At 35.2% G+C, this 72,089-nt stretch overlaps 4 protein-coding genes across 8 annotated transcripts; 1 reads left to right on the forward strand and 3 right to left on the reverse strand.

Moving 5' to 3' along the window:
- Window positions 1-12,126: 12,126 nt before the first annotated feature.
- Window positions 12,127-13,829, reverse strand: LOC107956656 (acyl-lipid omega-3 desaturase (cytochrome b5), endoplasmic reticulum-like). Its single transcript, NM_001327646.1, is given in 8 exon segments — window positions 12,127-12,321; window positions 12,402-12,539; window positions 12,623-12,703; window positions 12,779-12,964; window positions 13,057-13,149; window positions 13,246-13,312; window positions 13,390-13,479; window positions 13,549-13,829. Coding segments are annotated over 8 exon segments (1,131 nt in total).
- A 9,979-nt stretch (window positions 13,830-23,808) lies between these two features.
- LOC107954186 (internal alternative NAD(P)H-ubiquinone oxidoreductase A2, mitochondrial) lies at window positions 23,809-27,332 on the reverse strand. Of its 2 annotated transcripts, none has more exons than XM_016889676.2 (9): window positions 26,702-27,332; window positions 26,066-26,279; window positions 25,810-25,970; window positions 25,563-25,628; window positions 25,261-25,424; window positions 24,963-25,077; window positions 24,369-24,548; window positions 24,123-24,287; window positions 23,809-24,021 (listed from the first exon to the last, which is right to left on the reverse strand). In XM_016889676.2, exons 1-8 carry the CDS (start codon window positions 27,131-27,133, stop codon window positions 24,135-24,137), a joined length of 1,485 nt encoding a protein of 494 aa, XP_016745165.1. In that variant the 5' UTR covers window positions 27,134-27,332; the 3' UTR covers window positions 23,809-24,021; window positions 24,123-24,134. The 2 variants fall into 2 exon arrangements, with proteins under 2 accessions (XP_016745165.1, XP_016745164.1); XM_016889675.2 differs by having other exon boundaries at window positions 23,809-24,025.
- Window positions 27,333-36,586: 9,254 nt separating this feature from the next.
- LOC107954185 (uncharacterized) lies at window positions 36,587-43,944 on the forward strand. 4 transcript variants are annotated; one of them, XR_005916150.1, is made up of 11 exons: window positions 36,587-36,998; window positions 37,411-40,185; window positions 40,282-40,411; window positions 40,498-40,586; window positions 41,155-41,396; window positions 41,621-41,707; window positions 41,800-41,899; window positions 42,074-42,333; window positions 42,411-42,483; window positions 43,307-43,355; window positions 43,455-43,635. XR_005916150.1 is itself a non-coding variant. In XM_016889672.2 (11 exons), the coding sequence occupies exons 1-11, from the start codon at window positions 36,855-36,857 to the stop codon at window positions 43,620-43,622; spliced, it is 4,107 nt and encodes a 1,368-aa protein (XP_016745161.2). In that variant the 5' UTR covers window positions 36,594-36,854; the 3' UTR covers window positions 43,623-43,944. The 4 variants fall into 4 exon arrangements, 2 of the variants coding, with proteins under 2 accessions (XP_016745161.2, XP_016745162.2); XR_005916151.1 differs by having other exon boundaries at window positions 43,461-43,584; XM_016889672.2 differs by having other exon boundaries at window positions 36,594-36,998; window positions 42,074-42,281; window positions 42,369-42,483; window positions 43,455-43,944.
- A 10,619-nt stretch (window positions 43,945-54,563) lies between these two features.
- LOC107956039 (uncharacterized mitochondrial protein AtMg00810-like) lies at window positions 54,564-55,307 on the reverse strand. The gene is made up of 2 exons (XM_016891794.1): window positions 55,082-55,307; window positions 54,564-54,964 (listed from the first exon to the last, which is right to left on the reverse strand). The coding sequence occupies exons 1-2, from the start codon at window positions 55,305-55,307 to the stop codon at window positions 54,564-54,566; spliced, it is 627 nt and encodes a 208-aa protein (XP_016747283.1).
- Window positions 55,308-72,089: the final 16,782 nt, after the last annotated feature.

Genomic DNA, 72,089 nt, shown 5'->3' on the forward strand with positions numbered 1-72,089 from the left:
TTACTATCTCAGCCACATACAGTTTAGCCAACTTCTGCAAAGAGTAATCAATGCGAATTGCTATAAAATGGGTAGATTTAGTCCATCGATCTACAATAACCCATGCCAAATCCTTTTTAGAAGGCGTTAAGGGCAGTCCACTCACAAAATCCATGGTTACCCTCTCCCACTTCCAAAGTGGAATTTTAACTGGCTGTAGTAACCCTGAAGGCAGCTGATATTCAACCTTAACTTGTTGGCACATCAAGCACTTACTTACAAAATCAGTAACTTCACGCTTAAGACCAGGCCACCAGTATAACACACGAAGGTCACGGTACAACTTGTTTCCTCCAGGATGTATAGCATATAGACAACTATGTGCTTCCTTCAATATAGACTGCCTCAGATCAGAATCCCTCAGTACACAGACTCTTCCACAGAAACACAACACCCCTTCACTATTCAACCCAAAATATGAGATTTCCTCATTCTCAACCTGTGGGAAACGAGGAACCAATGACTCATCCAACAACTATTTACCCTTAATCTGTTTAGTCCACGTAGGTCTAACTTGTAGCTCAGCCAACAGGCTTCCATCATCTAACAAGCTAAGACGAGCAAACATTGCGCTCAAATCAAATACATCCCTGCGGCTCAGTGCGTCAGCTACCACGTTAACCTTACCAGGATGGTACTAAATCAAGCAATCATAATCCTTAAACAGCTCTATCCATCTTCACTGCCTAAGATTCAGCTCCTTCTGAGTGAGGAGGTACTTAAGGCTCTTGTGATCTATGTAAATAGTACACTTCTCACCGTATAAATAGTGCCTCTAAATTTTTAGTATAAATACCACCGTGGCTAACTTCAAGTTATGCGTAGGGTAGTTCGCCTCATGAGGCTTAAGCGGTCGAGACACATAAGCAACCACCTTACACTCTTGCACCAGCACACAACCCAAACCAATGTGTGATGCATCACTGCAGACAAGTGAGTTCCTTCCCAGACTCTAACTGTATCAAGACAGAGGACTTAGTCAGAACTTTCTTCAGTTTCTCAAAAAAAAAATTTACTGCTTATCAGTCTAGTTAAACGATACCCCTTTACGCAGTAACTTAGTCAGAGGTGCAACAATTAAGGAAAACCCCTCAACAAAATGTCTGTAATATCCTGCCAGACCCAGAAAACTTTAAATCTCAGATACGGTCTTAGGTGGTTTCCAATTCAGTACGGCTTTACTTTTTCAAGGATCAACCCTAATCCTCTCGGTAGACACTGCATGACCCGAAAATGTCACTTCTCGTAACCAGAACTCACACTTGCTAAACTTAGCGTACAACTGTTTCTCCCTTAAAATCTGCAGAATAATTCAGAGATGTGCATCATGTTCATCCTCGGTTCTCGAATACACCAAGATATCATCTATAAATACCACCACAAATTGATCCAAGTAAGGCTCCAAAATAGTCCTAAACGTAGTCTTATACACATCAGCCTCCTCAACCCTTAGCTGATGGTACCCAGAACGAAGATCTATTTTAGAGAAAATTGAAGCTCCTTGCAGCTAATCAAATAAATCATCTATCCTTGGAAAAGGATACTTATTCTTGATAGTCAATTTATTCAATTACTGATAGTCGATGCACATGCGTATGGTCTCATCCTTCTTTACGAACAACACTGGTGCTCCCCACGGAGACATGCTAGGTCGAATGAATCCTCGATCCAACAGTTCTTGGATTTGAGCTTTCAATTCCACCAGCTCCTTCGGTGCCATCCTATAAGGAGCGTTGGACAGTAAAGTTGTTCCTGCCAGGAGCTCAATACCAAATTCAACTTCGCAGCTCGGAGGTAACCTAAGGAGCTCATCAGGAAATACATCAGAAAAATCCTTAATAGTTCTAATATCTCAAACAGAAGGTCCCTCAGAATCAGATACACCAATATAGGCTAAAAACACCTCACAACCCTTGCGAACCAATTTTTCGACCCTTAATGCAAAGATCACATTAGACAGAAAGTCTCTTCCCTCCCCAATCAAAGCTACCTCCTCATCCTCAATATCTTTAACACCATACGCTTAGCAGCACAATCTAAACTTGCACAATGTTTAACCAACCAATCCATCCCCAAGATTAGGTCAAATTCACAAAACGATAGCTCCATCAAATTCTCTAGAAATATAACTCCTTGAACCTCTAGGGGCACATCTCTGAACAACTTGACTACCCTTACTGACTGTCCCAGTAGACTTAACACAGTCATCTCATTACCAGTACTCTCACATATGATACCCAATGTGCCAGACACAGTGCATGCAATGTATGAAGGTGTAGACCCTATATCAATCAAAACAGTGTAAGGTACATTATGAATTAAGAACGTACCGGTTATAACATTTGGAGCGTCACCATCCTTTCGGTGACGAGTAGCATACACCAATGCTGACTGTCTTACCTCAATGTTACCAACACTTCTGTCTGACTTTCTATGACCTCGTCCCACACTATTTCCACCTTTAACCTGCCCACGGCCTCTCGGTGGCTGCTGACCACCTCTCATTGGCTGAACAAAACCCTGACCTGCAGCTTGCATCTGAACAAGCCTCTGAGGACAATTCTTAACTTGATACTCTATAGACCCACATTTGAAACATGCCCCAATCTTCTTCCAGCACTCACCCAAATGATATCTCCCACAATTAGCACAAGGTTGTGGTCTTGCAACAGAAACCCCAGCTCGGACTGGCCCATCAAACCTGACATTCTTTTTAGGCCTTCCAAAAAAACTTGAGGGCTCTGAATCCTTCTTATATCTGTCCCTATCCTTTTCACGGTTCTGGCGCTCAGAATGCTTCATGTCCTCAGTGATTTTTACCTTATTAACAAGGGCAGAAAAATCTCGCTCCCTCTGCGGAGCTATCAAGACTCGTAACTCGTCTCGAATGTCGTCCTCAAATCGCACACAGCGTTCATATTCAGTCGCAACTATCCCACGAGCATAGCGGCTCAGTCACAGAAACTCTACTTCATATTTTGCCACGGTTTTATTCTCTAGGATCAAAATAAAAAATTCCTTTCTTCGGGCATCCATATAAGTTGCATCCACATACTTTCCTTAAAATGTCGTCTTAAAGAAATCCTACGCTAACCGGTCAACCTGAGAACTTTCTCTCACGATAAGCCACCACTGATAGGCTTTATCTCGCAGTAAAGACACTGCACTTTTTAGTTTTTACTCAGAAGTGCAGTCGAGATCATCCATTATTCTCTCTGTGGCTTCCAACTAGTATTCAACCATATTAGGGGCTACTCTACAAATACCCCTAAAAAATTTTGCTCTATTCGACCGGAGTCATTCTGAAATCGATCCATGGCCCACAGCACCCGTACTGGTCCCTGCGACCCTTTCCAGAATACAGAGCATAGCTTGGGATAGTGCATCATCCCCAACCGCTCGATCGAATGATCCCGTCTCAGACATCAGTGAAGCTGGTACTTCCCTAGCCCCAACATTAGGCATGTGGCCTGATGCCGAAGACCCAGCCCTAGCACTTCTTCGGCTTCTACTACAACCTCATGTACCCCTTCCGCAAGTACCTCTAGTGCTCTTATCTAGCAACGTATTATCTGTTTACGAAGTTTTATGCATTAATTAGTAATTCCAATAATTATTAACAGATGTCTTATGAGAAGCAGTAGTCAGAGTTTTGTTTTCGCAATTCAAGGCTCCCTACAATTTCAGTTTACTCATACTAAAGAGTTTCAGTACAGTCCTACTATCTATAGTAATCTCTCAGTGTACTTCAGTTTAAACAGTCTACAGTATAAAGAAACTTACAGATTCGGCACTGGAGACTCGGTGTGCCACACTTGTAAACCTTTTAAAACACTTCAAAAATAATTTTTTAGAAATTCCAAATATTTTAAAACCCATTCCACAGCTGAGTTTTGCAACCTGGATCAGATACCACTAAAGGTAACACCCCCAAACCCGGCCTAGACGTTATGGTCGGATCTGGCGTGTCACATTGAAGTGTCTTTCGAACATTGGAATCGTTGGTAAAAATTTGTTTCTAAGTTTAAAATAAACCCCTTTATTACTAATTAACAAGTCAACTAGTCAAAACGTTTTTCTTGTTATCTGACATTATTTTAATAAGTTGGTCTAAAATCGTGGAAGCTTTTTAAATTCTATTGTTTAAAACTAGTGTCTTTCAAAACAATAATTATTTTAAAAAATTTTCTTCTCCTAAACTATCAGTTTAAAATAAGTAAATAAAAGCCCAATTAAAAATTTAAACTAACTTAAAGGCCTTATTACAAAAACAAAACCCAACATATAAATTAAAATAAAATAAAAGCAAGTGTAAACAGCAGCAGTTGTGTGGTCACCAATAAGTCCCTCGTAGCACCGAATCGCCTATGGCTAAGGATTACCTGCACAGTTAAAAGGAGAGGGTGAGTTTACGAAACTCAGTGTTTAATTCCCTACCAAACAGTCAGCATACAACATGCAGTAACAGTCTGAGCCTGAGCCCTATTCAGTAACAGTATAGTGTGGGCCTTAGCCCAATACAGTAACAGTGCAATAATACAACCCATCCCAATCCAGCCAACACACTACTCCGTACCACCAACACACCATATGGGAATAAAATCGACCCATCCAGCCAACACACCAATATCGCAGCAAAACTGCCAGTAAAAATATCGCAGCGAAGCTACCAATAACAGTATATATGGCAAAGCCACCAATACAGTATATTTCCCCTATATCAATATCCCAACCTCATGCAGTATGTCATGTCATAAATCATGCGTGTATACAGAACGACATACTCAGTAACAGTCATATATATCATAGAACAAATCAGTCATACATAACATAATGCCATAACGGTCATTTCATCTCCCAGAGGTATAATAGTCAATTTCAATCATTTTACTCTATGGGGTATTTCGGTCGCACTCTCCACTCAAACAACCCTTGATTTTCTCCTCGCATCTCTCCCCTTATCCCATATTGAATCACTCCACCGATTTCTCCTCAACTCCCCCAACAACTTCACTCAAATTCCATTCAAACTCCACCTTAGCTGTGTTTCAGTCCAACTCCACCACCTACACAGCTCAAGCAGCAAGATAAATACTTCATTGCACAACCCAGGACTTGAACCTTAGACCTCACAGTTACACAACACACCACCTTGCCACCAACCCACAAGCTCTTTTTGTGTCATAAAACAAACACTATTATTTAAAAGGCCTATATGTCAATGTCCAGATTCATTTAAGAACAAAATTAAAATTTTGCAAAAGCTAAGACTTGAACCCAGGCTTCTCAAACACTCCCATACACGCCCAAACCACTCAGCCATTAAAGCAAACAAGCAATTTGTGTCACATCATGCAAAAATTAAAGACTTAAATTTTTGGGGCATTATATAGAGCAATGTGTAGGTTCTATTTTCCGTTGCTTATAGTTGTTTTTGTTTAACTTATTTTTAGTAAGAATGATAATGAGAGGAGTTGATGTCATTTTGAAATGAAAATAAAATTAATCATAAATTAATTATCTTTTTATTAATTAAATATCCTGATCAAATTTTTCAACAAAAAAAGATGCATTAAGAATGATATATGCTTTTTACATTATCCTCCGCTTCTGCAAAGAATCTCATAAGCGCTAGCATACAAGACTTTTGCTTAGAGTTCATCAAAGTAGTTATTGTGGACCTTTGAGCTAAGGAATCTTGGCCTCCAAACATATGTTTCAGATTGTCTATGATCTCTTTGGATGTTTGATAACTCTTATGTTGCTTTTGTAAGGGACCACTGATAGTAGTCATAATGTAGCAATGTAGCAACAAGCTATCTCATTTGGGCCCTTCCTATAGACTTTAGCATGATGTTGGTTTTCAAAAGGGCATGCTTTATCAAAACATAAATTTGTGTTTTTCCCAGCTTAGAACAATGTGTAGGTTATGTTTTCCATTGCTTATAGTTGTTTTCGTTTAATTTGTTTTCAGTAAAAATGTTAATGATAAGATTTGGTATCATTTCGAACTGAAAATAAAATTAACCATAAACTAATTATCTTTGTATTAATCAAATATTCTGATCAAATTTTGCAACAAACAATATGCATTAAGAATAACATATGCTTCTTACATTAAATGTTGAAAAATTAGTAATTTGTTGCAACGATAATTGCATGAGAAAAATTGTACAAAATCAAAATTCATGTATCACATTTATTGATATTGATTTTAGAACTTCTCCCTTTAATTTAATTAATTAAGTGCCAATAATCTATAAAAAAATCTATAATATTACATTTATTTTTGTTAATCATAATAAATAGATGTTGTTTTTATTTTGATAAGACTTTTTTATTTAAAAAATTGATGATATATTTATAATATGATTTTATTAAAAAAATAAATTTAATGAATAATTAAAAAAATAAATAAATAATGGAGAGAGTGCCACTTGGCACAAAGATAGAATATGTACCTTGTTCTGTTATATTATATATATGGTTTGTCATTTTAAATATTTTTTTATTAGTAATAAGATTTATCACCTATAAAAATAAAAATTTTAATTTACTAAAATATTTCATTAAATAAGTAAGAAGCTTTATGAAAGGTATGAATAAGATTTTTTTTTTGTGAATTACAATAATAGGGTAAAGGTCGAACAACCAACACGATTAGCGTGACTTAAATTCAATTTACATTTGGGGCGGTGAATACCTTTGACCATCAGGCCATCACATGAGGTTCATATAAATAAAAATTTTGATTCTATTAAAATATTTTTATTAAATAAATTTATATAATAATAAATAAGTAAACCGTTATTTTTTTATTGAAATACTTTATTTTAGATTATTTTGTTTCCATCAACCAAAAAAGTAAAAAAAAGTATTAATGTGTTTGGTTCAGTGTATTAGCTAATCCATTACGCCCCGATTACGCGCCTATTACATTACGCTCCTATTCCGGAGTTTGGTTCGCTGTAATAGGTATTACGCGCGTAATACAATCCCGACCTAATCCCCAAATTCCCTGCTTTTCTAATCCCTTCCCAAATCGCGTATTACACATTACGTCCGGCTTCCCTCCCCAACTCTCTGTTTTACCCTCCCTCCCTACCCGACCCTCTCCTCTTCTGTCCTCATAATTTCTCCTCGTCTGCCTTTACCGATTTTCTCTGTCGATCGTTTTTTCCCTTTCATTTGTTGCAACACGTTTGAAAGCCACTGCTTCATTAGGTTCTCTCGGTCTCGGCGTGAGGTATGGATGAACTTTTCATTTTAGTTTTCTGTCTTTGCCTTGGATTGTGGGTGCTTTGCATGCTGATTTGCTTGTCTTTTCTGAAACATGATTAGAAAGGGTTATAAATCATCATCTTCATTGCATGAGAAGCATCGGTTGTTTATTTCTGATAGTTGAATCGATTGTTTATTTTAAAAAAAATTTTAATTGAATAATCATGATAAAGTTGGAGATATTATAAGCAGTAATATGTATATATTGGGCTGATAATAGGATGTGAGTTATGAAATCTGTTCTATCGAAATAATTTCTGTTTAAAAGAAAATCCGACACCCCCACCCTTAAGAAATTGTGCAGTGCGGTGCTTCTCTACTGTTAAATACAATAAAACTGCATTTCTCCATCCCCTGTCTTTTTCCTTCTCAATAAACCCCAGCTCTAAGGAAAACTTTGGTCTTACCTATCTGCCATGCAAGTTGTGTTAAACAAAGAGTAGTAAACAAATTACAAACCCACTGATAAATGAACACTGATTGTTGTGTATGAATGATCACACAAAATCTTTAATCATGGAGCATAAAAAATATGTTCTAATAACATACTGGCAAAGGTATTGTCCAATGCAGGACTTTCATTTGATTTTACGATAAAGCTGAGAGTAGATGATGTTCTAATATCTGATCTATGATTTGAATGTTGTTTTCATTCTTTCATGCTTCGAGCAAGTATTGTTCTCAATTTGACGGCTTACTATCTTTAAATGCTTCTGACAGTATCATCAACTGATTAATCAAATTTCGCAAGATAACAACTGTATTTAGTTTCTGATTTTCTTACCTGAAAGCTTCAGTAGACCTTTCTCTCTATGCTTGGATATTTTTGTTTTGTTTGGGTTAAGGGTGTAAACCATAATGGATGATATGACCTGTATATTTTCCTGTGTTATGGTGGAGATTATGTTTCTCAGACTAATGCCAGATATGCATTTTTGTTCAACTATCTCTTGGGGAAAAAATGATTTGTGTGGTCCAATGCAGATAGAAGGGAATAATGCGAATGCCAATGATGCAATCATGCTCGACAATGATGGTTATGTATCTGAAACAAATGCCACAAACATTGTAAGACTAGGATTTCCCCCTAATAGCTTAGATCTATATATGAATTGGGGGTTTGGGGAACATTAAGACTGAGTATTGTATCGATATGCATCAATAATCTTCATCTTTGTTCTTGGTTATTTTCCGTTGTTTTTACCAAAAATGGAAAACTGTGAAAATACCATAGTTTGCCATTCATCTCGATAACTGATAACATTGATGGTGTGGAATGTTCAAATGCATTTAGTTGGTTATAGAAGGAAAAGATTTTTTTCTAATGCATATGCTTTGAAAGTTGAAAATCTCTAACTGGAACATTCTTATGTTTTACGTTGCAGTTCTTGGTCAAGAAAGGCTGTGTTTTAACCCCTCATGCTGATTATTATCTTCCTGGGATTACTCGAGCAACTGTAAGTTTCTTAAACATTCATTTGAGCTGTAATTTATATTTAGGCTCGTAAATATCAGAACTTCCTGGTCTCAAGCAGACAATTTTGTCATGAGAATTTCAACTATTTCATTTGTACTTTTATATTGTATCATTGGCACTGATATGCCTTTCATGCCGTTTGGATTGCAGATTATGGAGCTTGTTGTAAAGGAAAAATTTGAGCTAATGGAACGAAGAATTAGCTTATCTGAGTTCCATGCAGCAGATGAGGTATCCTGTTGTTTTTTTATCGAAAGCATTTATATGGAATACTTCTGAAATTCTAAAGTAACTGCATATAATTGATGAAGTTCCTTTGAACCATATGAAAAGGCCTTATTTGCTTCTATCCTATGTTATATTTTAAAGTTTATTGTCACGAGACAAGTGTTAATTATGGTAGCTAGCCCAGTAACCTTCATATATATATTTTTTTGAGTTAGTAACCTTCATATCAAATAGAAGATGTTCGGGTTGTTTCTATTAATCATATTGTTCATGCTTCTTTCAGTGAGTCCCAGTTACTTCTCTTTTAGAGTTTGATTTAATAGCAGGGCATCAATTTCCACTGCTGGTTATATTTTGTTTGGTTCCTGTTGTTGTTGCATTTGTACAAAATATTATCCAGTCCAAGAAAGGGATTTCCCCCCTTAACTTCTTAAAATCCAAACATTAAATCTAAAAAGATTTGATATTGAATTGCATAAGCAATTGCTGTTATTGTTCTTGGATTTGTTCATACATTTTTGCCTCACAATTTATGCCAACAAGTATATACAACAAGTCTATTTAACAAGTCCTTCCAAGCACATTTTGTAATGGTGGGATCTTGTGCACATCTTGTAATGGTCAACTCTTCATGGACTCAGTCTCACATCGAGAAACTTTGGGGTATTCCTAAGTGCATTAAGCGAGTTTATCCACCTTGTGATACTTCAGGACTTTAGGTTCTGTTTCTCGTTATTCATCACCAATCATAGTGCATTTTATATTTTTTAGTGCCATTCATCTGTGATTTCTTACCAGTTTACATCTGAAACAGGCACTTCCTTTGGAAAGGTCGGTGGAAACTCCAAAAATCATATCTGTTGCACAATTTCGTCCCGAGAAGGTGCACATACTTACATAGACCTTCAAGCTAAATTTTTAATGGTTTCGGTGTTTCAGTTTTGGAACCTTGATTAGTTCTAGAAACTCCTTACAGTTTGATTTTTTTTAACTCAGGAACTGCAGGAGTACATGGCTGCAGGAGTACATGGCTGTGATTTCTTACCAGTTTACAGTTTGCATTAGTGTTGTAGAGTACATGGCTACAGGAGCCATACCTATAGGTGAGCTAGCTTGGCAACTGATATTATAATTTCTGATTCGAGCTACTTTTGTTTTCCATTTTAAAAATGTTTTTAAAATGATATTCATTTTGCTCGACTCCCCTCAGCTCATAATTCTGCTGGCCCGAAAATGGACATTGTTTTAGATGAAGATGGACACAAACAGGATTTCTTGCTCAAAATGTAGAAGAATATGCAGATGCAGTCCTGAAAATCGTGAAGATGCCCGAGTCTGAAAGACTCAAGATAGCTACAGTAGCAAGGAGAAGAGCTAGCAGATTTTCGGAGCAAAGATTTTACGATGATCTCAAAGCCGCAATCCGACCAATTATATGCGGTTCTTCCTAGTTATAGGATTGCATTAGAAGATCACAGTGACATAGAAAACAATAGTTATACTTGTTCTTGTTTATTGGGGTTCTTCACCCTTTCGATCCAGTCATTAGAAAAAGCTTAGTTTAGATTTGTCAACAAAATAGATATACTTAATACACTAAACCAAATCCTCATTCTTTATTTTATTTGTTTTAAACTTAGGTTACCTTAATTAAACTAATTTTATATGTAATAATTAAATTATATGTAATAATTATTATTTTAAATTATACAAATTCATAAAATATAAGTTATTAGTTATAATTATTTTAAATTTTATTAAATCGTATATTTTAATTAAAATATATTTAATATTAATTATTTCAAATTTTCTTTTATAGTATCATATATTATGATTTGAGTAAATTCATATAAGAATATTAATTATTAAGAATTTTATTAAATTATATATTTTAATTATAATATATTTAATAATAATTATTTTAATTTATATTTTACAGTATCATATATTATGATTTGAGTAAATTCATATAAGAATATTAATTATTAAGAATTTTATTAAATTATATATTTTAATTATAATATATTTAATAATAATTATGTTTAAATATGATTAAATTATTTATTATTGATATTAATAATCTTATTAAAATTTAAATAACAATAACAATAATAATTTACCAAAACAAATTTCTGCTAATTATTAAGAATTTTATTAAATTATATATTTTAATTAAAATATATTTAATAATAATTATGTTTAAATATGATTAAATTATTTATTATTGATAATAATAATCTTATTAAATTTTAAATAACAATAACAATAATCATTTACCAAAACAAATTTATGCTAAGGCTATTCTAGTCATTTTAGTTTTTTCCATTATGCTATTACACCTCTATTCCATTCAACCAAACACAAGATTACTATTACGCCTCTATTCCATTACATTCAACCAAACAGTTGATTTGCTATTACACCTCTAATCCAATACACCTCTAATCCATTACACCTCTGATCCAATACAGCGAACCAAACGTGGTGTTACTTTAATTTTAAATAACAAAATTTAATTATTTATATAATAAGTAAGTTTATATTTCATATATAAAAGCTTATAAATAATACATTTATATAATTTAAAATGTTATATTATATGTGTATTATAGTCTATTTATTAACTATAAAAAATTATGAAAATTGAACAAGATTTTAATTTACAATATATCAATTTTTTATGACTCATAAAAAATTATAATTTGTACAAATATGCTTTAATGATGATTAAGGTTTTTTATTAGCATTATATCTAAATTATCAAAATACTGATATGTTTTAATTATATTTATTAATTATTATTTTGAATAATGTTGTTTTGCATTCTTTATATTATATGAGATGATATGAAAATTTTCAAAATTATTAAAAAATTATTGATCTACAATATATTCAGTTTTTGCTATTGTATAAATTCTTTAATTATTAATTGAAATTTTGTTAATATATTTGAATTATTTTCAATAATTTGAATAATGAACTAAAAAATTAATTATAATAATTAAAAATATATTATTTAAAAAATAATTAAAAATTAAAATTACAACATTGAAAACAAGTGAGAAATGAACAAATTATGGCCCTTAATCTTAGTTATTGTATCATTCATATTTGGCAAGGGAAAGCAACTGAAACAGGTTTAGATCAGTCTGATAAAACACTATATCTCCACTATTGCTGACGTAATGATCTTGTGCGAGGCTTGTGATTAAATTCTTGATCAAATGAAATGGAACAGCACCTGATTTCTTCGGCTCCCGATAGAATTTTCCTATCACCGGTTTTGCCGCTTTAGTCTGCAAAATCCAGAAAACACCCTTCATTTTATCTTATGAAATCAATCGGTTTAATTGTTTCTAAAGAATACTTTACATACAGCTTCCACTAAGTGATAATGAGGGATTTGAGGGAAGAGATGATGGATGACATGTGTGCCAATGTCATGGTGGATATTATTGAATAAACCATAATCACGATCCACTGTTGTAAGCCCTCCTCTGAGATAACTCCATTCCTGTCATGTAAATGAACAAAACCTCTCAAGTGAACAATTTTTTACTCTCAAATGCATACATACAAAGTTAAATTGTAGGTTACCTTGCCACGGTACCAAGGTAGTTTCTGCTCATGGCCATGGTGATGTAGGTAAGTCACTAAATCTAGCCATATCACGAAAATCTACGAAACCAGAATAAAATGGCTCAGCTTGATGGATCGAAACTTAGCGCAAATGACTCACACAACTTGACGTACCAAGTAGGGAATGCCATAGAGCTTAAACATGTGGGATGGACCAACTGTAAAGGATACGTAGGCAAGTATAATAGCCATTGTAGACCAACAGGCAGTGGATATCATCACAAGTTTCCTCTCTTGGGGGCTAAACAAGTTGCTGTAAGGATTGAAATGAGATCCTTCTTTGCCTGGGCTTCTATGCCACTGTACTGAAAACAAAAGATAGCCAAATTTAACTCCTTACTAGCCATTATGTTAAATCTTTTTGTCGACTAAAACAAAACAAGCTTTCTCACCAAATACACGGGGAATGCAAATAGGGGAAAGGGGACCGTGAATCGCAGTAATCGCGTACTGGTGTCGAGTTTCTTGTAAATATTCTCAGGCATCTGAGATTAAAAACCAAAAGTATGAAGGGTTAGTCTGCAACCTGATATATATAGCATGGATGAATTATAAGAAAAATAAGGTCGAAAATGTTGTACCGGAACCCATGACTCATCCTTTTCGACATTTCCGTGGTTCTGATGATGAGTTCTATGGCTTATTCTCCTGTAAGATTTTCAGATTCTGTTATGTAGTTGCAAGCATACAAAATAAAGAACAAATATTTACCTGATTGAACTTACCATCCATGGTAAGGAACAAGAATTGAAGAATGTAAGATATGTCCCACCACACTATTCAAAATAGCATTGTCTGAAAAGCTTCCATGACCACTGCAAATCCAAAACTAAGATAAAGAGTTATACTAAAAACAAGAAAAAGGAAATGAAGTGCACTATTACCAATCATGTCCAAGGACAAAGACAGCCCAAAACATGGTTCCTTGGGCAAACCAGTAGATTGGCCAAAACAACCAACTATTGCAGTAGACTGCAGCTGCTGCTAATGCAAAAACCACACTGACATCCCTAAAAACATAACTCATTGACCTCCATGGATTCTTGATCCAACACTGCTTCGGTATGGCAGCTCGGATATCCGCAATCCGGAATGGAGGAGGTGAACTCGGATCAAAATCACCTTGCTCATTCATTCCATTGACATACTCCCTTTTCAACTCCATTGTTTCAAATCATGTATCTAGGATGAGATAGGTGACCAATGGTTGCTTTATCTCCACTCCTTTCGAACCTTTATATAGATGTGAACTTAGAATTTGATATTTATGCTAACAAATCCACCTAATTGGAATTACCCTCGAGATATTAATGCTTCCTTGCAACAGAAAAAGTGAAAAAGGTTAAAAAGATTATTCAGTGTATTTGCAAAAGCTTTCAAAGTATGGAAATGTCTATTTGTTTATTGAAAGAAAATTTCATCTTCCAATCACACACACAATTCCTTTTCAGGGTTTTTCTAATTTTATCATAATTACTCTAATTAATCTATCTTCCAACTCTCTAAATTTTTACTAATTTAAAGTAAAAATTAAGCATAAAGACAACAAAAAAAAATTTAACAGGCAAAGAAAATAAATTAACTTTTTATCAATCTTAAATTTGATACCAACACTTGGCTAAATGCAATAGTAAGGAAAAATATTGAGAACGCAAATTTGAAATGTTAAAGATCATATTATTAGGCGGAGCAGTCATAAACTCTGAATATGAAATATAAAAAACAATCTTAAATTTAATTCAGATTTCGAAAATAATTCCTAAACAATGTGCTTAAATCCTAATATAATTTATAGTTATTATATTCAACAATTCATGTAACATGTGTGTTGTATTTGCGGGCTAAAATCAAACACGATGAAAGTGCCAAAATTTTCAATAAACTTAAATAAGTAAATTCTCACTTAAATTATACCATTTTCTCATTTTATATATTTAGTCCAAAACTATATAGAAAAAGTAGCAACATCATTTAACAGTGAATTTTATATATAAGCCTATTGAATATTATAAAATTAGTGGATGTGTAACTTTTGGGCACAACAAAAGTACATGCAAACATCAATCCATCAATGGCGATTTTCCAGAATGCTAAAAGGGTTTGAAAAGAATGATTTCACTGGCCAGACCAACTTAGCATGGAATGGAAGTCAATTATAAGGAAAAGAAAGAGTAGAAATTCCAGTAAAACAGAAGTTAATAAATTGTTCTGTTTTTTGGGGAATCAAAACCAACAAATTCTACTTTTTTCAGAGTGCAGGGAACAAATTCTAAGACCACTAATTGAAGTTTAGCTTGATGCACAAGTAAGGAAACCAAAATTAATAAAGAAAAAGCTTGTTTACACTGAAGGTTCCAAGAAGCTGGAGCAGTAAATCTGAAAAGAACACAACCATGATCTTAATGCAATCCCCCTCATAAAAGAGATTTTAATTACTAGAGTAAATAAAAGAGAGAATGCAATTTTTATGTACCAACCTGAAGAGGAAGCTAGCTATCAACTTATGGCTTCTCCACTCAAAAATTTTCGACCATTTTTATTTCCTTAAGGGCAAGTTATCTTAGTTGGTCACCCAACTTTTAAGCCACTTTCATTTTAACGCATTTAATTGTACACGTCACATTATTTTTATATTTTCATTTTGGTCACTCAATTTTTAGGTCACATTCATTTTGATCGCCCAAAAAGTTCTTTCTTTTTCCTTTTTTTTTAGTATGGATTTTGGGTCAAAAAAATCAAAGATTAAAATGAATAAGGTTAGAAACCAAAATAATATATAAAAAAATTATTTAATTGTACTTGTTTATCTCATAGGAAAAAATTTTAATTTTCTTTTTCTAATATTAAAATTTTAAATTTCAAAACATCAAAATAAATTAAATAAATTATTGAAAAAAATTATCTCTTGATAATGTCAACCAGTTTGTTACTACAATATAAAAATTAATTAATTTAATCTCCTTATAAATTTTAAAACTTTATTTTATGTTTTCAAATTATTCTTAACGAAATCATCTCAAATAACTTATATTTAATAATTGCCTATAAAACTTAATTGTTTTTGGATAATTGCAAGAGTTTTTTCTTTACTTTTAGCTTAGTATGGAAGATTCAACATAAAATCAAAAGAAATTTGTGTTTCGTAAACAACTATTAAATATGAGTTTTTTGAGTTTATTTTAATTTTGAAACATAAAATAAAATTTAAATTTTAGAAAGAAATTAAATTAATTAATATCAATACTATAGCAACAATTCGGTTGACACTATTAAGGCATAAAATTTTTTAATTATTTTTTTAATTATTTTTGGTGTCTTGAAAATTTTAGAACTTTCGTAAGGAGGTAAGCAAGTACAATTTGACAATTTTTTAATGTATTGTTTTAGTTTCTACCTTTTTTTTACACTGAGTAGTACTTAAAAGGATTTTTTTTTTTTGGTGATGAAAATGAAAGTGACCTAAAAGTTGAGTGGCCAAAATGAAAGTATAACTATAACGTGACATGTGCAATTAACCGTAGTTAGAGATTTAACGCTTAGGTAACTAAAATGAAAGCATTTTAAAAATTTAATGACGAAATTACAAAGATTTTATTTTGGGTGAACAAAATAAAATTGCCCTAAAAATTAGGTAACTAGGTGGTTTACCTTTTTTTTTTTAAGTAAAAATTAAGCTATGGGATGGATCTTTTATAAGCAAGCCCATAAGTAAATTAATAACTTTTTCACATTTGGAAACCCATGCCGGATGACAAGTAATTAGAGGTCGCAAACCTACGGGTTTGGGCGGGGGTATAATTTTTGGATTCAAATTAACTCGAGTTTGGATTTTTTCAGATTTAAAATTTTTTGGATTCAAATTTTTTCGGGTTTAAATTTTTTAGAATTGTATCAGATTTAGTTGGACGAGCTTAAATAAATTCAAATATTTTTTATATTTTAATTTATTTTTTACGAGTGAAGGCAAGACATTTTCTTTTCATCAATATTAAATTATAAGTTTTTAAAGAGATTAAAATATAATTCTATGATTGTATGGATTTAAAATTTTACGATTTTTAAAGGGTTAGAATTGAAGTATAAATTTTAAGAGGACCAAAAATTAATTTTACCATTATATTAATTCACAAACTTACAATTTTAGTGTTCTTGTGTTTTTTTATTTTTTAACTTTGAATCAATTTTCATAAATCACTGGCATCGTTATAAACAACATCATAATGACAAGATTGAGGTTTTGAAAATTTTGAGATATCAGCTTTAAGTTTTACCATATCACGAGTAGATAAAAACTACACTAAAAATGTACCAAATATTTTTCTAATATTAAAAGATTTACTACCCAAAAAGTTAATCTAGACAGCTGGCACCTAAATAATTCTTATTTTTAATAATTTTAAATAATTAAAATTTAAAATCATAAGTAAATTTTGAAAAAAAATTATGTAAAAAATGTATGAAATTATCATAAACATACATATTATTAAATTGTTACGTATTATTTAATTTACATTTAAATTTAAGAAAACTAAATATATAAATTTTTTATTTTCAGATTTTTTGAATGTCCATTTATAAAATTATTTTAAAGAATAATAATTTAATTTCTTCATTTTTAACGTCTATTTTTCTATGTTTTTACTTTCAATTGTTTATATTCCATCACATATTTTACCTATTTTTGTAATGGTGTTAAAATATGAGTGTGCCATGTTGTCATCTAAAATAATATTTTTTTAAAAATTAGGAAGTTGTATAAAATTTTAAAAAATAAAATTATAATAAAATCTAATTGAATTTTTTTACACAATATTTTTTTCTTCTTCAAAAATTTCATGAAACCATCCAAAGTACCAGAATTTCCACTAAAATTATTTCTTTATTATGAAGGAAGTTAGATAAGAATCAAAATCAAATCCTGCAATTTCCAAAGTCATCTAACTAGCATTACTCAAAACATCTAGGAAAAAGAAGCAATCTTTATTGGTAAGTATTTCATGTAAAAGGTGAAAGGAAGAAGAAAATTGACCATTTTATCAATAAAGGTCCATTTCTAACTTTATTTACGGAAATGGACCACTTTTTTCATTATTTACCGGAATAGGCCGAAAACACTAAAACGCGTCCACTTAGGAGCATTTTAGGGAAAAGTTTTAGCAAAACGCGTCCCTAAGGGAGCGATTTTGCCATGTCAGCACAAAACGCTCTGACGTGGACACGCTTTGCTGACGTGGCAAAATCACTCCCTCGGAGACGCGTTTTAGCCCATGTTTTTCTAGGGTTAGGGCTATTTGCATGTTTAGTGCCTAAGGTTTGTGGGTTTAGGGTTTTAAGGTTGTAGTGTTAGTATTTTGTTAAAATAATTTAGGGTTTTATTTATTTAGGGTTAATAATTTTAAAATATAAATCAAGGTTTAGAGTTTTAAAAAAATTAATTAAATTAGGTTTTAGGGTTTTAAATAAATTAATTAAATTAAGGTTTAAAGTTTTTAAGAATATTAATTAAATTAGGGTTTAGTTTTTTTAAAAAAATAATTTTTGTGTTTAGCTTTTAGGGTTTTTGTAAAAGGGTTTAGGTTAAAGGTTTAGAAAAAATTATATTGACAAGAAGGATTTTGTTTTTTTCTACAGTAGTTTTAAAAAAATTAATTTTGAGAAGACGGTTTTGAAAAGATAATGTCAAAAACACTTCAAGCAGGATGCACTGTCAGCAAAATTACTGAAAAAAGCTCCCACGTGGACGTTCTTTTTCTACAGTAGTTCCTAAAAAAATAATTTTGAGAAGACGGTTCTGAAAAAATAGTGTCAAAAATGCTTCAAGCAAGATGCACTGTCAGCAAAATTACTGAAAAAAGCTCCCACGTGAACGTTTTTTTTCTATAGTAGTTCCTGAAAAAATAATTTTGAGAAGACGGTTCTAAAAAAATAGTGTCAAAAATGATTCAAGCATAATGCACTGTCAGCAAAATTGCTAAAAAAAGCTTTCACGTGGACGCTCTTTTTCTACAGTACTTCCTGCTTAGCCTAGGCTATAAATGAGCCAAATTTCATTCTCATGTTGCATAAGTTACAGCAAGAAAAATTAGAGAGGCTAAGTAGAATAGAAATTGAAGATGAGTGAACGTATTAGTGTTGTTATTTATTATGATGGTGAGGTCTGTGAATCCGAGAACGGCATTGTTTTTTTATTAGAGAACACAACGCGACTGGTTTTTAACCAGAACATAAGATTTAACAGAACTTCGTAAAAGACTTAGGCGCAAAATCTTCGGAACGACGCTAATGAGAGTTTCGTCTACTAAGTATCGATTTTATGCTTCGATAGATCCCGTAACATATGACTCATTTGATATTAAAGGTGGTCGTAGCTTGGAGGCGATGGAGTAGACTCATCTCGCTAGTGGATCACTCTATCTTGAGTCATATGTACAATTTTCATCGCCAAATGAAGCAATTGCAACCGAGAGGAATACACGACCCTACTCGACACTCTGTTAGTGGGAGGCAGAACACAGAAGCACCTGTGTTTGGTGGCAGTATGGAATATACAACTCCTACACGACACTCGATTAGTGGATGAGACATGCACCTCAGTGGGTTGATGTTTACTACAAGACGAGCTTTGTGCTTTTGGATGCTTCCATTTGCACCGAATTTTGTCTTGAACACCCACTTCAAACCAATTGCATTTTTATCTTCCGGCAAGTCGACCATCTCCCAAGTTCCATTCTTTTCGATGGATTGTATCTCCTCCATCATTGCCTTTTTTCCATTCTTCCTTATCAACAGCTTCTTCATAATACAGAGGATCTGAAACGGCTAGAGCAAATTAATAGGATGCATAAGTGTCATCATCATATTTCGGGTTTGGCTTTTTTACCCTTGTTGATCTCCTTAGTGGAATTGGCTCGTCAGAAGGTTCTTCAAGTGTTGTAGATGTTGCTGGTGCAGGCTCCTCTTTTTTATCTATAGAATCTTTAATGGGAAAAGAAATCTCTTGTTGTACCTGCTCTACAGTCATATCCTAGCTTGCATTTTCATCAAACACTACATCTCTTCTACTTGTAAATTTTCCACTATGAGGGTTATACAATCTATATGATTTGGATTGAGTACAATAACCAATGAAAATGCATTTTTCAGACTTCTCATCAAGCTTTTTACGAGCATGAGAATTTACCAAAGCATATGTAACACACCCAAAAATTCTTAAATGACTTACATTGGGTTTCCTACCACAACAAGCTTCATATGGAGTTTTGTTCATGATAGTCCTTGTTGGTGAGAGATTCAATAGATAGACGGATGTTGCCATAGCTTCAGCCCAAACTAATTTGAGAGTCCCTTTGCTTGTAACATGCTTCTCGCCATCTCCATAACAGTTCGGTTCTTCCGCTCAGCGACACCGTTCTGCTCAGGAGTCTAAGTAATTGTTAACTCCCTATGGATGCCACTGTCCTCACAAAACAGATTGAACTCTTTGGACACGAACTCTCTACCTCGATCTGTGTGAAGAATTTTGATATGGCAACCACTTTGATTCTCCACAATAACCTTGAATTTCTGGAACTTTTCAAAAGTTTCTGACTTGTTTTCCAAAAAATACACCCAGGTCATGCAACTATAATCATCAGTGAACAGCAAGAAGTAACGGGTCCCACCCAAGGACTCCGTTTGCATAGGACCACATAGATCAGCATGAATCAATTCAGTAGCTCTCCATGCTTTTCCAACAGAAAATGGCTTCCTAGTTTGCTTTCTATAAATGCACCCCTCACATAAATCAAGAGAGCCAATTTTTGGTAGTCCAAAAACCATACCTTTATCACTCAGTAATTTCAGGCCTTTAATATTGAGATGATCATACCTCAAATGCCATAGCTTCGAGTCATCCTTTACACTTGCAGTAAGAACAAAGTTCTCCATATTTAAAACATCCAACGGGAACATCTTGTTTGGTGTCATGTTGACATGGACTTGTTTACCTGATTTTTTTGTTTTTGATGATACATGCATCATCATTAAATACGACAGCATATCCACCAGCCATTAGTTGTCCAACATTTAATAAATTGTATCCTAAATCAGGAACAAACTGAACATTGTCCAAAATTTTTCCTTCTCCATGGCTATTAACGATTTCCACAGTGTCTTTTCCTTCAACTTGCATCTCCCTTTTGTTCCCAAGCTGCACCTTTATCTTTTGTGACTCGTCAAGCTCCTTGAACAAGGATTTGGTGCCCGTCATGTGATTCGAACAACCGCTGCCCACAAACCACAAATCACTTGGCTTATGGTTAGTATCAATACAAGCCATAAAAAGCTTATTTTCTTCCTCATTTTCTGATGCAAAATTCATTTTTTGGTCTTTATACCAGCAATTAGCTTTTACATGCCCATATCAATTGCAATGGTAACATTGAATGCCATTTTTTGTGTTACCTTGCTCATTCGATTGCCTTTATCCATCATACTTTCCTCTGCCTCTGCTTCTTCCATAACCACCACCACGACCTCCACAAAATCCTCATCTTCCTCGACCTCTATTTGTTGAACGGTTATTGTCGCCTTTCACTTGAAATGCCTTCTCTTCACTCTTTTCTGCTGATATATTGATTCTCACCTCATGAGATTGAAGAGATCCCATCAATTCATCAACGGAAAGAACTGACAGATCTTTGGACTCTTCTATAGTAGCCACCACATGATCAAATTTTGTCGTCAAGCTTCGCAAGACTTTCGCTACAATTGTCTCGTCTAAAATTTTCTCGCCGTAAGAGCGCAATTGACCGACTATTATCCTTGTTCGTGACAAAAAATCAGCAATTGATTCACCATTCTTCATCATCAAGGTCTCAAAATCACGTCGTAGTGATTGTAATTTCACCACTATGACTTTTGAATCACCTTGATACTCTTTCTGCAAGATTGACCATGCTTCATTCGATGTGGTTGCTGCTGCAATTCGAAAGAAAATAGAGTCATGAACTGCTTGCTGGATAATGAACAATGCCTTAACATTGTTTTTCTTGAGTTCTTTCAACCTCCTATCTTCTTCTTCATCAGGTTCAAGTATGTCAACGAACCCGTACTCCACCAAGTCCCATAGCTTTTACGATCTAAGCAATGTCCTCTCCTTGATGCTCCACCACTCATATTTCTCACCATTGAAAATGGGTATGAGTGGTTGAGAGGAAGAAAAACCAGCTGATGCCATTCCAAAAACACTCACTCTCTTCTCTCGTGTTTCCCAAATACCCCAAATAAAGTGTTTCTCTCAAATCCCTAATGGACCCAAACCTCACTTTCACTCAATTGCCTAAAGGATCCAACCTAGCTCCGATGCCAAACTTGTTGGAGAAATAAACGTGAAAGAGATAAAATAATGTGTAGGAAAGTTGCTCACTTATAATGAATTCTGAATGCATAAAAAACAAAGCATAAATGCCTATATTTATAGGCTTACATAGAAACTAACTTGACACAAAAATATTTAACAACTTATTTGATCAAACTAAAAATTTTGAAACTACCAAGATACCACCAAGATTTTCAAACTAATATGTTATTTTGAGTTAATTCTCAACAGTTTTTAGTTTTTTTTATATAAAAAAAAGTCGAATGACAAATGATGTCTCTACTATGTTATAATTTACAATTTAGTATATATTCTTTAATTTCATATAATTTGGTTCCTCTACATAATATCATTGGTTAGTTGAAATAGTTGAACCTTGATCAAAATGTTGAGTTCAATTTTTTCCCTTCAAAATATTTATTCCAACTTCATGCAAAAATATATGTATTGTATTAGAAAAAATGTTTTTAAGAAAAATTCATGTAATCATTTTATCGATATAATTAAAGATTCTAATTATTTGGACTAACTAATGATAATTGTATTATATCAAATTAAAATATAATGACTAAATCCCAAATGTGAACATGGTAGAGAGATCGAAACTACAATTTTACCATTTATATTATAATGACTAAAAAAGGTTGTGTCAATAGTTAGTTCATATATTTAGCACCCAAAATATTTTTGGAAGCTAATGTGGATTTTTTAATAACACTTATTCCATTTCAATATGTTAAAATATTTTTTATTAGAATAGTATTTTTTTTAAAAATAATTAAAACAGGTTAATTATTTAGACTAATTAATGTTATTGTAAAATTTGAGAACCAAATTATATCAAGTTAAAATATAAAAACTAAATTTCAAATGTTATTATAATAGAGGGACTAAAACTGAAGTTTTACCATTACAATTATAATGGCAAAAAAAATCAACAAAAGGCGATTGGATGCGTGTCAGGAGGTGTTAGGCATTCCTTTTATACAGAGTTAGTAGTATGATTGCAGAACGCTTGGTCCTGTATTAATTAATTATTTATTTTAGATTAATTTATAAAGTAAAAATTTAAAAATTATAATATGCCTCTTTGTATATTTGTAATTTAGTTTTTTTATTTTTATTTCAAGATTTTTAATATTTTTATTTTTCGGATTTGAAATTGTAAGTCTAGTGCTTAACATTGCTAAAATATATCTATTAAAATCAAGTTTATTACAACGTTATTTTTTTATATATTACTATAAGTAAGTATTTTTTTATTTCAAAATATCATTTCAACAAAATTAATAAAATAATTTTAACAAAGTTAGTAATTGAACTTGAATTTTTAAAATTTAAAAAATAGAGAAACTAAATTCCTAGAAAAATTAAATTCCAAATATATGTGATAAAATATTAAAAAATTTTAATCCATTAAAAATTTTGGAAAGTATCTTAAGCTAAAGTGCTTATCTATTTGGAAGGAATTTTTTAAAGAAAGTTTACTATTTTTCAATTATTTATGTTGAAAAGCTTTATGAGATCCTAAAACTGGGAGTGCTTTTATGAAATTTTTTCTGAATTAGGTTAAAGGCTAAAATTTAAAAGCATCATCGATTTGATGCAATAGGTGGATATCAATTTTAAAGTAACTTTTTATAATTAATTGATTAAAGAAAAAACATACTAATAATTAGGTGATTATTAATATAATTTGTCCTAATTTTTTTAACTAATATAATAACACATTTAGTCCTATTCTAATTTAGCCATAAAATAAAAAAATTAAATGGATTAATGAATATAGTCATCTATAAATTAAAGCCTTTATGATATGAGTAATAAATACATAATTTCATAACAGTTGGGAAAAATCAACAACGCAGCCTGCGTATATATATTTCATTATTGTATTTAATTTTTAGTATGTCCTGTAAACAAACCAACATCGCCTTGAGATTCATTGATAACAGACTAAACTCCTCCTCCCTCCCAATCCCCAAGCTGCTGCTAACCTCTGACTAACAAACACAAATGCATAGATGCCGATTAAAACTTTATACACTGGATGAAAATGGACAGCGAGCATTTGGCTCTTAAAACGGAATAAAAAGATACCTATCTATGAATTTATATTCTGCTTATGTCCCGACCGAACACAAAAGTTGTGAGCCAGTTCATAGCCACATAGAATCTGTTCCTCCAGCTGACGACTCGTGTTAGATATGCTGAGCGCCATATAAACCAGCTGACGAAGCCTGCTAGAGATATCCCTTTTGCCTCCTATAAAAAAGAATCAAATAAGTCTCACAACTCATCCAAACTAATAGCTCAAATACGGGGAAAGAAGAAGAAAAGAATCACCTTGCTCTGTCTTAGATCAACAAGAGCCTTGAATCTGCCCACAGTTGCCATGCTTCCAAGATGCTTGTACTCAAACGGATCCCCCAAGTTCATGTCCTTAGCACCGTTGGCATGTCCTCCACCATCTTTACAGATTTTATTCAATAGGTTTGCCAGATACTTTCCTTGTCGCTCAGCAACCTGAACAGGATTGAAATATTGGCGCCGCAGTTGTTCGAAGCAACAAAAGGGTAGGCATTATCAATCTCCCAGGTGTATAAAGAGAACTATATATCTAGTCTAGAAAGCTAATATAGAAAGTTCATCATAGAGTTTGACATTCAATTGATACACAACTTGGGTCCAACCCTGTATTGTACCTGTGTTTTGGATTGAAAAGAGTAGTTCGAAAAAAACACCATACGGAAGAATCAAATTTAAATTAGAAGTAGGTAAGAACAGTTAACTTAGCCAAAACAATGAATTCATGTAGTAACAAGCATGCAGGAAACACCCAAGTCCAATTTCCAATGGAACTGGATGATGTTATCTCGAACTTTATGAGAACAAAAAGACTTGAAGGAAGGCACGGAAAAGGTTGGGGTCCTCGCTTACCTGCGCTAAAGCCGGAAGGACTGGTTTGCCAGTACTTTCCAGAAACCCGCTGCAATCACCAATTGAAAATACATCTTGCACAGTAGGAACCCGAAGCCACTCATCAACACCAATCCTATTTGTAAAAAGGAATTGATTTAGGTGAACCAGCCGGTATCTTAAGTTTTATTTACAATTTATGAAAACTTACCAATAATTTTTATGCCAGTTGGTTCAAAACCTCATAAGGTGCATATTACCATGCCAGCAAGAAAATCTTCATAAAAATAAAACCAATGTCACTGGGATTTTATCTTACCTTCCACCCGGAGATTTCGGAAGTCCTAGAGAGTTCACAAAAGGAGAAGGACCAACACCTGTTGACCATACTAACAATCCATAGGGAACCTCGGAACCATCAGTGAGGACAAGATTTTCAGGTTTAACATCCTTCACAATCCCACGAACTAGACGAACTCCTGACTGAGAAAAAACTACTTGATCAAATAAAAATAAAACGATAAAATCCTCTCTTCTCAGCAGCCTAACAGAAGATATTTAAACTCCTTCAATGGAGTTAGAAAGCTAAAACAATATTTGCGTCAATCAACCATCTTTTACCTTCGTTAAATGCTTAATTGCATAGCGCCGGAGACGATCATCAAAGGAAGACAGTATCTCATTCGCCTGAAAAAAAGATAATAATTTTATTATAATTCACAAATCTCCTCAATTCAGCAACTTAAAACAAGGCAGGAGCACAAGAAGAATCTCAAGAAGGTCTTCAAGCTTCCAGGCAGAGTTCGGAAAGCCAGCACTACATAAATGGCCAGTACGGAGGAATAACTGATATCGTAGTGAAACAAACCTCAATCAGTGTGACATGGATATAGTCTTTTACATGAGTGTATCTTTCATGAACATCCCTCCTAATAAAATCACTAAGTTCACCACTAAACTCAACCCCGGTCGGACCACCTCCTACAACAACACAATGCAGCAATCTACGTTTCTCTTCTTCAGGAAGCCCTGCCTCGACACCGAACCAATAGGTAAAACATATAATCATACTCAAGAAATTATTTTCCATTACAGAAGGTAGAAAAACCAAAGTGTGGCATTACCCGGCACATCAGATAGCATCAAGTTGAGAAGTAGCTTCCTCCGAATTTCCTGAGCATGGTGAACTTCACGCAGAAAAATTGCATGTTCTTTCACGCCATGGATTCCGAAAGTCGATGCCTGTGCTCCTGATGCAATTACCAACTTATCATATGAAATCTTAAACTTCCATGGGTCCAGGGTGTCAGTTCCATCAGTAACAGTCTCACAATGCACCTTCAAATACCCAAAACCAAATATTCCATGATCAAAAGGCCAAAGATCCAAAATTTTCCTACTGCATTTTCTTTTCCACCAAACAGAACAAGAACAAAGAATTTTCCGAGTTCAGTGAGGGAATGCTACCAACAAGCTTAATTCAACAATTGCATTCTACAAAGCATATCTAGACATACGATCCATCACTATTCTCTAGTTCAAAAAACCAGAAATCTTTAGTAAAATTAAACTAAATTCAATACCCAAAAGCCCAAAGCCAAAAATTTAAACAATCAAGCTAATTTTAGGATCATAAAAGGACTCCCAGCCTTAAATTAACATTCAACTCAGCCAACAGTCAATGCCTTTTGATTTTAGTTCTTCCAAAACGGAAATAATAACTAATTAAACCCAATAAATGCGGCATGTTGTTGAAATACCTCATGGTTTTCAGTATCCACCGCAGTAGAATTGGCAAGAAAAAAATAGGATCCAGGTGCTGAAGAGATGGAGGGCTGAATCCTGGCAATGGGTTCGGCAACGGACCTGAACTCAAGAGTCCCAACACAAGTAGAAGCCAATAGGGGAGTAAATACCATATGGTTCCTAGGCGAGACACAAACGATGTCATACAGCTTGGGGTCCAAGCCTTTCATTAGCCTGCAACCAGCCCATCCGGATCCTAACACCACCACCCTCGGTTTGTCGTGTGGCTTGGTGGGTCCGAGACCTGATGGCTGAGCCTGAGCCGAGGCAGGGGGTTGGTTGGCGGTGCTGAAGTGGGATAAAGAAGCTTGAAGAAGATTTTTGGTGATGGGGGTTTTGGATTTGATAGGTGTGGAGAGTTTGATCAAGTTCCTATACCAAAACATGGCTGCCTGATTACGTTTCTTTCATAAAACAATGAGAGATTGCTTCGGGGGAGGACGTATTGGGATTTGGGATGGGAGAGTTTCAGTCAACTTCAGTGGCACGTGTCTGGTGATGGTTGAAATTTGCATGCAAATAGAAAGGCCCATTCCCCGACTGGGCTAAAATTTTCTTAAAGAAGCATCATACTCCATTTAGACTGTGATTAGAAAGAAATGGTTAAAGTACATATACACCTTTAAGTAGGCTATAGCATGTTACTAATTTGGTTATCCTCTCATTTGTGCCATTTAGATCATGGGAAGAAGTCATGTGTCTACTCCAAGCGGCATATCTGTTTGGGTCTTCCATTGAATTTTCGTGAAGAAGGAAAAGGCATCACTTGCAGAAGAGACTCCTATGGAAACATGTGGGAAAGAGGAGATGCAGACCAAACAAGTCATCTATGGCAATGCTAATGCCATCATTCCCATTCACTGAGAGAGAGTAAAACATTGGCAAGTCAGGGTCAACACATTTGAGTCCTAAAGTCTACAAGTCAACAACAGATTATCTAGGATAGTCTCTGTCAGATGGGAATACTGGGCAAAATTGTCAGTAGTTAATATAACTCCTTCCTGGCAATTAACATGGTCAAGCATTGTGTTCCTTTCTCCTCTCTTGCTGCTTTCATTTTGCTCTTACTTTGTTTTATCTTTTTATTAGTTGCAATTGGTGTGTATTTGAAAGGTTTCTTTATTAATGTAACCAAGAGAAAAAGGTGACGGTAAGCTTTTGGCAAACCTTTTCAAACATTCTTAGATGAGCTTTAATTTTCAGGTCATAAAAGTATTCCACCCTGAAAGCTCCATAGCTAACAAAGCGTCTAAAAGGTTGCAGAGGCAGAAGACGAATAATACTCCTTACAGTGAACATGAGTATACTGATGGAGACCAGATTTCACAACATAAAGACAACAGGTGTGTTCCTCAGGGATTAAAGTCAATGGAAGGCACAGAAGTTTATAAGACCATCTCAAAACCGCCTCAATATGAGCTTGCTTGCTGGGTGTACTGGATTAAAACAGTTGTAGACTGTAAGTAAAAATCTAACCATATTGCTCATTCAAATGATTTCTCCATTGTCTGAAATAGTGGATTCCAAACTAGAAGTATACCAAAAAGTTTCCCATAAACTACAAGTATTACCATTATCATAAAATAAAGGTCGTGGGGGCAGGAGCAGTGATTCGGGATCACAAAGGCTCTTGAATTGTTGGCTCATATGTCATATCGTCATGTTCCACTTGCGACTAGCGTAGAAGCGGACTTATGGGCCCTTCGTGACGGCTTTAGACTTGCTAAGAGCTTAAATATTAGGCATTTGGTCATTGAAGTTGAAACTACTTTAATCATTCATTTCATGTCTAATATAAATACTACTAATCTACTGTTATCTCCAATTATGAATGAATGCAAGATGCTCCTCTGTCTATTGATTTCTAAGAGTATTAAACATATCTTTCGAGTTTAGTACGTATTCGGAACAACCTTCTTGATAATTCCTCTTTGGATTGTAACTCTTTTGATGATTTCTTTTGTATTGGTAACTCCCCTCATAGCTCCTTAATTACAATTGTTGAGGCGGATGCCAGAAGGGACATTTTGTTCATGTAGAACCTTTTATCAGTGAAGTTCCTTTCTTGACAAAAAAAGAAAAGAGAAGAGGTCGTTAATGAGTATGTTTACCTTGAAATGACAATATTACATTTACATCGTCGTCCCATCACTTTTTAATTTTTACATACTAAAAAAAAAAAGGCATAATGCAACAGGAACAGCTATAAATACAAATCTAATTGTCTTATTCACTAAAAATTAATCCCTTAAAATCATAAAAGACAAAAAGCTCTTCACTTACTTCCAAGCAAGTGTAGTTACATGGAATTTTGACAAGTGGAGTTCTTTTGAAGCTAAACATGTAAAAATTTGAACTTTATAGTCATTTCTTTTCAAGGAAGGGATTATTTTCAGAATTTCAGTAAACTGGTTAAGAAGTTAAGTTGAGTGCAGAGAAGTTTGAGTAATAAAGACCAAAAGTCAACATTAAGTTATACAAAATGGGAAAGATGGCTGATGACGTGGAGAAAGACGAGGACCGCGGTGGTCCGTGGCGCTGCAAGCGGTAGCGGGACTGGAAGAAGATGACCTTTTTTTTTTTCTTTATAAAATGATTATTTTGTCTTTTGGTAGTTTCTTGACTGACTTTCATTGGGCCACCGCATTGTACCAAAAACCAGTTAAGCCTAATCTGTAAGCCCAAAAGCTTTTTTTTTTGGCAAACAGGAAAGTATATTTTTATAAAAAAATTGATAATTTGTAGAAAATTATGATTTTTCTTTAAAAAAATTGGAATTTTTTAATTTTCATGTCTCAACTGAAAGTTGAATAGATTGAAATAAAAAATTAAATGTCTAATCGATTCGACTGCGATTTGATTTTTAAGATTTTATATATTATCTGTTATATAGTTATTTAAATGAACCGACTCTTTTAGATAAATAAAGTGTTGTCCGTTAGATAATTAATTGAATCTCCCAACAACAATAAGGTATTATCTCATATCATGATTTTGTCTACTAATCCTATCACAATGTTTTAAAAAACTTATTTATAAGAACAAGTTCATTGAATCAGGACTCTCTCGATTGATGAAAATATTAACCCTAAATCTTAGAGGAAAGGTGTATGGAACTTAGAATGAAGGGTCAAAAGCGTATGAAAGCAAAATGAGGAAAAAAAATTTGAGGACATGGCACTCTTGGAGCACAACGTGGATGTTGTAGCGCCTATGACGTGTGTTGCAACACTTTTGGCCATTTTAGCCTTGTTTTTATCTTTAATTGCGAAATTTCGACTCTTTGATGCCAGGTCTAACTTTGAAACCCTAGATCATACAAAGACATATAAATAGCATACTTTAGACTGCGTTAAATATGTGAACTATTTTGTTTTTATCTAATATTCTAACTTGGACATTTAGTTCTTCTTTATTTTTCAAGAGTGATTGTTTGGAGATTCAATAACTCTTAAATTGAATTATTAAAATAAAATTTTTCTTCTTTTTTTCTTTTATCTTTTTCATTGTTATAATTATGTTATTACTTATCTTTTTGTGTTGATTTGAATTTCATCATGAGTTAATTCTTCCAAGTGATTGAGGAAGGGTAGGCCAATGGATTAAAAATTGAAATAGGTTAAAGATTGTGTGGTGTAATGTTTCGGGGTTGAGTTGAGCTTCAAGAATCCAAAAGCAAGACCTACGTATAAACCCAACAGCACGTAAATATAAAATGTTTAGTAAATTCAAATAAAAATCATTATATTTACCTTACCTTGATGTGAGCATGTCAAGCATATATCTTAAGAAAGTTGTACGTTAAACTAGAATAAGAGAGCATGGCAAGGTTAAAGCATTTGAAATAGGATTAAACATACCTTGAGTGCTTTAACGTACACAACAAGGTTTAGCATAATCATTTTCATTCCACATCTCAAGATTCCAAACTAAGTAAACGCATACTTACAACATTCATAATTCTCACACAAATTATAATCACATCTTGATTTCATTAATTATTGTTACTAAAACAAGACTTTGACACACATGTTTTCACTAAAATACATCCATCCAAACATCGAGAGAGTTTTTAAAGAGATAGTATATACCCTTTGTTTGCATACTATGTCCACCAATAGATTACACACCAGAACTCCATATCCACATCGAACCCATATAAAAATCTGCATATAACCTTAATTACCAAATATTAATAGATTTCAAGCGAAAATTTCGATGGAACTACTATTAAATAGGGCATTGATTTTATTAATTTTCTTTTTTTAAAGAATTTAAATTGAAATTTTGATAAAATTATGAGAGATCATTTGCTATATTATTTCTCAACTAAAAAAATGGAATAAATCACAAACGGTCCCTCAAAACTTCAAGATAAATTTTTGAAAAGAATAAATTAATAAAACTTTGGTTAGGTGGTAAGGTTTTACACTTGCAATTAGCATGAGTTTAAATCTGTTAAGAAATGGCTTAAAATTGGTAGTGGATTGTTGTTGTTGGTAGTGGGTTGTTGGTGGTAGTGGATTAGTGGATGGTTGTTGATGTCCATTTTCAACCACAAATCTTTGCCAAAGTTTTGGACAATTATGTCCTTGAACTCTCTTATAAATAGAGAGGTTCATTAGCCATATTAATCATCCCAAACCAAGAGAGAGCAAAGCTTGTTCTTTGAAAGCTAGGATTTTAGCTTTCGGGTTTTCTATAGGGGTTGAGAGTTGTGAGGTTCTCGGGTTGTGTCTTGAGTGTAAAACACTTGTAATCTTCATCTTGTTATAGTGAAATTTCTTTTCGCCTCTGCCCGTGGACGTAGGCATTAAAGCCGAACCACGTAAATCCTTGTGTTCACTTTATTTTTCGTTCCGGTCAATTTACTTGTAGTCATATCGGAGTTCTCGAATCGATCCTTTTCGCAACAAATTGGTATCAGAGCGTAGTTGAAGGAGTGATAATATTTTCTGAATTGCCCTGTGACTGCAGCTTTGTCTGATCTTTCACATCAGGAAGAAAATATTATCATTCATTCAAAGGTTCCAAATTATGGCTACAAGTGTTTCATCGACTAAGTATGATGTCGAGAAATTTACCGGGAAAAATAGTTTCAGTTTATGGCGCATCAAGATGCGGGCAGTGCTGGTTCAACAAGGATTGCTAAAAGCATTGTCTGGTAAAGATAAATTACCAAGCACGCTTTCGGAAGAGCAAAAGGATGACATGCTAGAAAGAGCACATAGTGCTATTCTGCTATGTCTAGGAGATGAAGTGCTACGAGAAGTAGCGGATGAGAAAACCGCGTCCGGTTTGTGGCTCCGGTTAGAGAGCAAGTACATGACGAAGTCATTGACGAACCGGCTCTACCTCAAGCAAAGACTCTATGCCCTGAAGATGGAGGAAGGTACACCTGTTTCCCAGCACCTGGATAAATTCAATTCCATTATCATGGATTTGAATAATATCGATAACAAAATCGATGATGAGGACCAAGCAATAATTGTTTTGTGTTCTTTGCCTCCCTCGTATGAGAATTTTGTTGATACAATGATGTACGGTCGTGATGACCTGACTCTAGAGGAGGTGAAAAATGCCTTAAGTTCCAGTGAGTTGAGGAAGAAAATCACTGGTAAGGTGGTCGAAAACAATGAAGGCGAAGGCTTGGTTGCTCGAGGAAGATCCAAGGCAAAGGGTGGAAGTTCAAGTAAAAGCCATCCTAGATCGCAGTCCAAGAAGAGAATACAGTGCTACTACTGTAAGAAGTACGGGCACATGAAGGTAGATTGTCCGAAAAGGAAGGAGAAATCAGAATCACAGGAGCAACAAAATGATCGTGCGAATGTAGCTGATGCAGATTCTTCAAGTGATGCCGAGATCGTTCTTGCAGTATCCGACTCTTACGCTGGTGGGAGATGGATTCTTGATACGGGAGCTACATTTCATATAAGTACTTCGAAAGATGCATTCTCAACATACGAGAAGCATTCTGGTTCAGTACTAATGGGAAATGACCACGCATGTCAAGTCATGGGGATTGGCACAGTTCGTATAAAGATGTTTGACGGTATTGTTAGAACTCTAACTGATGTTCGGCACATTCCAGAAATGAAGAAAAATTTGATCTCTTTGAGTACGTTGGACAAGAAAGGCTTTCGGTACTCTGCTGAAGGTGGAGTTCTCAAGGTATTCTCGGGTGCTTTGACTGTGATACGTGGTAATTTGGAGCGGGGCCTTTACTTCCTCGATGGTTCCTCGGTTACAGGTGTTGCGGGAGTGTCATCATCAGATGATCTAGATTCTGACACCACGAAGTTATGGCATATGCGGCTCGGGCATATGAGCGAGAGAGGCTTATCGGTGCTAAGCAAACGAGGATTATTGTCTGGGCAGTGTACAGGAAAGTTGAATTTCTGTGAGCACTGCGTCTTCGGTAAGCAGACTCGGGTAAAGTTCAGCACTGGGATTCACAAGACAAAAGGCACAGTGGATTACTTCCATTCTGACCTTTGGGGGCCTTCTCCGACAATTTCTAAAGGTGGTTACAGATATCTGCTTACCTTTATCGATGATTACTCGAGAAAGGTTTGGGTGTATTTTCTGAAGAGCAAGTATGAGGTTCTCATCAACTTCAAGCAATTTAAAGCTTTGATCGAAAATCAAACAGGAAAGAAGATCAAGCGATTCCGGACGGATAATGGCTTGGAGTTTTGCTCAGGTGAATTCAATGAGTTCTGCAAAAATGAAGGAATAGTGAGACACCGCACTGTTCGTCGAACACCACAACAAAATGGAGTTGCAGAACGCATGAATAGAACTCTCTTGGAGCGAGCTCGTTGCATGCGATCAAATGCTGGGCTCGGTGAAGAATTTTGGGCTGAAGCTGTTAATACTGCTTGTTATTTGGTTAACAGATCTCCGTCAACAGCTATTGAGCTGAAGACTCCTGAGGAAGTATGGTCTGGTTCTCCTGCTGATTACTCTGGTTTAAGAGTGTTTGGCTGCCCTGCGTATGCTCATGTAAATGAGGGAAAACTCAAACCGAGGGCGAAGAAATGCATATTTCTTGGATACGGCCAAGGGGTGAAAGGATACAGGTTGTGGTGTCCTGATCCGGTTTCGTCCAAGTTCATCATCAGCAGAGATGTGACTTTTGATGAGTCATCCATGCTTCGATCCACCACAAATTCCCGGGAAAAGGAGGAGTCAGATAGAATGGGAGATCACGGTGTTGATAAGCAGGTGGAGTGTCAGGTGGACGCTCCAATTCCTACGGAAGGTACTTCAGTCCAGGATGATCAAGTTGAGGTGCAAGATTCCGATGAAGATGAGTCACCTCAAGAAAAACCATATAGCATTGCCACTGGAAGAACGAAGAGACAAATCAAACCAAATCCGCGTTACGCTAATCTGGTGTCTTTCGCGCTCAGTGTGGCGGAGTCCATTGGTATAGAACCTTCCAGTTATAATGAGGCTGTCACGTGTGATGAGTCGGCACAGTGGGCAATTGCTATGAGTGAGGAGATAGAATCTCTTCACAAGAACCATACTTGGGAGTTGGTTAAGCCGCCAAGTAACCAGAAGATAGTTGGTTGCAAATGGGTCTTCAAGAAAAAGGAAGGCATCCTAGGGGTTGAAGCAACTAGATTCAAGGCACGATTGGTTGCTAAAGGCTTCACTCAGAAAGAGGGGATTGACTACAATGAAGTTTTCTCCCCAGTCGTAAAGCATTCTTCCATTCGTGTATTACTTGCCATGGTGGCCAAGTCTGATCTAGAACTTGAGCAGCTTGACGTAAAAACGGCGTTCTTGCATGGTGAGCTCGAGGAAACAATCTACATGCGTCAACCAGAGGGTTTTACAGTTCCTGGTAAAGAAGACCATGTCTGTCTATTAAAGAAGTCTTTATATGGATTGAAACAATCCCCAAGGCAGTGGTACAAGCGGTTTGATAGCTTCATGATTCAGCATGGTTACACAAGATGTGACTATGATGCTTGTGTCTATCATCGGAAGCTCTCAGATGGTTCGCACATTTATTTGTTGCTGTATGTTGATGACATGTTAATTGCTTCCAAAAACATGTCAGAAATCAACAAGTTAAAGTCGCAGTTGAGTGGTGAGTTCGAGATGAAGGATCTGGGTGCTGCCAAGAAAATTTTGGGCATGGATATTCACAGAGATCGCAAGGCGGGCAAGCTTCGTGTGTCGCAGAAGAACTACATTGAAAAGGTTCTTCAACGCTTCGGCATGGATAAAGCGAAAACTGTGAGTACTCCGTTGGCACCACATTTCAAACTCTCTGCAGAGTTGTCACCACAATCTGATGAAGAAAAGCAGCAAATGTCTCACATTCCATACTCGAGTGCAGTTGGAAGCGTGATGTATGCAATGGTTTGCACTCGTCCAGACATTTCACATGCAGTTAGTGTGGTCAGCAGATACATGAGTTGTCCTGGCAAGGAACACTGGCAGGCCGTGAAATGGATTCTCAGGTACTTGAGAGGTTCTGCAGATTTATGCTTGGTATATGATCAGAGTGACTGCACTAGCAGTGTCACGGGCTATGTGGACTCTGATTATGCTGGAGATCTGGACAAAAGAAGATCTCTGACGGGTTATGTTTTCACTTATTCTGGAGGAGCCATTAGTTGGAAAGCTGTGTTACAGTCTACCGTAGCCTTATCTACGACTGAGGCGGAATATATGGCGTTAGCAGAAGCAGTGAAAGAAGCATTGTGGATGAAAGGTCTAGTAAGCAGTTTGGGTTTACAACAGGATTTCACTGTTGTATTTTGCGATAGCCAGAGTGCCATACATCTGACTAAAAATCAGATGTTTCATGAACGGACCAAACACATTGATGTCAGATATCATTTTGTTCGGGAACATGTTACGCAAGGTGACATTGTTATCAGCAAGGTTGCTACCGAGAAGAATCCTGCAGATATGTTAACTAAGGTGATCCCTGCATATAAGTTCAAGCATTGCTTGGACTTGATAGGTATTCGGGATTGATTAGCGCCAGAGAGGCGTTTGGAAGAGGTGATCCAGTTCGAGGAATTCACTATGATGTTCAGCTTGGTAAATTTCAAGCCAAGGTGGAGATTTGTTAAGAAATGGCTTAAAATTGGTAGTGGATTGTTGTTGTTGGTAGTGGGTTGTTGGTGGTAGTGGATTAGTGGATGGTTGTTGATGTCCATTTTCAACCACAAATCTTTGCCAAAGTTTTGGACAATTATGTCCTTGAACTCTCTTATAAATAGAGAGGTTCATTAGCCATATTAATCATCCCAAACCAAGAGAGAGCAAAGCTTGTTCTTTGAAAGCTAGGATTTTAGCTTTCGGGTTTTCTATAGGGGTTGAGAGTTGTGAGGTTCTCGGGTTGTGTCTTGAGTGTAAAACACTTGTAATCTTCATCTTGTTATAGTGAAATTTCTTTTCGCCTCTGCCCGTGGACGTAGGCATTAAAGCCGAACCACGTAAATCCTTGTGTTCACTTTATTTTTCGTTCCGGTCAATTTACTTGTAGTCATATCGGAGTTCTCGAATCGATCCTTTTCGCAACAAAATCACACCATATGTATATATTAAAATATCCTCAAATAATATGATTTATTTTAGTTATAAAAGAACATTTTTTTAAAATTTACAAATTGAGTTGATTAGTGACACTAATTTAATCAAAGATTTTATTAATAATATTTGTTAATTTTTCATTTGAGCACAAAAATTATAAAATAGAAGTATGCAGTTACTTGGTCCAAGTGCCGATTTTGGTAAATAAACTTTTGAATAAAAAATAATAAAAGGTAATCTTTTCCGCATTTAAATACTATAGATTACAGTTATTTATTTAGGCATAAATTTAATTTAATTTCAGCAAATAGTTGATGAACGTCAAAGATGCATCCAAAATGCAGGCTTGGGTTCCACGAAACAAGGTGAGAATGGTAGACTATAAAAGCTGGTTCTTGATGAGGGAGCATAGCGAAGATGAAGCGAAAATAACGTGAGAGAGTTGAAAAAAGAATATATTCCCATTTTTTTTCTTTTCTTTATCTGTTGTTTTTTTCCCCTTTTTTAACTGCCCTTCATATATATATATATAATACATTTGCCATGCTTAAGAAGAACGTACATGTTCAGTCAAATGGCGGCACTGGTGTTCGACTGGAGAAACCGACAAACCCTCTGTTTTGTGGAAAACTGAAACGTAACAAAATGAGTGGGAGGAAGAAACTTGATGTTAATGAAAAAGTTGAGGTAATGTGGTTATTGCCCATTATGGTTTTTGTAATTTTTTTTCAAAAAAAAAAAAAATTGGTTTCAAATTCTAGGTTGTAATTTTGAATGTTCTTAATGTGGGTACTTTTCTTAGAAAAACTGGGTTGTTATTATTATTATTTTTGGTTTTGTTTATAGTTGAAAGTTTCAAATACTGATAATCAGTCTAATTAGAGCTACATTTTGTTGTTTAGTTCTTTCTCTCTGTAGTAATTTGCTTATCTGCCTGTTTTGGAGTCTCTTTGGTAGCCATGCAATTAAAACTTGGAGCAAGTGTTTTTTACCCTCAAAATTTCGTGTCTCATTGGTTGGGTTCTTAGTTTTTAAATAAGAATAAAAAAAATGGATTTGAAGTTTTAGTTCATTGCATAACAAAGTTGGAATGGTGTAGGTGAGGAGTGAGGAAGAGGGATTTCAGGGCTCATGGCATCAAGGGACTGTTATTGCATGGGATAAGCGGGGGTTTCACATCAAGTATGACCACATTGTTGTTGATGATGGTTCTGATAGTCTCGTTGACATTGTGGGTGTTTCACCTGGAATAAATGGTATTGACTGTCCCTGTGAGAATCATCGTCACTATCGAGGGTTAATGAGGCAATTGCCACCTAAGCTAGTGTTCAGTAAATGGAGTCTTTGCTATGGTATCTGTGTGGATGTATGGTATATGGATGCCTGGTGGGAAGGTGTGATTTTTGACCATGAAGATGGTTCAGAGACTAGGAGAGTGTTCTTTCCTGATTTGGGTGATGAAATGGTCGCTGGAATTGGAGATTTACGGATTACACAAGATTGGGATGATTTTGAAGAGGAGTGGCACCAACGTGGAACTTGGTTGTTTCTTGAGTTGATTAAACAATATGAGCATGAGTGGTATATTTCTGTTTCTGTGAAGCAACTCTGGTATGATTTACGGGAGAAAAATAGTTTTCAAAATGTTAGAGAGTGGACTATTTCTTGTGATTCTTTGTGGAAAAAATTGGTGCTGGAGGTAATAAAAGATAATCATGAGATCACTGTGAATCATTTTGTTAGGGTATTAGGCCTTCCTGGGTCCTCTCAACCAGAATCTGAGTTGCAACTGGAGCCTACTATGCCAGATGCAGATTTAGATGAAACTGCTTCTCTTTTACCATTTGAGCATAAGGTTAACAGTAATTTGTTGAGTCCAAATTCATCTATTGTTCAACCAATTCAAGAGAAATCTAGTATAGGTCCGTTGATGTGCATCTCAAATGATGATACTCATGTTTTAACTGAATGCAATGGGTCCTGTCTTGATAAAGCACTTTCTGTTTTACCTGAAGCTTTGTTGGTCTCACCCTCTGTTGTGGATGGAATTTCTTGCATCTGTTCTCTAACCAGAAATGAAAGATTTTCCAAAACCGATAATGATATGGCTCAAAGGAGGGCCAGGCTAAAGAGACACAATGCAAAGGTTACATGGATAACTGCTGGTCCCAACCTTGTTCCTGAGGCTGAGTCATGCCCTGATGCCATTAGAAAATATGCTCTTGCTGACAAGAAACATCTTAATGCTTTGAGAACTGATGTTAGGAAGCATCTTTTATATCAAGGATGGAGAATTGAATCGAAGCGAGAAAAACATCTTGTCAGAATGCGATACATCTCACCTACTGGTGTTTGTTATTACTCTCTTTATAAGCTCTGCTCACATTTAATGAATAACACCAGAGAGCTTATTTGTTCAGACACAAAAGATGCACATCATGTTATTGAATCAAACAGCAAGGTTCAACATGTTGTTGAACCTGAATATTGCCCTCAAGCTGTTTTGAATTGGTCTAAAGCTGATATCAATGCGATTTGCAAGCGCCGTCTCAGGAAAAGTGATATGATACCGAAGGCAAAAAAGCATCTCTCATGGCTGGGTTGGGTATTTCACTATGTAGTCAGCAATGGAAGGCGCTATTTGTGCTATACTTCACCGAGAGGAAGGACATGTTATTCACTTCGTGGAGCCTGCAAAATTTGTATAAAAGAAGGCGGACTTTCACAAGATGCTGCTTCTCCTTCTGGATCTGTCGGAAACATTAATGCCACTGAAGAGGTTGATAGTCAACTAGCAGGCAAGAAGCTTTCTTCTGCACTCTCTAAAATGGATATCCAGAGGAAGCCTGTTTGTTCTGACACCAAAGATGCACATCATGTTGTTGAACCAAACATCAAAGATCTACATGTTGAACCAGAATATTGCCCTCATGCTCTTTTGAACTGGTCTAAAGCTGAATCCAATGAGATTCAAAAGTGTCATTTCAGGAGAAGTGATATGACCCTGAAGGCTTCTCCTAGACCTGTAGAGACAATTAATGTCAATGAGGAGGTTGATAGCCAGCTAGCAAGTGAGAAGCTTTGTTCTGCACTTTCTGATACAGATATCCTGAGAAGCTTGGTGCCATCAAATGCTAAATCTAACAATTGTACTAGAAAATCTTTTTCTAAACTGGAGACTAGAAATGTTTCTGAGCAAAGTATAGTAGTAGGTCAAAGAACTCAGAAGCCTAAGAGGAAAAAGGATAGTTTATCGAATCTTGTGGCTGACTTAGTTAAAAAGCAAACTGACTCACCTGTTAAAAACACTAGCATCTCAAGATTGAAAGGTGGAAAATCACCTGCAGCATTGATCAAATTAAGAGAGAATCTCAATGGCAATCAACATAACCATTTGTTACGATCAACCAAAAGAGTGCAGCAGGTTGTAACTCCTAGTCTGTTGCATCAAAATCCACGAACTGTGTTGTCTTGGCTGATAGATAACAATGTTGTTTTACCAAGGTCAAAAGTACATTACTGGAGGAAGGAAAAGAGATTGAAAGTGGAAGGCCGGATAACTCGTAATGGAGTTAAGTGCAATTGTTGTGACAAGATATACACTCTCGGTGGCTTTGTAGCACATGGTGGCAGCAGTAACCACAGAGCAGCTGCCAAGATCTTCTTGGAAGATGGCAGGTCTCTGTTGGACTGCCAACGGGAAATGATGCGAACTAATAAGATGAAGTCTGAAAGAAAACTGAGTTGCCGTTTGATTCGCAATTCTCAAATAGACAAGAATGACGACATTTGTTATGTTTGTCATTATGGAGGTGAACTAATATTGTGTGATCAATGCCCATCCTCATTCCATAAAAGCTGCCTCGATTTAGAGGTATATCTTTTATTCTGTTGTCAGTTTATTCGGATTTAGATTTACTTTTTCTTTTTTCCATTTTCTTAAAACCCCCAGATCTTTGATCTATCATAGAGTATTCCAGATGGTGACTGGTTCTGTCCATCTTGTTGCTGTGGAATCTGTGGTCAAAGCAAGCTTAAAGAAGACGTTGCTAATATTGAGGATGATAGAGTTCTTACTTGTGCTCAGTGTGAGCATAAATGTAGGTTGCTTTTCTCCATTTTCTGACAGGTCAAAACCACATATTAATAGTTTCTTATGCTTTTTTTTGGTGTGTATTTGATGCAGATCATGTTCAGTGCATATGCCGTAGAGGGGCAGATAGCTTGGAAATATGTGCAAAAGAAAATTGGTTTTGCTGCAAAAAGTGTGAAGAGGTATTTCCAATCTGCTTTATTTTTGTAATGTTTATTGTGCATCAATAAGTGATAGCTACTGCTGACTTCTTTCTGACCTTTTATTTTGGGCACGTGTAGTTTCGCATCTTCAATCCTCTGTTTAACTATTTGAGTGGTTCATAGTAGAAAGCTAGTAATATTTTCATTTCTCCCTTGATTTACCTTGTAAGAAGACTTTTAGCCCTTTTTATGTGCATGCTTAGAATCAAGCAGTGAATTGCTAGCAGCAGGGAACTTCTTTTGCTGTAAAAGATTTTACGATGTGATTGATATGATGGGAATGATAATTGGTGGGAGATATTTCTGCTATTTATAAAATTAATCACAGGGATTATTGATAGTGACATGCATTGCTTTCACACGAGAATAACAGCCAATTCTAGCCTTCTTGTCACTGGTAATATTGTTAGGATTAGGTCATAAATGTTATTTCATACTCATTTATTTACAGCAGTAGCCTACTTTAAAGTTAGTATTGCAGCAGTGTAATACCATACAGATGATAGTACATCTTGAAAATGTTGCTTATACCCTGGCCTTGCTGCAGATATTTTTGGTCCTTCATGAACTTTTAGGAAGGCCAATTCCTGTCGGAACAGACAATCTAACATGGACACTAATTAAATCCATGCCATCAAATACTCATGATGAGGCTTCAGATAATGAAGCCATGGTTGAGAATTATAGCAAACTTAGCATCGCGCTTGACGTGATGCATGAGTGTTTCAAGCCTATAAAAGAACTTCGCACTGGCAGAGATCTTGTTGCAGATATTATATTCAGTAGAAGGTGTGATATTCTTATTTTTCTTAAGCCATCTTGATAACTTCAATATCTACTGGACATTGAGGTGGTTATTAGTGATGATTTATTCAAAATTTTTTTGTTTACTATAAGAACTTCAGTATTCATTGAGCATTGAACTGATCATTAGTGATGATTTATTCAAATTTCGTGTGTTTACTATAAGCAAATGACTTAAACTTTTATCATCATGATTTTGAATTCTACAGTTCTGAACATAACCGCTTGAACTTCCAAGGCTTCTACACAATACTTTTGGAAAGACAGGATGAACTCATTACCGTTGCTAATGTTAGGTATGCTTATCTAATTAACAATATTTAGCTGTATAGGGCTAAAGGTTTTGGTTTGACTCTTCTGTATGTTTGCTTTGATTTGTCTATTCAAGGGTCCACGGAGAAAAAGTAGCCGAAATACCTTTAATTGGTACCAGATTTCAATACCGGCAACTTGGAATGTGTCGCATTTTGATGGATGAGCTTGAAAAGGTTAGTTACACCTTGTTTGTTTGGGTTTGTATTACCAGTTCCTTATGTTCATTGGTCAAATTCCTTCATAATTTATGGCACTTGATATTTGAGATTAGTTATCATCCTACATTTTTTGTGCTAAAATGCATTGCATCTTACAAATTTCTGACTATTGTTTGTTGATTTCTTCAGAAGCTCATAGAATTAGGAGTTCAGAGGCTGATGTTACCTGCTGTTCCTGACGTGCTGCCCACCTGGACTGGTTCATTTGGGTTTTTAAAGATGACTCCATCAGAGAGATTACAATTTGTTGATTATACATTGTTAGGTTTCCAGGGTGCCATCATGTGCCAGAAGCTTTTACCGAAGAGTCCTTTAGTGGAATCAAACCTATCTCTTGGTATTCCCTGTTATAGCCACCTAGTTCAAGTATTAATTACTGCAATGAACCAGTGAGTCACATTCATGTTTATGTTACATCTTCCAGGATCCCAGTTTGAACTTCATAGTGATGAAAATGCCAATGCAGATGGGTCCAGTTCAGTCTCTGAAGCACTCCAAGCGATTGAGGAAAACAGATGTATGGATCAAGGACCAATGGAGTACGTATGACCTTTTTTATTAACTCTAGTTTGAAGGGAAAGTGAAAAGTGGAAGGGGTAAAAAAACTCTAGCTTTGCTCTCCTTAGGTTGGTCAAACTTGTGAGAACTATTGGCTTAGACATCTAACCAAGTTATAAAGATGAAAGATCTCCTATGTAAATTTTAAAACTCTTAAGTCAGTTAGGTTCAGGTAGTTGTGGTTTGTGGGAAGAAAATATTCCCAGGTAGTCATCCTTTGGTATTTGAGGTTCTCAGCAAAGAGAGACTTCGCAGTCTTTACAACTATTAGAGAGGCAGAGATCATAAATGACAACTCTTACAAAGCAAATACCCTTTACTGGTATGTGTGTGATACTGTTAACTTTGTAAAATATGAAAGCAGTGACCCTAGAATGCCCCACTTCCACTCTTTAGTTTAACCAAGCTAGCATGTTTCAGTTGGATATAGTTACAGGTCGTTCATTGCTGTTCTTCCAATCCTGAATTTTTTGTTATCACTTATTAACCCTTTGGAATGATCAGCATTGAAGTCTTCGTCTCTTACCAAAGACACAGATGTATGGGATATAGCTGCTTACAGTTGTTTACACCTATGAATTGATGGTCTCACCGTCTATGCTAATTTATGAAGTAATAAGCTGAGTTGTACACCTATTTCAAACAATTCGGACTCTGCTTTGACTCAGGATATATATTGGCTCCACTCATATGAACCTCTTTATTTTCTCGATTTTTCATGTTATATTCTCTGTTCAAACATACTGCCTCTGATGCTGCCTGTTAAAATATGTTAATAATAATAGGTATATGATGTTTTGGCAGGATTGATACTGGCGGGTGGATTACTAACAATGTTGATATTGTGGTTACGGTACTTTTTTATTGACTCTCAGGCACATTTCATTAGTCCATCATTAACCTATTTCTTTCATTTTATTTTCTCCTTCTCGACTCACCAGATCTTTGTCAGTTACAGGCCAACCAACCAACTCAAATTGACCATGCTCGATGCGATAATGAAGTCAATCCAAATTGCTCAGTTCAGGCTGCCTATTGTGAGGAAACGAAAGGTGGCGGTAACCATTTTGTCAAGTGCTGCTACAAGAAGCGCAGGAGGATAGCTGTGAATAGGAGGTAAGGATACCCACAGATTCTGCCATCAGATGGGAGTTGTGCCATGGTGAAACCGAAATGGTGATTTTCTTTTTTTGGATGCTGTCAACACATGAACACAGATGCAGGGCATCTGAGTTTTCTTCATGGATGTGTAAATTTTCTTGTACAGAACATCTCAAAATCAGATAAGTTGTGTTTATATCAACTATAAACTTGGGAAATTATACCTTATAGGATGAAGGATGCAGATCTCATTTTGATTACCCTTTTGTCCATAAATTCCCTTGTTTCATGTTCTTTTTGATGGGTTTGGCAATTAAAATATATCATAAGTTAAACTGGAAGCTGCACTTCTCTCTCTGTCTCCAGGCTTCAAATTTTACCTTAACTTCCTTTGAAGAAGTAAAAACAGGCATGTTGACATGAGTACCTTTTCATTCAAGTGAAACATAACTTCTCTTTCTACAAATTTTATTAACTATTTAATTTAAAAATCAATTCCAATACATAATAACACAAATGTTAAACTACATTAGTCAGCCTTCAATTGAAAAAGTTACAATATAGTGACATGGTATTTTTTTAATTCGTATAATATAAAAAATTTGGTTTTATATCAATTTCACCTTCATTTTATAAAAAAAATTATGTTGCGGAAAGGATCGATTCGAGAACTCCGATATGACTACAAGTAAATTGACCGGAACGAAAAATAAAGTGAACACAAGGATTTACGTGGTTCGGCTTTAATGCCTACGTCCACGGGCAGAGGCGAAAAGAAATTTCACTATAACAAGATGAAGATTACAAGTGTTTTACACTCAAGACACAACCCGAGAACCTCACAACTCTCAACCCCTATAGAAAACCCGAAAGCTAAAATCCTAGCTTTCAAAAAACAAGCTTTGCTCTCTCTTGGTTTGGGATGATTAATATGGCTAATGAACCTCTCTATTTATAAGAGAGTTCAAGGACATAATTGTCCAAAACTTTGGCAAAGATTTGTGGTTGAAAATGGACACCAACAACCATCCACTAATCCACTACCACCAACAACCCACTACCAACAACAACAATCCACTACCAATTTTAAGCCATTTCTTAACAAATCTCCACCTTGGCTTGAAATTTACCAAGCTGAACATCATAGTGAATTCCTCGAACTGGATCACCTCTTCCAAACGCCTCTCTGGCGCTAATCAATCCCGAATACCTATCAAGTCCAAGCAATGCTTGAACTTATATGCAGGGATCACCTTAGTTAACATATCTGCAGGATTCTTCTCAGTAGCAACCTTGCTGATAACAATGTCACCTTGCGTAACATGTTCCCGAACAAAATGATATCTGACATCAATGTGTTTGGTCCGTTCATGAAACATCTGATTTTTAGTCAGATGTATGGCACTCTGGCTATCGCAAAATACAACAGTGAAATCCTGTTGTAAACCCAAACTGCTTACTAGACCTTTCATCCACAATGCTTCTTTCACTGCTTCTGCTAACGCCATATATTCCGCCTCAGTCGTAGATAAGGCTACGGTAGACTGTAACACAGCTTTCCAACTAATGGCTCCTCCAGAATAAGTGAAAACATAACCCGTCAGAGATCTTCTTTTGTCCAGATCTCCAGCATAATCAGAGTCCACATAGCCCGTGACACTGCTAGTGCAGTCACTCTGATCATATACCAAGCATAAATCTGCAGAACCTCTCAAGTACCTGAGAATCCATTTCACGGCCTGCCAGTGTTCCTTGCCAGGACAACTCATGTATCTGCTGACCACACTAACTGCATGTGAAATGTCTGGACGAGTGCAAACCATTGCATACATCACGCTTCCAACTGCACTCGAGTATGGAATGTGAGACATTTGCTGCTTTTCTTCATCAGATTGTGGTGACAACTCTGCAGAGAGTTTGAAATGTGGTGCCAACGGAGTACTCACAGTTTTCGCTTTATCCATGCCGAAGCGTTGAAGAACCTTTTCAATGTAGTTCTTCTGCGACACACGAAGCTTGCCCGCCTTGCGATCTCTGTGAATATCCATGCCCAAAATTTTCTTGGCAGCACCCAGATCCTTCATCTCGAACTCACCACTCAACTGCGACTTTAACTTGTTGATTTCCGACATGTTTTTGGAAGCAATTAACATGTCATCAACATACAGCAACAAATAAATGTGCGAACCATCTGAGAGCTTCCGATGATAGACACAAGCATCATAGTCACATCTTGTGTAACCATGCTGAATCATGAAGCTATCAAACCGCTTGTACCACTGCCTTGGGGATTGTTTCAATCCATATAAAGACTTCTTTAATAGACAGACATGGTCTTCTTTACCAGGAACTGTAAAACCCTCTGGTTGACGCATGTAGATTGTTTCCTCGAGCTCACCATGCAAGAACGCCGTTTTACGTCAAGCTGCTCAAGTTCTAGATCAGACTTGGCCACCATGGCAAGTAATACACGAATGGAAGAATGCTTTACGACTGGGGAGAAAACTTCATTGTAGTCAATCCCCTCTTTCTGAGTGAAGCCTTTAGCAACCAATCGTGCCTTGAATCTAGTTGCTTCAACCCCTAGGATGCCTTCCTTTTTCTTGAAGACCCATTTGCAACCAACTATTTCTGGTTACTTGGCGGCTTAACCAACTCCCAAGTATGGTTCTTGTGAAGAGATTCTATCTCCTCACTCATAGCAATTGCCCACTGTGCCGACTCATCACACGTGACAGCCTCATTATAACTGGAAGGTTCTATACCAATGGACTCCGCCACACTGAGCGCGAAAGACACCAGATTAGCGTAACGCGGATTTGGTTTGATTTGTCTCTTCGTTCTTCCAGTGGCAATGCTATATGGTTTTTCTTGAGGTGACTCATCTTCATCGGAATCTTGCACCTCAACTTGATCATCCTGGACTGAAGTACCTTCCGTAGGAATTGGAGCGTCCACCTGACACTCCACCTGCTTCTCAACACCGTGATCTCCCATTCTATCTGACTCCTCCTTTTCCCGGGAATTTGTGGTGGATCGAAGCATGGATGACTCATCAAAAGTCACATCTCTGCTGATGATGAACTTGGACGAAACCGGATCAGGACACCACAACCTGTATCCTTTCACCCCTTGGCCGTATCCAAGAAATATGCATTTCTTCGCCCTCGGTTTGAGTTTTCCCTCATTTACATGAGCATACGCAGGGCAGCCAAACACTCTTAAACCAGAGTAATCAGCAGGAGAACCAGACCATACTTCCTCAGGAGTCTTCAGCTCAATAGCTGTTGACGGAGATCTGTTAACCAAATAACAAGCAGTATTAACAGCTTCAGCCCAAAATTCTTCACCGAGCCCAGCATTTGATCGCATGCAACGAGCTCGCTCCAAGAGAGTTCTATTCATGCGTTCTGCAACTCCATTTTGTTGTGGTGTTCGACGAACAGTGCGGTGTCTCACTATTCCTTCATTTTTGCAGAACTCATTGAATTCACCTGAGCAAAACTCCAAGCCATTATCCGTCCGGAATCGCTTGATCTTCTTTCCTGTTTGATTTTCGATCAAAGCTTTAAATTGCTTGAAGTTGATGAGAACCTCATACTTGCTCTTCAGAAAATACACCCAAACCTTTCTCGAGTAATCATCGATAAAGGTAAGCAGATATCTGTAACCACCTTTAGAAATTGTCGGAGAAGGCCCCCAAAGGTCAGAATGGAAGTAATCCACTGTGCCTTTTGTCTTGTGAATCCCAGTGCTGAACTTTACCCGAGTCTGCTTACCGAAGACGCAGTGCTCACAGAAATTCAACTTTCCTGTACACTGCCCAGACAATAATCCTCGTTTGCTTAGCACCGATAAGCCTCTCTCGCTCATATGCCCGAGCCGCATATGCCATAACTTCGTGGTGTCAGAATCTAGATCATCTGATGATGACACTCCCGCAACACCTGTAACCGAGGAACCATCGAGGAAGTAAAGGCCCCGCTCCAAATTACCACGTATCACAGTCAAAGCACCCGAGAATACCTTGAGAACTCCACCTTCAGCAGAGTACCGAAAGCCTTTCTTGTCCAACGTACTCAAAGAGATCAAATTTTTCTTCATTTCTGGAATGTGCCGAACATCAGTTAGAGTTCTAACAATACCGTCAAACATCTTTATACGAACTGTGCCAATCCCCATGACTTGACATGCGTGGTCATTTCCCATTAGTACTGAACCAGAATGCTTCTCGTATGTTGAGAATGCATCTTTCGAAGTACTTATATGAAATGTAGCTCCCGTATCAAGAATCCATCTCCCACCAGCGTAAGAGTCGGATACTGCAAGAACGATCTCGGCATCACTTGAAGAATCTGCATCAGCTACATTCGCACGATCATTTTGTTGCTCCTGTGATTCTGATTTCTCCTTCCTTTTCGGACAATCTACCTTCATGTGCCCGTACTTCTTACAGTAGTAGCACTGTATTCTCTTCTTGGACTGCGATCTAGGATGGCTTTTACTTGAACTTCCACCCTTTGCCTTGGATCTTCCTCGAGCAACCAAGCCTTCGCCTTCATTGTTTTTCGACCACCTTACCAGTGATTTTCTTCCTCAACTCACTGGAACTTAAGGCATTTTTCACCTCCTCTAGAGTCAGGTCATCACGACCGTACATCATTGTATCAACAAAATTCTCATACGAGGGAGGCAAAGAACACAAAACAATTATTGCTTGGTCCTCATCATCGATTTTGTTATCGATATTATTCAAATCCATGATAATGGAATTGAATTTATCCAGGTGCTGGGAAACAGGTGTACCTTCCTCCATCTTCAGGGCATAGAGTCTTTGCTTGAGGTAGAGCCGGTTCGTCAATGACTTCGTCATGTACTTGCTCTCTAACCGGAGCCACAAACCGGACGCGGTTTTCTCATCCGCTACTTCTCGTAGCACTTCATCTCCTAGACATAGCAGAATAGCACTATGTGCTCTTTCTAGCATGTCATCCTTTTGCTCTTCCGAAAGCGTGCTTGGTAATTTATCTTTACCAGACAATGCTTTTAGCAATCCTTGTTGAACCAGCACTGCCCGCATCTTGATGCGCCATAAACTGAAACTATTTTTCCCGGTAAATTTCTCGACATCATACTTAGTCGATGAAACACTTGTAGCCATAATTTGGAACCTTTGAATGAATGATAATATTTTCTTCCTGATGTGAAAGATCAGACAAAGCTGCAGTCACAGGGCAATTCAGAAAATATTATCACTCCTTCAACTACGCTCTGATACCAATTTGTTGCGGAAAGGATCGATTCGAGAACTCCGATATGACTACAAGTAAATTGACCGGAACGAAAAATAAAGTGAACACAAGGATTTACGTGGTTCGGCTTTAATGCCTACGTCCACGGGCAGAGGCGAAAAGAAATTTCACTATAACAAGATGAAGATTACAAGTGTTTTACACTCAAGACACAACCCGAGAACCTCACAACTCTCAACCCCTATAGAAAACCCGAAAGCTAAAATCCTAGCTTTCAAAAAACAAGCTTTGCTCTCTCTTGGTTTGGGATGATTAATATGGCTAATGAACCTCTCTATTTATAAGAGAGTTCAAGGACATAATTGTCCAAAACTTTGGCAAAGATTTGTGGTTGAAAATGGACACCAACAACCATCCACTAATCCACTACCACCAACAACCCACTACCAACAACAACAATCCACTACCAATTTTAAGCCATTTCTTAACAAATTATAATATATACAGAAAATTGTAAATATAGATAAGACTTTAAATACATTAAAATACATCGAATTTATTAAAAATAAAATTTTAAAATATATAAAATACATTAAAAATTCCAAAAATATCTTCAATATCCACTTTGAACTCGAATTATTTTTAATTTAATTTTATGCAAATTTCAAAGTTATATATGAACTTTAATTTAATGTACAATTATACACATGAAATTTAGGTTTGGTTCTAAACTTTAATTTTAATTTGATCATGCAAATTTGGAATAAATATATCAATTTATTTTTAGATTGTATAATTAGGGGAGAGATCCACTTATACATGGTAAAAAAATTAAAGTAAATTTACACACTTTCATAACTAGTTATATGATTAATATTTTGACGATCCAATCGTTAAATTTATCAATATAATTGTATTTGTCATGCATGTAAATTTTTAAATCGATCCGATATCTCTATCATATTAATCTAAATCACTCTATATATTAATATATATTCAATTTTTTTACATAAAATAAATAGCTAGAAGTTTTAAATTTATATTAAAATTAACAAGTATAATCTATATGAATAAATCATCTAATATAACGATTGAATCGTTAAAATGTTAATTATATAAATAGTAATGAAAGTATATAAAATTAATTTAATTTTTACATTATATAAATATAATTATTTATATATACAATATATAAATATAAAATTATTATAGTAATAATTGTGTTAATAATTTACGAATTTTCCTCGCCAGCAATTTAATTGGTTCAACAAAAGCTTTTGCTCATCCAGTAATTTGATTGGTTGAACAAGAGCTTTTTGGAGAAACCAGAGTCAGAGTAGAAGCCAATGTGTTATTTTGTTCATCAAATTGCCTGGGATTGGGAGAGGATGATGGCAGAGTGAAATTTGAATAATAATAATATTAGTGATCTGTCCCCATGACATGAATTCTTCGGAAATGGGAACATTGAAACAACTATCCATTTCTTTTTATAAGGAAATCAAGAGTTACAAGCAAAGTCAGAAAATAATTTTTAATAGCATTGAAATTAAATTATAATTTTTACTATCATAAAAATATAATTTTATTATTTTATAATTTATATTTTATAATATTTAAAAGATTAAATCAAATTTTATTATTTTTAAGGAGGGATAATGTGCAATTTTACCTTTACTAATTTAAAATTTCTAAAAATTACCTAAATGGAAAAAAAAATTATTTTTAGGGGGGGTCGAGGCCTTGCCAACCTCCCCTAGCTAAGCCCTTGTTGTACCTAAAAGGCGTAGCATTACTTGAGATTGAATCTTTAAAATGGGAGAAAGCTTTAGACTTGCTGCTATTGTACTAAAGACACAAAAGATTTGGACCATCAGAGTTTGAATTTAGTTGATTTAGCTCAAAAGAACACAAGGCAAGACAAGACGAGAATTCTACCTAGATTGGGCAAGAGCTTGAGAAGAAAATATGAAAACAAACCTATAAAAGAGAAAAGAAGGGTAAACTACATTGAAGATCACTAAATGATTAGTAAGCTTACGTTTTGGTTATTGAACTACTCGAAAGTTCTTATTTAAGTCACTGAATTATATGAAAGTTTTTATTTAAGGCACTGGGATGTTAAGTTTCATTTTTTAAAAAGCTCGATTAGCAAGCTCTAAGCGACGATTTGAAGATCGATACAATGGATTAGTACCCATCGACGAGTAGAAGAACATACCTTCAATCCAAGTCAATCTGAAGGTCGGTGTCGAAGATTGAAGAAGAAAGCTATTTAGATTTTGATTCATATATTCGTGGCATTCAAAGTTATTTCATAAAAACAAAATTGAACTATAGAAGAGAATGAGAAAGAGATTTTTTGATTGGTGTAGGCATTATGAACAAAGAAGACCATATAGCAGTGATTTTCACAATCCAATGAATTAAATGAAAACTTTTAAACAATTAAATAATCACTTTATAACTTTTTAAAATTGAGTGATCAAAACGTAAACTTTCTGATAATTTAATGACATTGGTTGTAGTTTACCTTAAAAAGAAATGTTTGAGTGAATTAAAGGATCAAACTTTGAAGCAAAGACATCCCTCTCCTCTTCTCTATCCGCAAATCCCTTTATTCAAGCTTAAAATTCAGGCATATAGAAATAGAAAGGGAAATTTAAATTTAAATCAATTAGGTTTCCAAGTGGAGTTTGAAAATTTTATGTATTTATATAATTTGCTAAATTTTTATTTATTTTCATGTATTTATGTATATATTTTATTTTTTTATAATTTTATAATTTTTTAAAATTTTGATTTTTTTAGATTTTGATTTTTGTATATAATTATGGTTAAATTAAAAAATATATAAAAATTAAAAACTAAATTGATTGTTAAACCAATTTAAAAATATCACGTCATCATTCTGCTAGCTAGTCACCCAACAATGGGGTGATAAAAAAGAACAATTTTGAAAATGTTGGTGATCAAATAGTGTCAAGAGTTGACTCACATGCAAGTTTATTGTAACCTCCTCAACTCGGCCTAGACGTTAGACTCGAGTTCAGAAGATTACACTAGCCACCGAAGTGGCCCGATAAGCTATCAGAGTTTTTGAAAAAGATCGTTTTAAAACATTTGTTTAATTTGTTTAGAAAACTTAGTTAAATACATGATTTATTATTCCTCAAGTTTTACTTATTATCTAACAGTGGAAAAGATGGCAATTACTTATGTTTTAATAAAACTAGGGAATGTCATACAAAATAAAACCAAACCTAAATTCTAAGTCTCATGCCCCGGTTTATAAATAATACAATCTTTTAAAGGAAATATAGAATATCAATAAAACCTATAATATTAAGGAAAAAAAAACCAGAACAAAGCCGAGTCCCTTTGGTTGTCGTGCCTGTATCCTAACCTGGAGGGTTATCTGAAAGGATGAAAATTAAAAGGGGTGAGCTATGACGCTCAATGTGAGTTCATTTACAATAAAACCAATGCAAATAGTTGTTAGGACACATTAAATAGCATTGCACATAATTATCATAGATAGCAATTCAGTTTAGAGTATAAGTTTCTTCAATGCAACCATCATTTAAGCATTAGAATCCACAATCACAGATTTCAAAATAGGCAAATTCTCATATTTGCCCACTCTAACCATATAAAAATATACACACTTAAATATATGTATCCACTCATATGCTCATAAATATCATAACATAGTTTTCAGAACTATATGCACATGATATCAAATATGCCATTCAATTTCAAGTTTAAACAGAATATATTCTACCCTACCGTCACACACCACATTGTGAGTTCCCAAGAACTCCAATCACCAACATACCAAATTGTGGATTAACCATTGATAGTTTACAGTTTTACTACCGATGACTGTGAACACACAGCAATACACCATAGATGGAATCTACTATGGCTGTGGGTACATAGCAAAATATTGCAGGTGAAATTTGTCAATGGCTATGGAAACACAACATGCTCGTAAATGATAGCTATTAGAGGGTTGTGATTGTAAAACAAAACATCACAAGTGGAATTTGCTATAGCTATGAGTACACAACAAGACCATCGCAATTGGACTTTGCTATGGTTGTGGGTATACAACAAAAATAAATGCAGATATACTGTCGGTTCTTCTGTCAATGATATCGTCCCAATCCCATGCAATATGCAATATGGCATGACAATACAAACACATTTTTAAGTAACAGATTATGTGGTACATTATCACTAAAAAGTTTACTTATTAAATTTCATACAAACAAGCGCAAAACACATAGACTTAGTTTAGATTCCACACAGGTTTACAGATAAGGTTCGCATAAGGGTTCGCAGTACAATATACATAAGGGTTCGCATAATAGTTTTACAAAAAGGTTCGTATAATAGTTAAAGGGATCATATAGCAGTTTATAAAAGGGGTTCGCATATCGTTCACTAAGGGGTTCGCATAACATTCACTAAGAGGTTCACACAACATTCATTAAGAGGTTCACTCAACATTTACTAAGGGGTTCGCACAAATATTCATTAAGTGGTTCACATGAATATTCACTGAGGGGTTCGCATAACATTCACTAAGGGGTTCGCATAAATATTCACTGAGGGGTTCGCATAACATTCACTGAGGGGTTCGCATAAATATTCATTAAGGGGTTGCATAACATTCACTAAGGGGGTTTGCAAAAATATTCACTAAGGGGTTCGGTTTATCCGATGATACATTGTGTGTATGCCAATATAGTTGCTTTGATTTATTTGATGACGCACTGTGTGTGCAATATAGTTGCTTTGGTTTATCCGATGATGCATTGTGTATGCCAATATAATTATTCCGATATATCTGGTGATGCACTGTATGTGCCAGCATAGTTGCTTTGATTTATCAGAAGATGCATTTTTTGTGATAGTATAATTGTTTTGATATATCCGATGATGCATTGTGTGTGCTAGTATAATTGTTTCGGTTTTATCTGATGATGCATTATGATGCTAGATTGGGATACAAGTTGGTTGATCTATGTATCTAACTTGAGTTCGAGCAAGATTAATAAAAGTTATATCATGTGAATACATTAAGAGAAATACAAATTGTAATATATGAATATTGATAACATGCGGAAGACCATGCGATACAATTAAACGAGTTTGAGGACCGATAAAGAAAGATAACAAATGAATTAATTCGATTTGAAAATAAAATTCTAGTATTCTCACCTCTTTTCTATTAAGAAATACTTCAATTCATTGAACAAGAAATGAATACTGAGTATTTAATACAATAGGTCTGTAACTACCAACAGAAACTAACTGACTAACTGTACAACAATTACTTAACTAACTTTCAGCTGACTCTTATTCCTAACATGGCCCATGCTTCTCGACTTTCCTTTCTCCTGTATGACATCCCTTTCAATGGAAACCACTCCAAGTTTTCTCCTAAAATTTTCAAATAGCCCTACTGACAAAGGCTTGGTCAAAATATCAGCAATCTGCTATTGTCGAAAGACATGTCCAACTTGCAACTAGCCGTTCATCACCTTTTCTCTCACAAAAAATAAGTTTAACTCCGCGTGTTTAAACTTGGAGTGCATGACAGGATTGTTTGCTACAGCAATGGCAGCAGAACTATCACACCAAACCAGTGTCTTGCTTTGAATAGAAACACCTAGTTCTGTCAAGAACGACCGAATCCACTATATTTCTGCAGCGACATGAGCCAAGCTTCGATATTCAGCCTCTGCTGTGGATCTCGACACCACTTGTTGCTTCTTGGAACTCCACGAGATCGGATTCCCACCAAGAAAAACACAAAAGCCAGAGGTAGATCGATGGTCATCAATGTCTGAACCCCAACTCTCATCAGAATAGCTTTCGAGAAGAAGTTTTGAGTTATGAGTAAACTGTAAACCATACTCTAGTGTCCCTTGTAGGTGTCGTAAAATTCGTTTGACAACTTTGAAATGTGTATCTAAAGGCTTGTGCATATATTGACAGACTTTGTTAATTGAGAAGGCACTATCGGGCCTTGTAATCACTACATATTGTAGGGCACCCACAATGCTTCTAAACAACCTTTCATCCTCCATTAGATTTCCTTCATGAATAGACAGTCGGCATGTAGTTACCATTGGAGTGGGAGAAGCATTGGACATTTCCATAGAAGCTCATCGAAGTAGCTCTAAAACATACTTCTTCTAGTTTAACAAGATACCATTCAGAGTGTATGTTACTTCGATTCCAAGAAAGTAGTTTAAGTGACTCAAGTCTTTCAAGGAAAAATGAACGTCAAGATCCTTGACAAACCGATCAATAGCAAGAGGGTTGGTGCTAATGACTACTATATCATCAACATATATGAGGACATATAGAAGTTGAGACCCTTCTTGCCGAATGAAGAGAGAATTGTCAGCCTTAGATACAACAAATTTGTCTGCCATCAAGAACTCTCGCAGCTTATGGAACCACGCACGAGGGGCCTATTTAAGGCCATACAGTGCCTTTCGCAGCTTGCAAACAAGTGGACGACCATCAGGCGACTGTTGCTCAAAGCCTGGTGGTTGAGTCATGTAGATTTCTTCATGCAAATCCCCATTTAGAAACACGTTGTTAATGTCTACTTGTCGTAAAGACCATCCTCGAGACACAGCAAGATACAAGATTACCCTGATTGTTGTTGGCTTGATTACTGGGCTGAAAGTTTCAAAGAAATCAACACCTGCTTCCTGTAAGTAACCTTTGACTACTAATCGGGCCTTGTAACGAGCTACGGACCCATCGGCATGTCATTTGACCTTAAAAATCCATTTGCACCCAACCGCTCTACTTCCCTCAGGTAGTGGTACAAGGTCTCATGTTTGGTTTGTTAACAAAGCTTGATATTCAGCTTGTGCAGCCGCAGTCTAAGCAAGACTTTTAAAAGCCTCAATAATGGTAGCTGGTTCCTTCTCTTCCATAATGGTGGAAAAAACTTTTGGCTTGAAGATGCCATTTTTTGATCGAGTGCACATGGGATGTCTGTTAACAAGAGGGGGCGTCTGTTCAATAGGAGGAGACAAACTTGCATGAGTAGGTGTAGGACTGGACGCTGGTGAGTTGACTCTAGAAAAGGAACCCCTTGGTGAAGAAACTGGACTGGAAGACTGTGGAACCACTGGAGACCGTGTTGAAGTCGAAGCAGGAGGAGCTCTCTAGGAACACGATGAGCTAGAATTCAGTAGACTAGTCAAACTAACTATAGGGACAAGAGACTGTCGGTGACAAAACCTGGTAGTAGTCTCAGCTGTTGATGAAGCAAAACCAGTTTGAAAGGGAAATACTTCCTCATTGAACAACACATGTCGTGAAACAAACACTCGGCCATCTGTAGCAAGACACTGGTAACCCTGTTGATTAGAGCTAAAACCAAGAAAAACACATTGTTGAGACTTGAACTGAAGCTTATACTGTTGGAACGGTCTTAAGTATGGGAAACAAGCACTCCCAAAAACTTTCAGCTGAGAATAATCAGGTGTAGCATTAAAAAGTTTCTCATAAGGAGTTTTATGTTGCAAAACAGACGTTGGTAACCTGTTGATAAGGTGAACAGCATGTGAAAAAGCAGATGACCAGTGGACCAGAGGTATTGATGCTCGAGCTAGTAGCGTGAGTCCCATATCAACAACATGACGGTGTCATCGTTTAGCTACCCCGTTCTGTTCTGATGTGTAAGGACATGTGACTCGATGTTGAATTCACAGTTGAGAGAGAGTAGTGGACAATGATCGATACTCACCCCCATCTGTCTGCAACATTTTGATAGATGTTCCAAACTGTACTTCCACCATTTTGTGAAAATGAAGAAAACATCTAAATACCTCTGTCTTGGACTTGAGAAAATACAACCAAGTGTATCGGCTATACATATCTACAAAGGACACATAGTAAGAAAATTCATTTGAAGGTACATGAGAGGGTCCTCAAACATCAGATACTACTAGCTCAAATGGAAATGAATAGACGCTTTGTGATTTTTGAAAAGGCAATTTGTGAGATTTGCCCAATTTACAAGGTGTACATGCAAACTGTAAATTGCTATGTGAGAAAAAAATACTACAAGACTTCAAAACTCATGCAAGTGTATTAGGACAAGGGTGTCCAAGTCTGTCATGCTAGATTTCAACATAGGAAGGAGTCTGAATATTGTACAGGCTAGGAGATTCAAGACTTTGAGTAGAACTAAGCTTTTGTGAGTTTGATCGAGAGACATCAAACTGATACAAGCCATTATGCATGTGGCCCTCCAGTAATATCGACCCTGTCCGAATGTCCTTCATAAAATATAAAAAAGGATAAAATTTGAAATACACCCCATTATCTTTTGCAAATTGCCCCGCAGAGATCAAATTTTTACAAACTGAAGGGACATGAAGAACATTCTTTAGATGTAACAATCGAGAACCAGCTACAAAGGTTGAAAAATCAATATTAGCAATGGAGGCTGACTCATCGTTACCCATGGAAACTTTGCTGGTACCTGTGTAGGCAGAAACATCTTAAAGACCAGTCATATTTGAAGTGATGTGATGAGTTGCACCGGAGTCCGGGTACCACATCTGAATTGGCAAAAAGGAAGACAGATTCGAAGATGGCAAAGAGGACTGTGAACATGTATTATAACAGCTTAGAGAGGAACAATAATTCGCCAGAGCATCATTGAACTGGTGATAATTGACAGACATTGAGGAACTGGAGTTAGGACCAAAAAATTCTCATCAAAATGGTGATAACAAGTCTGCACCAAATGTCTTATTTTACCACACAACTGACATTACGGTTTGGACCGAGACCACCCTTGACTCGAGCCACGAGAACGACCACTAGTCCACCCTCGATTTTGACTCCTGTGACCACGATTAGAATTTGAACTAGACTTCAAGTTGTCAAAATTACCTTGGTGGGAACTGGAAACAAGGTTGGCTTGCAAAGGTACTTCTATCAATAGATTCATCTGACGTCCTTCACAATTAATGAGCATTTTTGTGACAAGATCAATACTCAACGGCGTGGCAGAAGCAAGGACCCCAATGGACTCAAATTCAACAGGAAGACCTGCTAGAATAACACTTATCTGTTCTTGTTCAGAAATCGGACTCCCAGCAGCAATTAAACTATCACTTAAATTCTTGATCTTAGAAAAATACTCTTTGAGGGAAAGACTTACTTTCTTGATCGAGTATAGCGAATGCCTCATACTAGAGAGCTTGATCGTTGATTTAGCTCCAAACCATCTGTCAATCGTCGTCCAAATAGCAAAACTCGTCTTAGCCGCTGTCAAATGTACCAAAATATCATCAGAAACTGTGGACAAAAGCCATGACACCAAGAACTTATCTTGTTTATTATGAACAAGAAACTCTGGATTCGCCACAAGCTGGCCACTAGAATCAGATATGAAAGCCGGAGGAAGGAGTGTAGTGCCTAGTACAAACTCTTCTAGACCATACCCTTAGAGGATCAACAGCAACTGATGCTTCCAAAGCAGAAAATTCTGTTCACTAAGTTTGATAGTATCATGTTTGGCAAAATAATGAATAAAAGATGAAGTAGGAACCCCAGAATCTGGTTGATGAATTGCTGTGCCAGAATCGCTAGAGTGTCGAGGCGTGTCAACTGTGGGAATGTCGTCTGTAGCCATGAACATAGCCAAAAAGAAAAAGAGAAAAGAAAAAAATTATACTAGAGTTACCATGGCTCTTGATACCATATTAAGAAAGACTTCAATTCATTGAACAAGAAATGAATACTGAGTATTTAATACAATAGGTCTGTAACTACTAACAGAAACTAACTGACTAACTTTACAGCAATTACTTAACTAATTTTCAGCTGACTCTTATTCCTAACATTTTCAGGTAAATTTCAGAAACGAAATTTCTTATACAGGGAGAACTGTAACAGCCCAATTTTCAGTGGTGTCAGAAAATTATGGTTTCGGAACCCTATTTTCGATGAGTGAGTCTATAAATATTATTATTAAAAATTTACAGAGTTTTTATATAGGTGAATTGAATTTTTTATAGGTAACTTTACTAAAAAGTGATTAATCAAGGTAAAAGGATTAAATCGAAAAGTTTCAAAAGTTAAATCCTTGAGATTTTAATTGTTTAGGGGCTTATAAGATAATTAAATTAAGGTTTGAAATTGTATAAAAAAAGTTGTATCACCCAAAATTTTGGACCTTTAATTTTGGGTGTTCTTGAACTTAAGTAATTTGGTATAAATTGAGGAAAAGACTTAATGATGCTAAAATTTTGATCTAGCAAAATCGAAAAATTCTTCGATGAACAAGTTTGTTATACGAGAATTTAGATTAATCTAAAATTTTGAATAGACTCAATAGGCATTTATATTATTTTATTTAAATATCACACCCCAATTTATTTCCTACGAATTTATTTTAAGTGATATCGAACTTAGGACATTTAACAAATTATTTATTCTCGACTGACTTTGTAAACTTGTCTTCTAGAGGGGATCAGCTAACTAAATTAGAAAAAAAAAAGTAAATGGAATCCTTAAAAACAAATTAAACAAGTAAAGTAAGTTAATTATATGATATAGAAGAGGTTGACATTAATGCATGAATTGAGTTTTTAATTGTCAAATAATATGTTATTTTAGAAATGTAAATTGAGTGTTGCTAATGACAAGCTTAATGTTGTATTAAATAAGTGATTTAAGTGGACTCATGTGGAAATTGTATTGAATTTTTGTCAAACTTAGAACAAATCCATGTGTGTTTGATGAGGGTATTAAACAAATACTAATATTACATGCTTAAGTTAGGGATATACCACTGAGTACTTTTCTCAACGTATGGTTTGTTTTTCTCCGTGCGTAGGTTAGATTTACTTTGAGATTTTCTGAACATCAATCTTAGCATCCCATCCACAATCCCGGCCTTAGCAGTGTTTGGTTGTTCCACCCTTAGTTATAATTGGCATGTACCTAGTAGGTTAGGTTCCATGGTATTAAATAATATTACAATTAGACTTTGATTTTCATAAGCTAGTTCTAATATATATAAATATAAATATATGGTTGATTGGTTGTATGTTATTAGTGGCATATATAAATGAAACTCGTAGTTACTTAAGTATGTTTAATGAATGTATATTCGTTTGATTGTAGTCATAATAATTGTTTAATTTAGTTATGAATTATTCATAATTGCCTTGGCAATGGATGTGGCACATTGTAGCTCGGACCCGACGATCGGGTCGAGTATGAGGTGTTACATTGACAGACATGTTTAAATAATACTTACGGATTTACTTCTAAATTGTTAGAACTATACTACTCCAAAACAAAAACCGTTAGTATTGACAAAAAAAGCCAATTGAGCATAAAAAAAAAGAACCATTGTGTCGTGGAAAAACCACTTCCTTAGAAGCAAATCCGTCTAAATCGGTCTAATCTTGTAGTGAGTGTCGCCTCCGAGGGTTAACACAGTACTTCAATATTCATACAACCAAATAAAGAAGGCATATCACAATTGGTATTGCTCTTCTCACAAAGGAATCAAAACCGAAAAACAAAAGCTTTGAAAGAACAAAACGAGTTGTGGGAGAAAAGATTGATTATTGTTGTTAAAAAAATGAGAAGAATGGTATGCTACTTATATTATTTTTCGAAGGGGGAAAATGGTAAAATATGTAACAATCTGTTTTTAGTGAAATCGTAATAGTGGTTTCGGGACCACAAATTCGAGTCCAAAAGAAAAATTATTTTAATATTATTGTATGATCTGCATTATGATAGGAATGTCGTATGAAAATTTCGTTAAGAAAATTTTTCTGATTTCATGTCTAATTAGATGGAAAGGACCAAATTGCAAAAAATGCAAAAGTTGAGTTCTAGTAGCTATAGGTTTTAAATAGCTATGGAATTCAAGATTTGAGGTCCTTATATGGCAAATAGACTAATTAGTGGAGTTATTAAATAAGTGTGATGATTCATCATTGGAAATTTAAGAAAAGAAAAGGATTAAATTGGAAAGTGAAATAATTAAAGATGATAAAAATCTAATATCATCTTATTTCATCATCTTTCCCAAATTAAAATATGGAAACCCTAGCCGTGGAATTTGGGTTTTGAGCAAACTTATTTGGCTCAATTAGGTTTGTTTTCTTGTCCCGTTTTTAGTAGTTTTTATATTTTCAAGATCGCGATAACTTAATCTAGCTATCTCGGGGATTAATTTGTAAATTTATTAAGGTATTAAAGTTTTTCCATGGATGAGTATGCATGAATTATGAAGTTTTATGGTAGAAAATGAAAGGTTGTTGATAGATAAATAACTTTTGTAAAGGAAATTTTGATGAAATTATGATTTAGGGACTAAATTGAAAATATCTAAAATTCATGAAAAAATTTTGATTTTTGTGAAATACATGGGCTGCTAATGTTACATGTAAAAATTATCTAGGCTTGGAATAAGGATTAAATTGGATGAATTTTCTTTTCTGAGCATAGGGACGAAATTATAATTAAATAAAAGTATAGGGGCAAAATGATAATTTTTCCAAAGATGTGAGTTGAATTGAATTAAATATAAATTGATGTTAAATTCATTTGTATAGATGAGGATAGATCGAATACGAAGTCAGATCGTGAAAAAGAAAAAGAGTCGGATCAGTAGATTTTTCGTACACGAACACTTGTCGAGGTAAGTTCGTGTAACTAAATTGCATAATTATATGTTTGAATTGCATGTTATGTATGTGAATTGCGTAATTGTTATATATATGAAATTGATTACATACTCGACAATGCCCGACAAATATTAAGCCCCGTTTGAATAAGTAAAATTCAATGGATACAGGGTTCCCGAAGTGGCTGTGATTCTTCATGTGTTGCGAACACACAATAGCTCAAAAGAGCGTCCCGTTATTAGCTCTCATAAGCATCTTGATATTGGCTCTCACGAGCTTCCCGTTAAATGGTTCTTGTGAGTTTCTCGTTAATAGCTCTTCAAAGCATCGTGATTGGTTGTGATCCGGTATGTGTTGTGGACACACCGTAGCTCTTATGAGCGTCCCGTTATATGGCTCTCCAGAGCTTTCCGATATTGGCTCGCTTAAACTTCCCAATATATGGCTATCTGGAGGTTCCCAATTAATGGCTTTTCGGAGCTACCCGATATTGGCTCACATGAGCTTCCTAAACATGGCTCTTCTGAGCTTCCCATTATACAGCCCGAATAAGCTTCCCATTACATGGCTCACATGAGCTTTTCGTTATATGGCTAGAAAGAGATTCCCATTTACATGTTTGCATGAGCATTCATGTATATGAATTGACAAATTAAAATTTTTTAAACCTTGTGTGTACTACCTATGTATCCATCGATATTTTAAATGATTCAACGGGCAAAATCCTGATATGAGAAAGTATATGAATTCAAAGAAACGTTATTTGTGTATACACAAAATACATGAAATTTGATGTTGATGAGCTCATACATAATTCTTGATATTCATGTGAAATAAATGACTAACATGTTTGATGAAGTTGTGTGTTTAGGCTATTAGCCGAATTGCTTGGATGCATTTTGTATGTTTATTTTAATGAAAATGATTGGTAAGTTAATTCCCCGTTATCCGAACTTACTAAATATTAAATGCTTACTCTATTTTTATTTCCTCTGTTTTATAGTACTCAGAAACTAGTAAAGGTTAGAGCTAGTCGGAGCCACATCACACTATCCCTCGGACTTTTCGGTATATATAGCAAACTAATTTTGGTTATAATGACATGTATATGCTATATATGACCAATGATGGCAATGTAAATGTTTGGTTGTAACTAGCCACTGGAATGGCTTATCAAAGACATATTTTGATGTGATTATATATGGTCTTAATGTGTTTGATGAGTTTTTGAATTGGTTAAATGATGGAAATCATTTAGGCTCTTTATTAATTGATTTGAGTTAGAATAATTGGTAAGATATCTATGTATGTGAATTGGGTCAATTAGGTGAAATTGAATACATGGACACATGGAGTATTATAACATGTACTAAACCTGGTTTTAGCTCGATTTAAATTATTGGTGTTGCCTTGTGAATGTGTTAATGTGTTGATGTAGGTGGAAGACAAATTGGATGAGAAAAGTGGTCTTGTAAATGACTTATTTTCGTCTACATGGGAAGAGACACGGGCGTGTGTCTCAGCCATGTATGACACACGGCCCAGCACATGGACGTGATCTGGCCTTGTGTACCCTGTATCTCAAATATTGAGAAACAGAATGCTCTAAATTATCCACATGGCCTAGCACACGGGCGAGTGGCTTGGCTGTGTGACCTAAGTCAGTGAGTTACACGTGTAACAGCCCGATTTTGATCTTAATTGGAATAGTGGTTTCGGGACCACAAATTCGAGTCCAAAAAATATTTTAATATTATTTTGTGTGTTTATTATGTGTGAATTTAATTGTGTGAAATTTTCATGTTTTAATTTTGTCGTTTGAGTGGCCGATTAAAGAAAATGACTTAATCGCGTAAAATGAAAATTTAGGGGTTAAATCTAAAGGAACCAAATTGTTGTTGTCTTTATAAAATGGAGGATTTATGATGTAATAAGGCCAAAATATAGTTAGTGGGTGGCAAAGTACAAGTATAGCCTTATATATGTATATATATTTATATAAAGGTTAATAAAGTAAACTAATTATTAATGTTAATATATGTTTAATATATCAAAATTAAAGCATTATTTCCCCATCTTTTGGCCGAAAATAATAAGAAAGAAGAACGTTTAAAAGCTTTAACATATCGGCACTTGAAAGCTTGATTAAGGTATGAATTTTGTTCGGTTTTTGATAATTTTTACCTTTTTGAGATCGTTGCTTTGAATACTTCAAAACCCATGTCTCACTTTTGTGAATTGTTGATGATTTTTAAATGCTCCATTGATGAATGTTTGAGTTTTATGATGTTAGTAGGTGAAATATGAAATATAGTGTTAGATTAACATGTTTTGTTTTTGAATTTTTTGTGAATTTGAGTAATTAGGGCTAAATTGTGAAATTAAATTTTTGAGGGACTAAAATGTAAAATAAATGAAATGCATGGACTTGTATGAATACAAGGAAGATTCGGCCTAACTATGTTGTTGTGAGATTTTGTGTATTTTGTGTTTTATGCAATAGGGACTAAATTGTAAAAAGTGTAAAATATTATGGGAAAATGGTAATTTTCCCATTTATGTGTTTTTGGATTAAATTGAATGATTTGGTGAATAAAATGGTTAAATTTGAACTTATTTAGATTGAGAACCGAAGAAAACGGAATTAGATCGAGGGAAGTCGAAAGTAGTCGATTAGTCGATTTCGTCCGTCGATATCCAAGGTAAGTCGATAAGCATTTAAATTTGTTAAAATTCATGAATATATAATAGATATGTAGTAAATTGAATTATTGAATTGGTTAATTGTCTTGGCCGAATGTGTATGCTAGGATAGGGATTTTATTTCGAGTTCGATTCGATTGATAATCAATGTTTGAAGCCCGTACGAACCTTAGGAATAGATGGGATACTTATGTCATGACATAGGATTTTCGAAAAGTGTTTTCATGTAAGACCACGTCTGGGACATTGGCATCGACTTGTGTTTTCGTGTAAGACCCTGTCTGGGACAGTGGCATCGATCTGTGATTACATGTAAGACCACGTCTAGGACGTTGGAATTGTACGAGCCTTACGATTATCCGCGTATCCTTTTAAATTCTGAACGGTTAAACGGGCAGTGCTAAACGAAGACGGATATATAATTGAATTATATGTGCAGGTATGTATTAGTTAAATGAATATATGGAAATAAGGTAAGTTATTTATTTGGAATTATATATAGTATGAGAATATAAATTTTGAATTATCATATTTGTACATATATGTGTAATTCGGTTTTTAGTTAATAACTCTGTTGCCAAAGGTGAAAGTTTTATATGCATTTATACAAGGTTATATTCGGTTTTATAATTTTATATGTGATCAAAGTATGACTATGTAATGTATGATATCTTTATATAGTAAATTATGCGCCTTTAATCTTTACTAGTTAAATATTGCTTATGCTTATGACTTACTAAGCTTTAAATAGCTTACTGTGTGTGTTTGTATTTGTTTACCTTTGTTTTATAGATTTTGAAGTCGTTACGAGCTCAGGGATCTTCAGTAAAGCTTATCACATTATCAACTAACTACGGTATATTATAAGCTGAAATTTCTTTTGAAACTATGGCCTGTATAGACTAGCTTTGGAGTTTGCTTAATTCGAAAATGTATGTATTAAAGCCATGCAAAAATGGCTTAATTTTCTTGTTTGTGTTTGGTTTTGGTTGAATTAAGACTTAAGCTTACTTTGATCATGGTTTAAATTTTATGTGGATGATATTTATATGGTGATGTTTCATTAATGTGTTTCAGAAAATTAAGTTGTTGAGGTAAGTAGGTTTGTTATATTTCTTTAGATAAGTAATGTCAAAATAATGATTAGGTTATGTAATATATATGTAAATGATAGGTACAGTATGTTTGAATTTAGTAATTAAGTAAGTATAGGTTAGGAATTAATTATGCTTGTAAATATTGGTGACTACTTACTTTCGGCCTGTTAATAGAGTAAATGAATGTTATATGTTCTAGTGTATTTCGGATTAAGACTTATGGCTTGGATATGAAATTGGAAGTGGCATGTTTCAATTGTATAGGTTGGTATAAAATAATGATTTAAGTGTATATGTATAGTAGGCTAATGGGATGGCCTATAATAATGAGTATGATATGTGTTTTATAGCATAATACAAATATAATATGGATTGGTTGATACATATACAAAACTCGAATATGTAATGTCTAGCTTAGTATGGTAAAGAAATATGGACTTTGAAAATGGTATATTTGAGACCATATATGTGCAAGTTATAAAGGGAAAATATGCAAGTTTCGATTCTTGGAAGTTTTAAAGTAAATGAAGTAATGTTTCTTATGATTTTGATTAATAAACCTTATATTAGGTTTCATTAAATATACCAAAAGTAGATATATTATTAAGCATAAAGTGTGTGCATAGTAATTATATTTATTATTTGAATAACTTAAAAGAACATGTGTATTATTGAACTATCAAATGTGGTATGAAATAGTGTAATATTCGGTGATATAATTAATGGTATATAATATGTTAAGTTGTTCGGTCTTAGTATATCATTAATTTATGCCGCATATATGTACAAGAACAAATAAAAACTGGGTTATGTAACATGGTTGCTATGTGAATGTAAGATTATATGTTTGAGCATGTATTCAGGAAGCAAATGCCAATATTGATAAAGTCATATAATATTCAAATTATATATGTATTGAGTGCTTGTAACATGGTTTCCGTTGCACATTAGTTATTTCGAATATGTAAGTAAATAATAGACATCGATATACTTCAAATTTTAAAGCATGAATTGCGTATAAATTTTAAGTTATGAAACTGATTTGAGCTTTAATCGATTCAATGAATTATATCTATTATAACTATTTGCATGTGTATTGTTATTAAATATAAAACGTATGTTTATTAATAAGATTGACTTTCAAAACAAGAAAGGTAGTAAATATCTGTCTCAATCTATGCTATGTCCAGTAATACCTTGTAACCCTATTTCAGCGACGGATATGGGTTAAGGTGTTACAACACGGGCACGAACACGGGTTGGGACACGGCCGTGTGCCCTTCATCGAATACCCACTTGGCCTGGCCACACGGGTGTGTGTCCTCTGCATCTAGGAAAAATTTTGACATTTTACGAAAAATTCTCTAAGTACCCGGTTAGTCCCGACTTGTTTCTAATGCATATTTTGGGCCTCAAGGGCTCATATAAGGGACAAAATGATTGTACATGATTTATTTCTGATAATGATGTTAAATGATATGAAATAGCTATATTTGATCTGTAAATTTTGGTAATGATCTGTAACCCTGTATTGACGACAGATATGAGTAGGGGTGTTATTATTATCAGAGCTACAGTTTAGCCGATTCTCGGACTAACATAACAAGTACGAGTTTAGTTATACATGTCATTATATAACCTATGATAGTGTGATATCTCCTGACCATTTTAAAACATGTTTTTCATATATTATTGTCGTCCAACCGAGCTGAATCCGAAGAAGCTTAGAGCAATGCTCAAGCTTCAGTTCAAATAATAGCTTTAAGTAGTAGAAGGCCCGTATTTGAGTGCCGAGGAGGAGAGGATAAAGAAGCTTCTTCCAAATGATGAACGAATGTTTTACAGAATTTGTAAGAACAAATCTAGCTGTACAACAATCTCCCCCTCCTGTCTCGCAATCGGTTCCTGATATACCACAAGGTACAAAACTTGTTAGAAAAGCCTCCTATAAATAGAATCCGTAAATATGTTGCTAAAGAGTTTAGAGCTACAGCCGAAGATGATCCTGAAAGGGCTGAATTATGGCTAGAAAACACTATTATAGTTTTGGATGAATTGTCATGTATACCAGCTGAATGTCTGAAATGTGTTGTATCACTGCTAAAGGACTCAGCATACCAGTTGTGGAATACACTAATTTTTGTTGTACCGAAGGAAAGGGTCACTTGGGAATTTTTCCAAACTGAATTAAAAAAGAAGAATATCAGTCAGAGATTCCTCGATCAAAAACAGAAAGAATTTTTAGAGCTTAAACAGGGGCATATGACGATATATGAATATGAAAGAGAATTTGTCTGACTAAGTAAGTATGCCAGAGAATATATCCCGACTAAAATCATCATGTGTAAGCGGTTTGAAGAGGGTTTAAATGAAGACATCAAGTTGTTGGTTGTGATTCTTGAGTTAAAAGAATTTGTTGCACTGGTAGATCGAGCTCACAAAGCTGAAGAGCTGAATAAAGAAAAGAAATAAGCTGAGATGGAAACCTGAATTTCAAATAAAAGATTTATGGGGAAATCATATCAGTCAGCCTCCAAGAAATCAAAGAAATATCATGACCGTTTTGTTACCTCAACGAGATATTCAGGTAGAGATAAAGTTACCCGACGCTCCAGTCCAAGATCTTAGGCTACATCTGTAATAAGTGTGGGTAGTGTTAGAAACATTAAACCGAGATGCAAGCACTGTAATAAAATTCATTTTGGTGAGTGTAGAATGAAAAGTGGGGCGTGTTTTAGATGTGGTTCATTTGACCACTATCTCAGAGAGTTCCCGGAGAAAGTTGAAATAGATCTTGTTCAGACTTCAAAATTGAGCAATACAGCTACCAGAGGTAGATCGCCTCGAAATCCTGGCAATATAAGTGGTAGTCGGGGTATGACAAAAGATTCAACTGTCAAATCTAAAATACGAGCACCAACAAGGACATGTGCTATTCATGCATGTGAGGATGGCTCTGCACACGACGTTATTACTGGTACTTTTTCTCTTCTTGATACTGATATAATTGTTTTAATTGATCCTGGTTCTACCTATTCATACATATATACGAATTTAGTGTTTAATAAAAATTTGCCTGTTGAGTCTGCTGAATTCGTGGTTAAAGTATCAAACCCCCTAGGTCAGTATGTGATAGTTGACAAAATTTGTAAGAATTGTCTGTTAATGATATGAGATTACTGTTTCCTGGCTGATTTGATGTTATTACCATTTGATGAGTTTGATGTGATTTTGGGCATGGACTGGTTAACTCAGCATGATGCTGTGGTAAATTGTAAACAAAAGCATATTGTATTAAAATGTCAGAATGGTGAAATGCTCTGTATTGAATCTGATAAAATGGATGGGTTGTCTAATGTGATATCAGCCATATCAGCACAGAAATATGTCAGAAAAAGGTTATGATGCCTACCTTGCTTATGTGTTGGATACTAAAGTCTTTGAATCCAAGATTAAATCAGTGCCAGTAGTATGTGAATATCCTGATGTGTTTCCAGAAGAATTACTGGATTACCACCAGTTAGGGAAGTTGAATTTTCTATAGATCTTGTCTTGGGGACAACACCGATATCTAGAGAGCCCTATAGAATGGCCTCTACAGAATTAAAAGAGTTGAAAGCCAGTTGCAAGAAATGACTGACAGAGGTTTTGCTCGACTTATTTTTTCACCTTGGAGTGCGCCGGTTCTGTTTGTTAAGAAGAAATATGGATCCCTGAGGTTATATATTGATTATAGACAGCTCAACGAAGTCATAATTAAGAATAAGTATCCATTGCCTCATATTAATGATTTGTTTGACCAATTGAAAGGTGCTACAGTGTTTTTGAAGATAGATCTTCATTCTGACTACTACCAATTACGAGTGAAAGACTCGGATGTACCGAAAATAGCCTTTAGAACCAAGTACGGGCATTATGAATTCCTTGTGATGCCGTTTGGCTTAACTAATGCACCTGCAGTGTTTATGGATTTAATGAATAGAATTTTCAGACCGTATTTGGATAGATTTGTGGTGGTATTCATTGATGACATCATGGTATATTCTAGAGATGAGAATGAACATGCTGATCATTTGAGAACTGTTCTGCAAACTTTACGCGATAAACAATTGTATGCCAAATTTAGTGCAATGCCCCAAAATTTTAATTTTGGGTATTATGAATGTGTGACACAACTGTGTATCTGCTTCAGTGGTTAAGTGTTCTGGGTGTGTAAGAGGTCCCAAGTTCAAGCCATGCCTTTAGCAAAAAATTTTAGATTTTTCAGAGTAAAGCCTTAACTTTGTCCAATAGGCTTTTATTTAAATTTTTGTAAGTATACAACAAAATGGGCCTGTTGGTCTGGTGGTTAAGCGGAGTGTTAGTGTGCTAGAAGGCAGGGGTTCGAATCTTTGTGTGGGGAAAGGAGAGTTATTTTTGCTCGGCTTGGTGACTGAGAGTTTCAGTTATAATTGACAACTGAATAGTGGGTGATTGAGATAATGTAGGCAGTGAGATTGGGTGAATCAGTTTCCCCAAAAGTCCTATTTGTAATCGACATCTAACTCTATCCTCTGTCAGTTTTTCTTTTCTTTGCTTTTCTTGTCTCTATAGCCAAATTTTCTTCTCTTTCCCCACTCTTTTTATTTTTATTTTTTGCAAATCGTCTCTTTGGGTACAACCATCGATTTCATTTGTTTCAGTAAGTTAGGTAAGCGTGTTTTAGTTTCGGTATCCTTGAATTGGTAATTAATGGAATTATTTTATGTTCAAGAGACCCTTAGGCGGCTGTGGATTCCAATCGGTGTTAAGGAAGTACGATTTCGTTATTGTACGTTCAATGTATGAGTTGTCGGAAATATTTGGGGATGGTCTTTTCTTAATAATTCAGTTTGGTATCGGTTTAAGTGATTGAAATTCATTTTTAGATGGTCAAAAATAGGTTTTGGAGTATTCGGGGATCTTTTTAGTTCCAATTGAAACCAGGTGTGTACTCGAAACGCAAAAAAATAGGGATTCGGCGAAAATCTAAAATTGCTTGCTGTTTGGACAGTAGCAGTAGGCTAACTTTGAAAAATTGTCATAAATTATGGAAATCGAATTAGAGGATGAACAAAATATGGAATTAAAGCTTATTGAGTCTAGTTTCTCATAAAAGAAACAGTATAAGTAATGGAATTATAAATCGTGAGATATAATAAGTTTTGTGAAATAATGTCGGAATGAATTTAGGTTCCCCTATTCTGACTTTGGAAAATCATCAAAAATTGGAGAAAAATAATTACGGGTTAAAATTTACATTTTTAAGTTATTCATGAGTCTATTTTCAATAGAAACAAATGGTAACGTAATCCAGATTTTGTATTAAAAGGTAATTAATTTTTAGCATAGAATGGTCGAAGTTGTCAAACAATAGAACAGGGGTAAGATTGAAGATTTTACTGTACTTATTGGTTGAACCAAAAAGTTTGAAAATTTTATGGTAGAAAATTATTTAAGTCTATTTTCAAAGACATCAAACAGACCTTAATTTGGAATTCTGTAGCTCAAGATATAAATAATTTAATAACAGTGACTCAACTAGACAGCTTTGAAGGAACATATAAGTAAATAGTGAAAACATATATGAATATTTAGCTAGCACGGGTTACATTAAAAATGGACCACGCGGTCAAGGCCAATTTGGGCCGAGTAGGCCACACGGGCGTATGAGCCCATTTTACTGTAATGTTCTGTAAGGTTGCACGGGTCGCCCAAGTCGACTGTGGACCTACTGTGGGGTCGGTAAGCTTTACTTAGACCCCTACATGTGAGATATGTTTGTCTGATTTCTATACTGAGTATGAATTATGATATCTGAATGTATGTACTATTAATTGCATAATGACATGACATATTTTGTATGTTGCATTGCATCGAGGTGGGTTGATGATATTTGGAGGAAGTGTTTGAAAGGCTATTAAGCCTGTTATCTGGCAGCTCAGCTGCAACCTTTTGATTATGTGCTGCATTTCGGTACAGCATGGTGTGTAGGGATGGGTGGGTTGATTTAATGCCCACATGGTGTGTAGGGTTGGACGGAGATGGTGTGTAGAGGCTGGAGGGTAGGATTCTGATTTACTGTATCTGCATTCTGTATCTAATATAGGCCAATGCCCTAATGTATTTTCAAGACTATATTTGAACGAGCTAAGGCTCAAACTGATTTTGTGATGGGCCCATGCCCCAGACTGTATCTAACTGAATGTTGTTGAATATCTGTATGCATGTTTTTTGTGGAGATTACACACTGAGTTTGCGAAAACTCACATTTTTTCTATTTAATCTGTATAGGTAATCCCCAGACTTGACGGGTCGATGCAGCGGAGGACTCGACGGTGGCCACACGTAAATTTTAGACTGTTTTCCATTAATGTCTAGAATTTATTACTTATTTGGGGTTTTTGATGTAGCTTTTGGATTATGGACTGGTTGGCTTTAAATTTGGGACTTTGTACTATTTTTATGGTTTTTTTTAACTGCAACTCAACAAAATACGGTTTTTTTAAAAACTAAGGATTTTGTAAATAAAAACGATTTTCCCTAAATTAATTGGTTACAAAAGCTTTCGCTAAGAGATAAATTTTAAGGCAAATCAACTAGTACTTATTTTTTTTTCCAAATTAAATAAAAGCTAACTAACTGTAACGGTTTTAACTCGACAATCTTGTCTTCAAATCACATTCCATGTGACATCGCCAGATTCGGC

The sequence above is a fragment of the Gossypium hirsutum genome, chromosome D07, assembly GCF_007990345.1.
Source record: "Gossypium hirsutum isolate 1008001.06 chromosome D07, Gossypium_hirsutum_v2.1, whole genome shotgun sequence".
Lineage (NCBI taxonomy): Eukaryota > Viridiplantae > Streptophyta > Magnoliopsida > Malvales > Malvaceae > Gossypium > Gossypium hirsutum.

What these genes read in the sequence shown, in the direction of transcription:
- LOC107954186 (XM_016889676.2), bottom strand. Translation starts at nt 27,133, where the DNA reads ATGTTTTGGTATAGGAACTTGATCAAACTCTCCACACCTATCAAATCC. An exon ending in TGGATACTGAAAACCATGAG is followed by an intron (nt 26,280 to 26,701) that starts GTATTTCAACAA and finishes GGGTATTTGAAG; the next exon opens with GTGCATTGTGAGACTGTTAC. An exon ending in TCCATGTCACACTGATTGAG is followed by an intron (nt 25,629 to 25,809) that starts GTTTGTTTCACT and finishes TCTTTTTTTCAG; the next exon opens with GCGAATGAGATACTGTCTTC.
- LOC107954185 (XM_016889672.2), top strand. Translation starts at nt 36,855, where the DNA reads ATGCTTAAGAAGAACGTACATGTTCAGTCAAATGGCGGCACTGGTGTT. An exon ending in AAAGCTGCCTCGATTTAGAG is followed by an intron (nt 40,186 to 40,281) that starts GTATATCTTTTA and finishes GATCTATCATAG; the next exon opens with AGTATTCCAGATGGTGACTG. An exon ending in ATGGATCAAGGACCAATGGA is followed by an intron (nt 42,484 to 43,306) that starts GTACGTATGACC and finishes ATGTTTTGGCAG; the next exon opens with GATTGATACTGGCGGGTGGA.
- LOC107956039 (XM_016891794.1), bottom strand. Translation starts at nt 55,307, where the DNA reads ATGGCAGACAAATTTGTTGTATCTAAGGCTGACAATTCTCTCTTCATT. An exon ending in AGTAACATACACTCTGAATG is followed by an intron (nt 54,965 to 55,081) that starts GTATCTTGTTAA and finishes CTATTCATGAAG; the next exon opens with GAAATCTAATGGAGGATGAA.